The following is a 69702-nucleotide window of genomic DNA, read 5'->3' as shown; positions in this document are numbered from 1 at the left end:
TTTCAGAACATCTGCGGATCTGTTCAAGACAGCCTTTGACCTCTTGGTATCGGTAACTGTGTTTGTTGGCCGTTTTGACATGCGTATGATGCAGGTATAGTTCCACATTGAGTATTGTATTCTTTGACATGTGCTTTGTTTCTGTACTTGTTGAGATAAATTGTTTATTTTTCTCTGATGAACCTCAAAAATAATATGAGTTATGCTAGCTATGATTAACATAATTCCATTCATGGTATAGTGATGTCTCTTTTTCCCTTTTCTGCACCATCAGGCAGCTATGAACCGGGCTCAAGATGGAGCACAACAGGGTCTTTTGTATGATCATTTTAATGATAAGGATGAATTATGGTTTGACTTCATGGCTGATACTGGTGATGGTGGGAACTCATCTTATACAGTTGCGAGACTTCTTGCTCAGCCTTCTATTCAGGTCACTAGAGGTGATTCTGTGCTTTCCCTACCGCGTGGAAACTTACTTCTTATAGGAGGGGATCTTGCGTAAGTTGAAAGTGTTTCTTGTGTTGTTGACGTGGTAGCAAAAATATACAACCTAGCTCTGTGAAAGAGTCCTTATTTTTGTTGGATGATTTTTTACCGTAATTTAATGGTCTTGAAAGTTGACGAGGCAAGCATTTTATATCGATTCATAGGTGTGTTGTGATTTGAATCTCTTTAATGGTTCTGATCCACTCCACTTTAATGGTCCTGACTCCTGATTTGAGGTTCTGCTTCAAGGGTTCTGAATCTTTGGTTAACCAAGTAATAATGAATATCCTGATGTTGATGGACTCTTAAGAGGTAAAAACACAATTTCAAGTCAAATGCTACTGATTGCTTTAGGTTCTATAATTACCACCCCTAATCCTGGGAGTTAAGTTGAGTCGAAATATTAATATCCTACTTTATAAGCACATTAACTTTGATGACGCCCAGGAATCAATCTTCAAGCTGCGCTTTGCTTTGGGCATCAATTCCTGTATTGGTTCCTTCATTTTATACCCACCACCCACTAATAAACCAGCCTCTCCTTGCCTGCATCCATTTTGGTTGGCCATCAATGTTTAGCACTGTACTTTGTCAACGACTGTTTTAAGTGTTTCAGGGGTTGTGCATCCATCTTTACAGATTAGTTCTTTAGAATCCTTTCTTGTCAGGATGAACTTTATGGAATGTTGCACTAGCTGTGTAGATCATTCTGATGTCTAAATCTTGAAATGAACTTGTTAAAACTATGCCGTTAGAAATTTGCAGACTTGTTATATACTTTGAAAATCTCTCAAAATATATCTTCCTCCATTTCTGTAGCATTGATGTTTAACTAGGTTGGTATTCCCCCCCAGAGCACCCTAATCTGTAATGTTCCAGAGCTTATTACTCATTTATAGTTGAGGCCATCAGAAGATAACATATGCCATTTAAGTATATGCGCTGTGCATGTATGCCTAGTTTTATGTGATCATTAACTTATTTATGCTCTTCATGACTGATACCTGTTCATTTGTTCAATTAATAATTTCATGTTTTCATTGTAGATATCCTAATCCGTCCTCCTTCACATATGAGAGACGCTTGTTTTGTCCTTTCGAATACGCTTTGCAGCCTCCGCCTTGTTATAAACAAGATCATATAGCTGTAAACAAGCCCGAGCTGCCTGATGGAGTGGCTGAATTGAAACAATATGATGGACCTCAGTGCTTTCTCATTCCTGGAAACCATGGTTGGTTTTATTTTCAGCATGAGTTCTGTTACATATTTCTTTTCCTCTGCAAGAACAGCTCGTCTCACAAATAGTTGTTTTATGCTGTAATTACCCATAAACTGAATTGCCATCACATCTTTCGTGGTGGACCCTAGTTTATTGAAAGGTTTAGTTCATGGTTTGCTTTAAACTTTGCAGACTGGTTTGATGGACTTCATACTTTCATGAGGTACATATGTCACAAGAGCTGGTTGGGTGGGTGGTTTATGCCCCAGAAGAAGAGTTATTTTGCTCTGCAACTCCCTAAACGTTGGTGGGTGTTTGGTCTTGATCTAGCACTCCACAATGATATTGATGTGTACCAGTTCAAATTCTTTGCAGAACTGATACAGGAGAAGGTACTTTCTTCTTTTCCTTTGTCCCCATTTTGATATGTTTGTCCCCATTTTGATATGTTCTGCAGCTAAAATTAAACAAGTGCTGGAGTTTTTCCCCTTGACCCTTACATCCATTTTAACTTGTTTGATATATTAACTTTAAGAGGCCAGATGCACGGACTTAAACTGTGTCAAGTTCAAGCATTTATATGATAAACGCATTATTACACTTGGACAGAACCTTTGGGCATGCCTGCAAGTCACATTATATGACAAGCACATGTGTCAAAGTTAGTGACCTTCTTAGCCATTTTCGCTAGACAATTATTCATACGAGACATTATATCTCAATACTGAGGATGCTATCATGTGTAGGCTGTTTATTTTACCCCTAGATTAGGAGATGAAATTGTCTGGCATAGCACTTGAAATTCCATGTCACAATAGCAAATATGCATTCAATGTGCATGCTCAAGTCCATTAAACACAGGGCCAAAAGACTCTGGCAACTATTTGTGCTTGTGATCCAATTCACCCCTGGAAACTAGTGTATATCTTGATGAAAGATTTTGGTGATTTTGCAGCTGTTGATGGCATAATATTCTCTGTGAAGGCTGATGGTCACCCATTACACTTCTATAATAATCTTAATTTAAGAATGATAACCAATAAAATTTAGCCATCGCAGTATCTTGTGCCTACTTCTTGGGGGTTAGATGCCTGATTTGATCTTTCACACTTGACCCTATATCGAAATTTGCAACCCGGGTTGCTGTTTTTCTGTTTCCCATTTTAAAACACTGCACCATTGTTATTGTCATTGTCATTATCATCATCATCTTCCTTGTACTTGAGGTGCTGTTCTGAGTATGTTTGATGAAAAAAAAAAATCCATCAAATACCTTTCCAGAGCCACTGACTAGGTGAATGTAATTGATTTTGATTCAGCCCCTTCTTTCATTGTTCAGGCATGATAATTGGTCTTACCAAGTAGAATTTGATAGAGCTATTTCTTTTTGTGTATTCACCCACCTCTAGGCTAATTGTTTCTTTATATTCCCTTCTCCTGAATATTTTAGGATCTTTAAATTACTATCTGTATTTCAGGTTGCAGACAATGACTCTGTGATCCTTATTACACACGAACCAAATTGGCTTCTTGATTGGTATTGGAATGATGTTTCTGGAAAGAATGTCTCACACTTGATATGTGATTATTTGAAAGGAAGATGTAAAATTCGAGTGGCTGGGGACTTGCATCATTATATGCGCCATTCATTTGTTCCAGCTGATGGGCCAGTCCATGTGCAACATCTTCTTGTAAATGGTTGTGGTGGTGCCTTTTTACATCCCACCCATGTCTTTAGCAATTTCAAAAAATTGTATGGAACTTCATATGAAAACAAGGCTGCATATCCTTCATTGGAAGATTCAAGCAGGGTAAGTTTTGGATTTTTCATATGTATTTTCTAATAATTTTCTTTCCTCCATGGTCACATATAACTTTAATTTCCTTTTTTTTTCTGTGCTATAGCTCCTTAATCAAATTTTTTTTGCAGATTGCTTTGGGTAATATTTTGAAGTTTCGAAAGAAGAACTGGCAATTTGATATCATTGGTGGCTTTATATACTTTGTGTTGAGTTTCTCTATGTTTCCACAGGTATGCATCTGTTTAGTCCTTTCTGTTAGTCAGATTCATGCTAGTTACCCTAAGTTCTGGTTTGTTTTGATTGCAATGGCCTGGCAAGTAAGATATGGTGTTCTGACTTTTCAGATCCATGCTAATAGCCGAAGGATAGCATATGGATCCCATTTCCCTGATAATTACGATGTCTTTCATTCTTGTTTTCTTTTTGCTTGAAATATCTTGCACCCCCGCCACTGTTATGAGAATGTTGTTGCTACCTTTATGTTACACCTACTACCTAGATAGATAAAGCATTATAATTTTTTCCCATGAGACTCTTGCACTACATTGCTGATGGTTGGCTGATTTTCCTCTTCATTTTTAGTGTAAGCTCGACCACATTTTGCAAGACAATACGTTTTCCGGCCACTTGTGGAGTTTCTTTGGCACCGTGTGGAATGTTTTTATGCACGTGCTAGAACACTCTTATGTATCCATGACTGGTGCTATTCTGTTGCTAATTTTGGCGATTGCATTTGTCCCACCCAAAGTTTCTCGAAAGAAACGGGCAGTTATTGGAATTCTCCATGTTTCTTCCCACCTGGCAGCTGCTCTAATTCTAATGTTGCTTTTGGAACTGGGCATTGAGACATGTATCAGGCATAAACTGCTAGCAACTTCAGGCAAGTTATGCTTTCTGTTTCTTTGGTGAATGGTTCAAATTTTCCTTTTTAACATCGCAGGAACATTCAGTTTTTGTAGCTCCAATAGTTGTTTTTTTATATGGTCATTGAGTAAGAGGTGCTAGTTATGACTTTTTCAGGCTATCACACTTTATATGAATGGTACCGATATGTGGAGAGTGAACACTTTCCAGATCCTACTGGCCTCCGTTCTCGTATTGAACAATGGACTTTTGGCCTTTATCCAGCATGCATCAAGTATCTCATGTCTGCCTTCGATGTTCCTGAGGTAAAAAAAAATGTTTTTCATCTCACTGAAATATGATTCTGTTGTGTTTATTCATGAGAGACATTATCAGGTCATGGCTGTCTCGCGGAGTAATATTTGCAAAAATGGGATGGAGTCTCTGTCAAGAGGGGGAGCTATCATTTATTATGCTTCCGTGTTTATCTACTTCTGGGTCTTCTCAACACCTGTTGTTTCTTTGGTTTTTGGAAGTTATCTATACATCTGCATTAACTGGCTTCATATGCACTTTGATGAAGCCTTTTCATCTCTCCGAATTGCAAACTACAAGGCATTCACACGATTCCACATCAACAAAGATGGTGATCTTGAGGTTTTCACCCTTGCAGTTGACAAGGTAAGAAATTAATGCTGTTTTGATTTTCCAGCAGTGGTTCTCCTGTCATGTTTATTAGCCTGTCATGATGGCATTTTGTTAAATGCTGTTGACTGTAGCTTTGTTCCTGTGTGTGCCCGCATGCACGCACATGTTTGGCTGTGCATGCTTGTGTTCAGTAAAGGGTACCTTAAACTTCACAAATTCAGTTTGGTTGGCTGTTTTGTAGTTTAACCATCCTCTGTTTTTATCTGTTGTGGAGTAACACTCATCATAGCTCACTGTTAGAACTGTCTTAACGTTGTGATTATTTGATTAAATGTGCAGGTCCCCAAGGAATGGAAACTGGATCCTCATTGGGATGCAGAACCGAAGCAGCCACAGCAACTGAGCCACCATCGAAAGTTCCCTAGCAAATGGAGTGCAGCTGTTGCTCAGCAAGAGCCACTGAACACTGTTAAAATCGTTGACCACTTTGTTGTTAGACAAACAGAGAAACCAGACTTTGGAACAAGTAGCGGATCAGTAATTCATTGATCTATCTTCTCAAATATGTAGCGTTGCTGTAATCTCATCATCTAGGAAGCAATAGGAAAAAAAAAAAAGCATTAGAAATAGAAAAGACAGTTCTGGAATTCATCTCGATTTTTAACTTCTTACTTCCAATCAACCTCAAGTTTCCGATAACAACGGTTGTGCCAGTTCTCCTATTTGATTTGAAATTGGTACAACCCGTTTGTATATATATTGTTGAAAGAGGAGAGAGAGATGATTAGGAAGCAATCCGTATGGATTGGGATGACTGCATCTTTCAGCTTCGAATTAGATGGAGTAGAAATGTAATTCATGCCCTGCAAAGGGCATGTTAAGACACTGATTCCTGTTGATGAATTATGAATATATGCGAGTGATCTGCTCTTGTATTGGCTTTCATCTGGGTGAATTCCTTGCTCTCCCTTGGTCAGTTGTAGATTTGTTGTCGGACTTTTATCATACTTTATTTCGAAAAAAACTAATTCTATGACACTGTTTTAGTTTCAGCAGAGCTTCTTCATCTTTGGTCAGGTAACAAGTTGCGAAATCAAGCTGGATATCGAAGTCAGATTTCTCAAGCTTTTCGAGATCTTCTGTCGAACAAAATAGAGTAGGGTGCAAGTATTTGTTTGCATATTTCAAGCAGCTTATATTTGATCACATATATCGCAATGGACGATTCTGAGTGCTTGAATTTTTTTTCTTTTGATACATTTGAACAAGAATGATCCATAGGAAAACAATATCCATACACATTCGTGCGTGTACATGAGTTAATGGATGCTGACATTTATTATCTATACGAATAAATGGAATCAAATTACCAGTCCAAAACATGAGCTCAATTTGTACTCATTAATGGCGGAAATAATGTAACAGAAAAGGATAAAATAGGGAAGGAAAGGGTGTCGTCTGTTTCTTGCTGCAAAAACTGATCTATGTACATCTTTCTCAGTAGTGTTGAAACCTATCTTTGATAGTCCAGATGAAGGAAGCTCTCGTACTGGGTTCCTTCCAATACCTTGTGGATTTCATCCCAGTTCTGCACTTGCTTTGATAAATGCCCACTGTGTATCTTAACCTGACGGCTTGTAAGCTCTCTATATGGCAACCTCAAGAAGTCTTGAACCTCTTTCAGTTTCTGCGCAAGAAATTCCAGCAATATTGTTACTAATATTGAAGACAAGACAAGTGTTAGTGAGCAGCGAGTTAAGCTTTAATGGAAGGTCAATCAATACACAACAGCACAAATGCCTTACTGTGCGGTTACCGACGACATCTTCATAGTAAACAACAGTATGACGAGTGCTCTTGAAATAATCTATGGCCCTGGTAGCCCTATCGTCTACATGCTTTAGTTCAGCTATCAGCGTCGTGGCATTTATTGTTGGCCTGTATTTCGCAAGAACTTTGGCCTGCAATGCTTATGAACTTTATGACTTCTTCTCGAGACAATAAATTTGAGAGAGAGAGAGGGGGAGAGAGAGAGAGAGAGAGAGAGAGAGAGAAGCACCTCCATTGATGAGTGGACATGAGACTTGTGGGTTCCATTCAGTGGCTTGTTGCTTTTGTCATAGGAATTTGCAAGTACAGAGATCATTCTGCGGAGCAAATTCCTTCTGAAGAGGAATATTGCATGAACTCCATTCTGCTTGAAGTACTCTGCTATACCCTCGTGATGTTCCATCACGCCCTGCAAAATGCATTTTTAAAAATTATTTTTAAAATAGTATATAAAATGAATTGAAAACATTAAAAAAAAATATTAATTTTAAATATATAATAAAATAATAAAATTTAAATTTTTTTAAAAATACTTTTAAAATATATATAATGATAGTCAAGAACCCTTGTAACTATCATGTATTTTTTTCTCCCTCTCTTTCCTTTTTGTTCGACAAGCCGATATGCATTAGCGATTAGTTTTAGAGTTAGAAAGGAGAGGGGGCCAGGTTCATTATCCGCTATGGCAGGAGATTAACACAGCAAATGACACAAATGATCACTCTCGAGCAGGAAATGTGGCCAAGTTTTGACAGACGACGAAGTAGGAACAATATCATCCTGGACAGTAGAGTCGAGGATCTAAAACTAAGAAAATCCACGAGTAAAACTACAAAGCCACTGACCTGATTAAGCATCCATTTGAACCCAACAGCAGCATTACACTCATTCTTGGAAGCACTACTGAACCAATCAAGATTGTAAACTCTATCCAAAGTTTGTGTAATTGCGGAAACACTCGCCCTTCTTTCTCTCTTCCCAAAAATTTCTCCATTCGAGCTGACATTAATATGACTGTTTAACAATGTCTCAAACCATCCACTTCCAGATCTCTGCATAGAGAAAATGGCAAAAAACCTTACTGGGTTGCAGGCGCATTCCTCCCTACATATACATCAAAGCGTAACTATTTTTACACCAACACGTAAATAAACCAAGTTGGGTATTAAATTCAATAACTATCAAAATACCTGCTAAACGTTTCAGGCTTGGGGTAATGCACATAGGGCTTTTCCCATTCCTCAACATTTGAAGAGTTACATGGCTGATCGAATATTCTGATGTTGAGGAACTTGGCTGTTGTGTGTGGACTTATCTGCTTTATACATATTGAGCAGATATAAACTCCACAAACCATAGCAAATGCCACGACCACCAGTCTCAACAACAATGGAGATTTCTTAGGACCCTTTATAACCAATGCATCCTGAAATTAAAAACACCCCAGATGTTAACACAATGAATTGGTAATGGAAACACAAAACTCGAAACAGGAAAAAAAAAAGAAAGCGATCTGTAGAGATCAAAGGATCATACTGTAGTTTCCATCTCCATAAAAAGAAAGGAGATAAGAAATATGAAAGGGCTTTGGTTTTATTCTGTTTGATCATTTTGAGAAAAATAAGGCTATTGAAATGGTCAGAGGACAGACACTTGAGGGGAAAAAAAACATGATGCTAAAAGAAAACAAAACAGACACACCATATCCTTACACGTTGTAGGAAAGCCATATGGCCTGAGAATATCTTGTAATTAAACAGTAAACTTCTAAGATACAAATTTTATAAAGTTAACTATATATGGTCTGTAAGAATCTTTGCTATCATTGATTAAAAACTTATAAGGCAACGCACAGAAACAGAAATAATAAGAAAATACAATGATCAAAAGTAAGTATTAGCTAGCTGAACAGACCATGTTGAAGAAACACAAATCTTCAGTCATTCTTCAGGAGGAGGAGGAGGAGGAGGAGGAGGAAAGAAAAGCAAGAAACATAGTATTCATTCAATTATCTGTCTGCCTTTCAGAAAGAAATTAATGTTTGAGTGGGAAACAGAGAAGAAAAGCTGTGATATGGTTCAAGATTAGAGCCAGTTTTCTCTTTTATTTTGAGTGTATTATAATATAGTACTTGTCATTTGTCAAAATGTTAACGCGCATGTCACAACCCTGTGAACATTCATGAAACAACGGTCAATGAAAGAAACATGAAACCTTTATAAGGCTCTAAAATCATGTTTGGTACCTCAACTTTTCCAAATTGGCTCAAATCAATTTCTATGCTCAGGAGTAAAAAGTTTTTTGAAATTTCAACCCCTTCTTCTAAGCATAGTGTTAATTCATAAAACTCATAAATCAAAAATCCAAGTCAGGTTTTAAGTTAAAAGCCAGGTTTTAGGTTAAACTATTAAAAACATTGATTTGATGAAGTTTTTAGTGATTTATTTGACTTGGACAAAGTCAATTCAAATTTGATTCGATTAATTTCAAGCAAAAAATAATATATAAAAATAATATTTTTTATAAAAAAACTATAACAATTATTAATAAACACTGTGATATAAGAAAAACTATAAAGAATATAAAATTTAATATGATTCAACAATATATCTATATACACATGAGCGAAGAGATTTTATTTTTTAATATGTTAAAATGAGGTTACTTGAAATATATTTATAGTAGATTCTAAACTATTCAAAGAAACATAATTATGTTTTGCTTGATATATTCTATTTTGATATCTATCTATGAATCACAAACTATAACATCATTTTAATAAAAATAATAAACTTAGATTAATCTAATTAATAGAGTTTTTCTCTTATTCATGTGATACCAATCCTTCTAAGCACTGTAATGCTAATAAATAGTCAGCACATAGTGTTATGATATGATTGGATGGAGGATTGATTTGAGCTGGTTTAAACTTTGAAGTACAGAGCCTGGTTTCACAAAATGTGAAAAGTGAGGGACCATACATTAAGCCATGAAGTAGAAGCTCGCTTGAGTATTTCTGCATATTAAAAATGTTTTTAAAAAAATTTAAATTTTTTTAATTTTAAATTGATATATTTTTTAGTGTTTTTAAATAATTTTAATATGTTGATATTAAAAATAATTTTAAAAAAATAAAAATAAATTATTAATATTTATTTTAACAAAAAATATTATTTAAAATACAACCACTCTATTAAGCAAGGTCAAGTCTTTTCAAGGAAAAAGAAAACGCGTCTGGTAGGCTTCTCTGAATGTACGGACATCATGTTCGAACCTGTCATGTACGTGTATTGTCGTATATGACATGACAAGTTCGATTTCACCAAGCTGATTATTAATTGTTGTCCCAGTTAAGGGTGTTTGGGAGTGTGGTAGCTGTTGCTTTTCAAATAGCTTTTCGTGCCGAAAAGTATGCCAATAATGTTTTTTTATTTTTTAAAAATCATTTTTGATATCAGCACATCAAAACGATCCAGAAAGTACAAACCGAACTCAATTTTAACAAAAATTAAAAAAAAAAAAATTTGAAATTGGGCAAAAAGTCGTTTGGACCGCAGTACCAAACGGCCTCTAAATATTGCATCCTCGGTGGCCGGTAACCGTACGTCTATACCAATACTTGTCCTCTCGTGCACGTATAGAAAATTAGAAATATCCCGGTGACTACGGTAGTTTTGCCATATTAACATCATGTTCATATTTGTTTTTAGAGTATTTTTTTTTATATAGTTTTAATACGTTGATTTTATAAATAAATAAATAAATAAATTTAATATATTTTTAAATAAAAAAACTTTTAAAATATTTTTTACACAATCACTAAATACTACATCATTAATAATTATAAACCGTACATCTATATCAATATCCTATAATGATAATACTTTGTTTAACTTGACTAATTATTTTATAAATGACTGAAGTTGAGTTTTAAAAAAATAACTTAGATTTGATATAATTAATTTTTTGGATTACTTCATCATCTAATTAAAATTTAGTTTGATATTTTTGGTATTAATTTACCTTTTATGGCTTTTAGTTATTTATTATTATGATTTACTTTCCAAAGTATTGATACTTGTTTTCATGCACTATAGATATCACCATCTATCACTTAGGTTGCTGATTAAAAAAGTAAATTATTAAATAAACTAAGAATGTTGATTTACTCATAAAATAGCCCCCTTTTTTACACATATTCTTCTTCGATAATTTGTTTTAATTAATTTATTATTATTATAATAGAGAGATTCTGACACTAGATGTCCTGGGAGAAAAGTTGAGCTATTCAATAATATTTATTAATTAACCATGAGCTCCTTTGTTAACATATTGATAATTCTGATCAATTTAGAATTTCTTTTCAATGAAATCTCTCTCGCAATTTCACAATGGAAATCTACGTTTTTCTTTCTTTCTTTTATTATTTTCACGAGCTTAATGTCACCAGACAAGATCTTTTTTTTTTTTTTTTTCAATTAAGCTTCTACTTTCTCCATGGCACTACCGAACTCTTTAACAACTCCTTAGGTTGTCAAACAAGGAGCAACAGTTGTCAAAGGAGATCGAAGGAATTTGAAAATTCATATCTCTCTGCTTATCAACTACGAGCACCTGTGCCCCACGATCTTGTGTTCATACCTGTCACACTCGGCTCGGTCGGTGGTTTGACTTTGATGTACCAGCTTGGATGGCACTGGTTTTAATTTTTAAATTCCACTCTCTTGAAAAAGAATCACAATCATGTACCCTTGTTCTCGATTAATTTATATTTTTTTTCTTTGATTTAGCTTGTTACCGACTTACATGTTATCCATTATAGCCTACCATCGCCATAGCAAGCGCGGCTACTTTCATCATAATCCACCAACCCATGAATCGCTTGACCCGATTGAACAACGTGCTTTGTATCCTTTAAACATGTGAATATTAAGAAATTTGTTAAGATAAGATCACCACGTATGAGGAGGATTGTTTTAAGAAAACTGATAAGAGTGATCTTAATTCCTGATCTCAAGTCTTGACTTAAACCGACAATAACATTAAAAAGTCGAGTTAAGAGTTGTTTGTGACATGTTGCAAAGATTTTTTCACATGTTTGGCTCTGCCAGTCTGCCTCTATAATTTATCAATTTTTTTAAAGTAAAGAATATTTGTTTTCATCTTAATTAATTAATCACATATAATCAGAAAAGGAAAGTCAATCACCGTTAATTGCAAAGGAAAGTGCAAATAATATTGAAGGCGTCAACTGGTTTTCTTATAGTAATTAGTGAAATTCAAGCTAGCTCACACACTCCCCAAACGACCAGGATCCTACTTTTAGTGCGTGAACCTGAGGTCTAGATAATCCCTCGGAAATGATGGCAGAATTTTCAAAAACAACGGGCTCAACCCGAGCATTCAAGCGGGCCAGGATCCTCGGATGGAATATGAGCGTGCCCGAATTCGGACGGGCTGATTGATAAAATTGGCATCTCTCTTTGGTGTTTGGCATTGAAGTGGAAAAACACTTTTTAAAAAATTTGATTTTTTTTTGTTTTAAAATAATATATTTTTGATGTTTTCAAATTATTTTAATGTGCTAATATTAAAAATAATTTTAAAAATTAAAAACTATTATTAGCATGTTTTTCTGAATAAAAAAACATTTTAAAAAGTAACAATAACCGCATTCTAAACATGCTCAAAGCTGTTGACTAATTTTGTCTGTGGAGCTTCAACGGATGCATCATGTAACCTTCAGGATAGCAAAATTTTGTCCAAGTATTTCGGAAGCCCAAGACAAATTGATCTAGTATCTCTCTTCTATGTCAAATGAAATAACAGGAGATTTGACAGCAAAATCGATAAGAAATCCAATATAAAATAGTTTATTGGGATATTTGAGGAAGAGCGGGCTTGACTGCATGTGAATCGAGACAACCGATGAGAACATGGAAATTCGAAAAACAGAGAAATGAAAATGGTAACATAAGCCATGTAAGAATTTAACATCTAATAAAAGAAAAAAAATGGTCTCACTAAGAAACCTGATTTCCAGATGCCTAAGCCGATGAAGATCAAATAGAGCTGTCGAGACAATCAAGAGATGCTAACCAAACTGCCGAACAAGACACACAAGAACAAGAATATCAAACAAATATTAACAAGTTGCTAAAATTCATCCTCCTATTGCTTAATTGTAATATACACACCCCATAACTTTAACCTCCAGAAGCTCACATGCACTTGAAGTAATATAACACAATCAACCCTATGCAATCGTAACCATCTGCGCCTTTTCCCAAAACAATTTACCATGGGTTGAATGCAAAGCCTTAACTGCCACTACCCATTGCGTATAAATACTCCATGAAAACGTTGCTATCCATGCCGTGTGTCCTTTTGATAAAACAATTCCATCATAAGCAAATACTAATGCTCTTGCATGTGCAAAAACAAAGCTTCTCCTTTTACTCAATGACGTGAATCTTGTTTCTGTAAGTTGACCACCTTAGGGATAAACATTGAGTTGGTCCACAACAGAAACAATGCTATTTGGCAACAACCATAAGAAAAACAGGCATTCTTTACAACTGATGAGAATCAAAGAGAAGGGGAAACAAAACATGAAACTCAGATTAAACTAGACAAAACAAAATTCGTGTCTAGAGAAATAAAGACAAGATAGTAGGTGTCATGGTTTCAGACATGCCTGTTTAGGGAAGATCATTTAATATTAAAACATGTTTTAGATGATGGGATAAGTTTTCACATTTCAAAATTAAATGAATAGGTGGAATGAACTGGTTCAAAGGCAGTTATACCAGCAGTACATGAGCAATTATGAGGAAAAGGGAACCATCGGATTAATCAAGAAGAAAAATGAAAAAAAAGGTGCCGCCTTACCACAAACAAGCCTTCAAAGCTGCATTACAAGATGATCAGCCGTACTATCTGCCCCAAATATCTGAATGACTTTGCCGCTTCCTTTAAGCATTTATTCTTCTCGTCTCGTGTCCAGTGCTGTTTTTCATAGCATTACAAACATACAGTGGATAGGTATCAAGAAATGTCAAATAAAAGCAAATGTAATTCAATGGATGCTTGGTGATGATCTCAGGTTATTAACCTCTCCAAGCATGTTGAGCTTCTCACGCACACCTTTCAACAATTCCTGGGCATCTCCATCCCATCTGTAGAGCTCCAGCTCTCTTCCTTGCAGTAGCTTGTCAGAAACCTGAAATTATAAATCAAAACAACAAGATTAATGATTGATTTGATTTTGGAAAATCACTAAAGATGGGCCCAAGTTATAATCGGACCCTTTTTCTTTAGCTCATCCATAGAACTGATTCTGTTTTGACAACACCAGCTAAAAGATGGCACAAGGTTTAAGTGGAACGTTTTTCACTTCATCACACGAAAGAAAGAGCTAGCTTGACTTAGAAAGAAAGTCCATGATACAATCACAATTGGCATCCATCATATCCTACTTGGTTCAAGAATTTTAACATTTGCGCATAAGATGACCTTGTTACGATGGCACAGATTAACCATACCTCAAAGCAATTCAATATGGTATTTCAAAGGTTAATAGGCCGGAATGTTGAAATTGTTTCTACATCCTGAGCAGGAATTGTTATATAAACAAACACACAAATACACAGACCTTTCTAGATATCACCTGACCGCCTGCAATATGTGAGAAATATATGTTGTAGAAATGGGAAAGGAACAGTGGGGCATTATCCTCTGCAAGCTCCTCCAAATACTTGACATAAGAAGTTCCTGGAGTACTAGGCTCAGGAATCTCGATATTCCGTTGACTAAACCACTCGAGGTCCTTTGCAAGACCCTCCGATCTTTCCAACCCAGTTTTTCTAAAATAGGCATCTGCAATCGGAAAAACAAATCTTAGTAAAGATTCTTTCAAAATTTCCCAATTTGTTAGATTCTCTAAGAAATTCAGTCACAAGAAGAAGAACTCACAAGAAACATCATCAGATTTATCAACAATCCGCTCAAGAGTGTCGAAAACAAGCTTGCTGTCAACTAGATACTTAACAAACCCTTCCATACTGGGAATCCAAATATCACTATCACCATCACCATTTCCCTCTTCTTCTTTCTCAGATACGCTATCGTTTTCTGAATCTTGGCAGCTGTCATCATCATCATCATCACTCTTAACAGTCTTGTGGGCGTGTTTGCCTTTGATATTACGGAGCTTCATGGCAACAAATCTCATCTCTTCAGTAATCCCTTTGTTCTCTCCTGGATATGGCTTCCTATACCTTTTTCTCTTCTTCATCACGGGCGGGCCCACACTTGGTGTTGCTGTTGTTGGCAAAGAAGAATTTGAATTGGAGCAACACGTTATTATCTTGTGGTTCTTGTTTTTTATTAGGTTTGGGAACTTTAACTGAGATGGAAACAGTAATGAAATAAAAGAAGAAGAATGGACAAGAGGCTCCATTGATGGTGGTTTACACGACGCTGTCGAGGATAGCAAGGCCATGGTTAAACCTTAAACCTCCCCTCCCCTCCCGTCTGTGCTGCTGCTAAAACGATGATGAGGTTTATCGTTTGCTTAGTGGGCTAAAGGCCCGTAAATAAATATATTCAGACCATATTATCTAATGGGCTTCGACTTTTTTCTTTTACCTGATCAGGCTTGTAATCATCTCCAATAATAACCTTACAGCTGGTATATTTCAATTTCACTTCCGGTAACCTTTTTAAGAATTTAAAATGTTTTTTATTTATTTATAAATATATTAAAATAACATATATATTTTATTTTAAAAAAATTATTATTAACATTACCACGTTAAAAATATTTAAAATATTAAAAAATAATTTTAAATAAAACAAACTCAAACTTTTAAAAAAATACCACTTCAAACATAATCCCAAACTATTCTTAAATCCCGAATAGGAAGGTGAGCCTAAATTTAACTTAAATTAATATTTAAAAAAGATTAAAATAACATCACTTTATTTACCAAGATATATTCTCCCCTTTATTAATTGTCCTAAATTAATCTATCAAACGCATATAGTTTCATAACCATGCATCTCTCTTTGCTTATATACTCATATTTTATATTATTCATTACAAGAAATCATTCAATACAGTCGGTGCTACACTCTCGTAAAAACAGGATTCATGAATAACTTTTATAGTGGATTTCATGTTTACATAAAAAGAGAATACACATGCAATAATTTTTCCATTAATACATCCCATGGAAGATCAAAATATGCAAGAAATCAGACACAGGAAGGGGAATAAAAGTTGTTGTCAATTTCTCAGTATGTTTCTTTTCTTCCTCTCAAAAGTATTTACATGCACCATGATTCAATGTATGGTTTATTTAGAGATGCATGAATAGTATATTTACAGATAAATGGGAAGGACATGAATGATATACAAAATTGATGTACAATTCGTTAAAAAATAGGGAGTTCAAAATTACAAGTAAAAATAACTTCCTTGTGATGATGGTTTGAGGGCAAATTTAACACCTGTAAGCTTCATCCTGTGAGGTCCGCAAGCTTCATCTTATCCGGTCTACAGGCTATTAAAGTTAGAATTCGAATCCCAGCCCAACGAGGTTGGAAATGGTCTCTGTTCAAGCTCAAAATTTGTTTCCCACAGCTTAACAGTTCGAGATTTAATGTAGCTATTGACAACAATTTCACGGTGAAACATCTCTTCCTGAATAATGGGCTTTCAGCTTCTGTAAAAACTTTAATGTCTCGGTATACGAAGGATCAGTACGGCACACTGGCTTGCATGAATTTATATGGTCGGTCGAGTCTAGAACCTGTTTCGGTATATTGGAAAAAGAGTCAAATGCAAAATTCTACAGAAATCCAATACGTATAACATGTTCACATCATGCTTTGGTCTCTGAAAAAGCCTGGGTCAAACAACTTTGAGAAACAAAAAATAGTAAGACTCTGAGGAGCATGGAAGCATTTAGGCCTCCATGCATGTCGTGAGAAAAAAAATAAAATTGCAATGATTTGGTGAACCCAACCCCTACCCTTCCAGAAGTCATAAAATCCAATAAACTCATCCACCATCTTAAAAGGTATAAAGATAAACACTAAAAACGAAAAGTTTAAACAGTAGCACTTACAACAAGTTCACCAAATCCAGGGTAAGCTGATTCGATTGGTACAATTTCCATCCTCCAGGCCCATCCCCCATATCCTTCAACAATTGGAGTTACCTTGGTCTGCAAATCAGTGCCAGCAATCCATCACGCTCTACAAAAGGAGAGCACAAGTATCAAACAAGAAAGAGAAGTACAGATTTATTACCTCACAGAAACTGACGACTTCAACCAGTCCTTTCTTATGAAGCTGGCGGATAAAATCATTAAGTTCTACGAGTCTTGGAGAACCACTTCTTAGCTCCCCTATCTATGAACAAGCAAATCAAAATTTATCAGTCAAGAGATGAACAATAACAAATTTAGTATGTGAACCAACAATGTGTACTCAGTTGTGTACAGACAGTTGGAGCAGGACGAAGCACTAGCCCCATTCTCCAAGGCATGTCTGCCAGTTTGCTGCCAAAATGGGGACAGCTGTAAAACACCTGAAATCAGGAAAAAAAAAACACCACATTAAACTCCTTGAGGGCCCAACCTGATAAAGTTAATGAAAGAAAACAAATTGCTAGTAATTTTGATAATTACAACTTAAAGTAACATCTATCAAAAACTTACAAGTCCAGCAGTGTTGTTCACAAGATTATGAATATTTTCTGACTTGGCTTTATGCAGCATCTGTTTGACGAGCAGGCCTCCCATGCTGCAAGCAGTGAACAGTTACTTAACAAGAGGATGCTCTGAGTAAGCAGCATAAATCTGAAAGACCAGCCCAGCTACATGGATGTGGAATTCTGAAATGAACTAACAAACTTGGAAACCATGTTTCTTTGAAAGTCCCGTGTCATTTTCAATTGCAAAAGTGAGCTATCTGAGTTCATTTATTACAACCTGTATCAATGCATCACAGCATGCTGTGCATGCAGACATAGAATAAGGATTACAGTAAGACATGAAACCACAATGGGTCCAAATTACACGCCCTTGATGTTTATTACGTGTCAGAAGAATACAATGGTTGGAGACCCAAGTTTATACTGACACATCGCATTATATCAATGGTTTTCAAGAAAATATCTATTTCAAATAACACAAGTCCTCTCAACGATATTCATAGCAGTTCCAGCATGTCATTTATTGCTGCAAAATATACTTTTACGTGTGCACTCAAAAAGCCTGCTGGCAAATACCCACAATCAACAAAATAAAGTCATATCAAAACAGCTGCAAATTATAACAATAGCAAGATCAGCATCACTGATTCCAATAACAGAGAATACAAGTACTACATTACATGAATGATAAAGCTTACCTGTGAGTCACAAATACAACAGGACGATTTCCAATGCCAGCATCCACAAGCTGCTCTAACAGCTTGGAGCTGACTTCCTGCAAGTTATAATCAGAACATGAATAACAATGAAGCATGCTAAAAGCAGAAAGGAAATGATGTTTACAGCAAACAATTGGTCACTAACATGGAAGAGAATAATGATACCATATGATCACTCAAGTAATGAATAAAAATATCAGACCAACTTTTAGAAAAAAAAAAATCCATCTCATTTGGGAAATTCAAATGTCTATGAGCAATGCAAGCATTAACCTTGATATGCATGTAAACCCCCAGTCTTATGTATCGCCCACTTAACTTGTCAAATCTATTACTTTAAGTAAACAAGATGATTGAATTGCAAAAATTTAAAAAGTTCCCAAAATTAAAAGTTTGACCGGCATCATTTTAAAACCATCAATAGACTAGTCACAATCATTAGCTAGGGTAGTTTAATTCATATTTTTTAATTGTTGATAATTAAACTCCCCAAAATGAAAAAACAGCAAGCCCCAACATGAAGTCAAGCACCAATCCAACCACAATATCAACCAAAAAATTACAAACCTGAAGAGGTAGGCTAGCTCCGGACCATTGAGTGAGATTTGTCTGCATTGCCATTCAAACAGTAGACAGACATTAATGAGGCTTGTGATAGAGACAAAACCAGTAGAGAGGCTTAAAAGAATGAATATCATTCTTTTTAAATCAAGCACTTCTCATGCAAGTATTGAAGTTAAAACAAACCTTGTATTTGAGGGTAAAAAGACGAGCTTGAGGAAAGTCCGCTGAAAGCCATTCACCAGGCCAAAATGTCCCTAACTTCCCCGCTTCCTCATCAATCTTCTCAACCAAGCCAGACTTCGTTGAAAGTTTATCCTCAGATATTCGCCAAGTTTTATAAGGCCCACCACGCAAACCATGGACAAAGACAACATCTATCTCTGGAACCTTTGAATCAGAGTCCTTCAGCAAATCATTGCAATCATATGACCTATTATGAGCATCTGAAGCACTAGTTCCAGTTGAACCATCACTGGCGATAGAATCCTCAATTGAAGACGACTTATTTTTTTGAATCGTCATGCTATCTATTTTTTCACAATACTTCCAGTGTGGCAAATCTGGATTAATCAAAAATATCATATCGCCATAACGAGCACAATCACCTCTTCCATTTCCAGCTTCAGTCTCACTAGCATTGCTATTAGTTGATTCGCTACCATTATATTGGTTGCACAACACATTTAAGAGTGTTGCCCTAGCATAACTTCGTATCTTAAGGTTACTACAACCTGCAATCCTCCCATTAGCACAATCTTCAAGCCATTCATACCAAGCCTTGTCTGCTAGGATAACCTTTTGGACTTTTGGAAGTAGTGAAATAATATTCAAGAGTCTAGCTGCATGCTTTCGAATGTGAGCTGTAGGTGGAACTCGAACACTAGAAGGATCATTACCATTTGCATTAGATGACTCGCCAGCAGCATTCACACCCCGTTCTTGCGACTCAGGGGCCCTAGAAGCATCATAAGCTTCCATTGCAGAAAGTTTCTCATAATCATCACTCAACAGAAGGCGTCTAACCAAACACAAAACACCGAATTCAGATATTTTTTCTTGACATAAAGAATCCTTGGCACAAAGTTCAGTCAGTGCTTTGATCCCCTTAAGAGTTGCCAAAGCAGAATCTGCTGCCTTAGATTTAGGTGCGTCTTTCTTTATGTTCTTAAGTGGTCCTATAAAAGGTTCCATGGAAAGAAGATCTGCCAGAGGGAAAGTATCAAAGGAATCAATGTCTGTTCCTAGCTGATTCCTAGCTAGATTCACAACTGCACCTGCCAACTGGTTAGCAGTCTGTGTAGCAAAAAGAATGTTGGACTGATCAATTTGAGTCTGCAAAAGTTCATTAGCTTTATAAATACCAATGCACAAACATGGTAAAATAAAAATAAAAACATTCTACAAGACGAGAGAAAAAAGGTTCAATTAAAACAGAGAAATTCAACTTCTATTAGATTCGATGAAAGGAGGGGGAAAAGAGCATCTCCATACCTTCACTTTGTCCCCTTTAGGTTGAGTTCCTCCTTCAAATGACGCCTTGCTTGAAACTAAAACTTCATTTAGCAAAATAGCTAACCAGCCTTGAGAAATTGTAAGGGTAGATGGTCCATGTTCTTCAAAAATGCAAGAGAGAATTTTTATAGCAGAAGATCGGGTAGCACTGGAGGAAATTTTTGCAAAAACCCAAAGTAGCAGAATGCCAGACCACTTCTGACTATCTTCAAGAGATAAGTGAACATCACCGGTTGAAAGTAACTCCAATGCCTTTGCTAATGCTTCTTGTACCTGCTTGTGTTTTGTTGTCTTCTTAGCTGTGTCTCTCATAAGCTGAAGACCTTTCTCCATCACTATCTTCCTTGCATCTGGACTTCTCTCAACAGAAAGCAAAAAAGCAGACAAAGCCATCTGAGCCAAAGGGATGTCATCATTTTTGCTTGCCTGTGAAATAGTAGCCAGAAGACTGGAACTCCAATCAGAAACAGAATCATTCAAGGGAAGATTACGATCCTTCAACAGCAACTGGGCCACCAGGCTCCCATGCCATTTAACAGATCTCTCAGGTGCCATTAAAGCAGTCATGACAGCTTGTCCATCTCGATCCAGTTCTTGAATATGATATCTATTTATCTCAGATGCCATTGCCCAATTGGCCAATGCCCATGCTGCAAAGGGCACAGCAACATGCTGACACTGCAGATCATCCCAGAGTCCAGGAACAACAGCAGAAGACAGATTTTCTTTTGCTAGCAAACGGTCATGCTTATGCAGCAAGGCAACCGTTTTAGGAGTATGGCTAAATGATTCAACATGACCAGCATCAGAATTCTCCAACTCCACAAGCCCACTAGTCCTTGAAAGACCTAAAACCGTTGTACCTTCAAGAATTTTAATTCCAATACCTTTCATTCCTCTCCCACCATCGTCATCATCTTCATTTTCACCCCCATTGTCCATCTGTAAGCCACCTTCCTCAACAACTTCAATGGCTGCAGCAATGTCTCTCATTTCTGCATTTCCTGGCAAGGATGGCTTAAAAGAAACCTTTTCTGAACTCTCACAGTTGGATGTGACAATATCCATGATTGCAGCCACAAGCATGCTCCTACCTTTTAAGGAATCGGAGATATCGAATGAACTACGTCTCGATTGCTGCTCCCACAAAAATGGAATATATCAATTAGAGAAAAAAAACAACACTTGGAATGAGTACACATCCCAATAACAAAAACACAAATAAACTTGCACACAAACACAACCAGATGAAACAATAAGGTAAGATTGACACAAAAATCAATCTTTAAAGCCTTATTTACTATTCTTTAGATATCATTCATAGACTTCAAATTCGAAAGCACAACTAATCAATCACAGATGACAATAAATTACAAAGTTATTCAACAAGTAACATTTTTGAACACTAATCACTATTTAATCAGTTACCGATACCACAATTCAAAGAAAAACACTCACGTTCTTCTTCGGCTGGCACGAAAATATAAACCGCAACAAATAAGGCACAGCATGAGGCCTCCCTAGGACATCAGCGGACACGTTAGGATCCGCAATCAAATACGCTAAGGCCCTAGCCGCCTCAGCCTGGGAACCAGACCCGTCTCCACCAGCCGCAATCGTCTCCAACAACCAATCCACCACCGCACCACCACCAGCCTCAACCAAAGCCGCCCTGCGTGCCGCATTTGCCGCCGCAATATCAGCCAACAAAGCCGCCACACGAAGCTCAAATCCAACCCTCACCTCATGATTCGCAGAAGAGAGCACAGAGCTTAGCGATTGCCATAAAACCGACGCCGCAACGCCTGTTTTCCTCGCGTGATAAAAGATTCTTCTAAGAGATTCATTTGACTTCGAAATCTTCTGCTCAATTGCAGCGTACAGAGGATTGTAATCATTACTACCGTTAGGATCAGGGTTTGTAGACTTGAGATTATTATAAGCGAGGGATGCGAGTACGGCGGAGACGAGAGTGGCGGAGAGAGCGAGTACGGAGTTACGAGAAAGAGAGGAGGCGGTGCTGGTTGCGGTGGAATTAATAAGGTGATTCTGGTGGAGTATTGGTGGTTTATGCAGGATATATTGGGAACTCTTGAGATTGTTTGGCGGCTCGATAGGGTTTTTACAAGAGGAGAAAGAGCGAGGGAGAGGAAGACGGAGGTAGCTTCGATTTCTGCAACAGTGACGGAGCATAATTTATTCCGAAACAAAATTTGAATTTTTTTTTTGACACCGAGTCTTTTGTTGGTCTATTTTTCGGTGAAATGTTGAGACCAGAGTATGAGCTTTTTTCTCGGAGGAGGAGAGGAAGGCGGGAGGCGGTAATGAGAATTCAGAAGTCCTTCCGTGATTACGGGAATTTTTCAGAGGAGATGCGCACCTTCTTCAACTCAATACCAAAATAAATAAAAAATAACAAGGAACGTTAGTCCCGGCCAGCCCGATAGGTTAATATAAGAAATTCATTACTCGAGCTAATTTTTTAGTTAAATTATAATAAATATTAACATAATAAAATTTTATTAATCTGATTAAGTTATTAATAATTTGATTAACATGATAAACTCCGTTCAAACCAACACTAATTTTTTTTTAATAAAATAATATTAACTCAATAATTTAGTTGTAGACTACTCCTAGAAATTTAAGATATAAAATCTCATCTGTATTAATTATTCAGTTGAACTGAATATGATAGAAAAAAAAAAAAAACAAAGCTCTTTTTTAATAAAGAGTGGTTGCCTTTGATCATTGTGTAATTCAGATTATTTTCCGAACCAAAGTCAGGTAGGTTTCGGTCCAAATATTTTTGGAGTTCTGACTGTTTTTTTACTTAATTTTATAGTCCATCTTAATACTGGGCTGGGCTATGTAGTTCACTCGGCTATTGTGCAAGAACTCACCGAAGGGACACACATAATTTTAGACTCGGGATAATAAATCTATAGATAACTAACATCTTTCACTAAGAAAATCCACGTGCGTGTATTCAAGGAGTAAGGCATTGTGCAACATAAAAAACTTGATTTTTTTTAAAAATTAATTTTTTAAATGTTTCTAATTTATTTTTGATTGATGTTAAAAACAAAATTTTAAAAAATAAAAAATATTATTTAAATAAAAAAATTTAAAAAATAACAATTATCACAACATCAAACAAGTTGTAAGTGCAATATCAATTCAAATTGTTTTAACGAGTAGATCAGATGTGGATATTATATAGACCTTATGTAATTGGAAATTGTGTTATAACTTAATTAAAGCTTAAAAGTAATTAGCAATGAGGAAATAAATTATTAGCACTTCAAAAAATAGAAATAAAATCATAGAAGAGGCTTGAGAGTCAACAACAGTCATGGTCTCCTAGCTCATTTAAAAAAGAGAAGGTTTTTCACATCTTCATGATTTATGTGTATATATGGATTCATGGTCAGCCGGTTTCAACTAATATTAATAACAATTCTCGCTAAATTTGAATTTGTAATTATTAAAGAATAATATAAATTATATTTTAGTAATTTATCTAAAAATTTAAGTTTTTGGGTTAAGATGGTTTTTTGATATGGTATCAGAGCTTGATGAACAAACGGTCACGAGTTTGAATATCACCATTCTTATTTATTTGATAAAAATTAAGTATAAAGTAATGTGAGTCTGTGCAAGTTTCAAGTTTAAAGAGCTTTAACTTGAGGGGGTGTGTTAAAGAATAATATAAATTATATTCTAAACTTAAACTATTGGATTGAATTGGTTCTTTAACAACCATACTCGTTAGAACACCTTTCATTATCAGTAAAACGATGAAGTAGCACCTGATGACTCCTTGTGAAATCAGGGATCAATTCCCACTTCTGTACGTAGACATGCAAGAGAACATTCAAGCAAAATGAATGCTGCATCAAACATGTAAGTTATGGAGCATCCTTGACACCAACATCTGATCATCCTCTTCATGCCATCTTCAAAAACTCTAACAGGAAAAGGGCAAAAGAAAATGTTAATCATCACTATTCTGGCCCTCGTAATCTTCAACACTAGCTCCCTTCTCGAATCGTCTCCAATTTCGAAAAATTGGAAGACCTTGATGGGAAATCAGGGACCTCGTCCTATCCAACTAGCTTGCTGTGTCTTACTCTTGCCATTTTGAATCGGCCATTAAAATGCTGCAAACAAAGGACACCATATAGTATTTTCCCTACGTGGTTGAATTTTGAAATCGTTTATGTTTTTGGTACGTTGAGTAGTTGTTGTTCAGACGAGAAAGAGAGACAAAAAGGGTGCTATCTTTTAGGCTTAAAAGAATATGCAGGAGATGTATGTGTAACAAGGGTTTATAACTGTTAGGATTATTGCCATTAATATGCATTAATCATATAACATTTGCAGCCTACCCTAAAAAATATAGTTATCATTGTCAAAAGATTACAATAATAGTTGCACCAACCATTGATAAAAATAGTGCAACCCATATGCTGCCATTATTAGTGTTATAATCTATGACTAAGTTGTTTCACTATTCATATCTATAAATAAATATATTATTTGAAAGCAAAATAGAGAGAAGATGTAGAGCCAAAGATTTGAGGAATATAAGAGAGAGTGAGCTGCCAAAAACAACAAGTAGTGGCTGCCATTACAGTACTGCTAATAGAGAATATGAGTGATAGGAGTAGAGTATAGTGAATGATTCCTCCTCCTCTTTCATTGTTGTAAAATCTTGTTCTCTCTCTATATAAGAATGACTTCTCTCGTGGATGTAGATGATTTATCGAACCATGTTAAATATTGTGTTAGTGTGCTTAGCTTCTAATAAATAACTATCAGCATATCACCGGTTGGATTCCCTAACAATAACCTCACATACATAGCAGGTTATAGCTAAATAAAATATAGAGAAACAACCAAGAGGGAATTCAGGGAGAAGCCTAACTTGACAGTATATGTAGCTGGTGTAGCCACAATGTTTACTCTTAAGATTTGAGTTCCGACAACCATTTGTTACTATAGAAAACAACAAGACTGCATCAACAGGGATGCAGACAGCATGCTGCGAGAAGATGGTTGGAAGAAAAGTATTTGTCTCCAACAATCTTTGGGTTTTTAGGTTGGTAATATACCGATCAGCTTCTGGGTGCTGCTCTGGAGATTTTCTAAAATTATGTACAGTATGTCGATAAGGAGATGGGAGCTTTTTGATAACGTGATTGTAGTTGTTTTTTTAAATAATTTTTTGTATTAAAATGCATGTTAATAGTTTTTTTTTATTATTTTTAAAAAATTATTTTTAATGTCAGCATATTAAAATGATTTGAAGACACTAAAAATATATTAATTTAAAATTAATAAAAAAATAAAAAAATTTTAAATTTTTTTAAAAATATTTTTAAAACGCAAAACTAAACAAGTTATTCTGACTAGTTGTATCATGATGATTAAGATGCCTCACCAGTATGTAATTACCTTCTTGGTATGGAAAATTATATATGAACTCAAAATTAAAGACTTGCCTTTTTCAGCTGTAAAATTGCTCCAGACGCCACTACATAAAGCTCAAATCCAATCCTGACCTCATGGACTTTTAATTTTATATGTGTTTGGTAATGTGGTAATAGTTGCTTTTTAAATAACTTTTCATGCTGAAATGCATGTTAATAATTTTTTTTATTTTTTTAAAAATTATTTTTGACATGAGCATATCAAAATGATACAAAACATACAAACCATATTAAATTTTAACAAAAAAAATTAATTTTTTTTGGAATGCGGTTTGCACCATGTTCCCAAATAGTGTCTTAACCTGTTTTATTGCAATTTTTATGGTGTAAAATGCTCTTTAAGAATATTATTTTTTATTTAAAAATATATTAAATTAATTTTTTTTAACATCAACACAATAATATTATAATTAAAAAACAATAAATTTAATATATTTTTAAGTGAAATATACTTTTAAAACACATACAAAAATAAAAACTAACTCATATAATTTTTGGTATGTTGAACTCGCTTTTGTTTTCAAAAAGTTTTGATTATATTGATTAGATTTTAAAATTAAAAATTTAAATTTATTTAATATGATAAATTATGCTATATCTAATTTTGCCAAATCCCTGTAATTGTACCTGCATTTTTTTTTAATTACAACCCGCATGACCAGATTTTTGTTTGTTGGTTTTCATGCCATGGCAATGATTTTCTTGCAGAAGGCCTATCTCCATATTGAGTAAGGAATGATAAAGAGATCTAGCGAACGACATAGATTTTTTATTTCGGGAGGATGGAAGGAGAAATTTACAATTTATGGTGAGACTGTACGTAATTTTTGAAAGTAACAGAGGTGATTTAAGAAAAAAATTAATTGTTATCTTCTTTTTGAATTAAATTAAAAGTTCAATGGTTAAATTTAGCTGAATCGATGAGTTATCATAATTCTATTGACATCATTAAGTTAGTTTTAAATATTTTTTTTATAATTTTTTGATCAAAATGATATCATCATTTTATTTATTTATTTTTCAAATGATGAATATTTTGTTTTTTTTTTTTTAAATTCTAAAACGATATGTTTTATGATATATCCTTGACTCACCTACGAATTAAACCAGGCCAATCCGGGTATGATAATCATGCTATTTTGTTATAATTCAAACCTTAGCTAATTTTACACGGTACAAATACAAAGGATGATTGAAATCTTATTTTCATGAAGAAAAAACACGTGTGTGCATTCAGTTTTAGCATTTACAATGCCGGTTTTTTTTTTTTTTTTGGGATTTAAATCATTCTAACAAGTACACTATATGTGGGTAACATGTGAATCATATGCTAAGTGTTAAAACATGTGTTTGGATGGAAAGATCACACGAACTGGTAAGTACTAAAATTAATACACGTGTTTGGATAGAAAGAAAAGGAGGATAAGTTAAGAGATGATGGGCAACGATTATTTTTCTATAAAAATTTCAGTTCTTATCTTGTTTGTTAACAGATGGTGGATATTTTATTTTTTTTATTTAGTTTAAGAATTTTATTTTTTATTCAATTAAAAAAAATTATTTTTCTTAGTTATTTTTTTTATTTAGCTTAGAATTTTTATTTTATTTTAAATCTAGAACTAATATGTATTTCAATAAATTATTTAAAGAAAAAGCATCCACTAATTATACTTTAAATTAAATTTTTTATGCTTCATAAAATTCTGTGTTAATTATTTTTAATGTTTTTCTTTTGTTATTTTTTGTCAAAGACTCATCTTAACCTAATAGTTTAAGCTGTTAGGTAAAGTTTCAGGATATGATTTATATTATTTTCTAACACACCTTTTCAAGTGAAAGCTCTTTAAACTTGAAACTTGCATAGGCCACATTACTTTACATTTAATTTTTATCAAATAAATAAGGGATGATGAGATTCGAACACATGACCACTTGATCGTCAAGATTTTAAAACTATAGCAAAGAATCATCTCAATTTAATAACTTAAACTGTTAAATGAAATTTTAAAATATAATTTATATTATTTTTTTAACATTTCTATTCATTAAGATAAAAAGAGAAAGAGCTTAATAAACAACAACAACGAAGTTCTATGTAAGATATTTAAGATATTTTTCCAACAACATGTTAGTTAACAACCCGCATATGAAAACAAGTGGGTTATTTATATTAAGCTCGACAAAATTCTGTATATCGCTTAAAATTCTATATTTCAAGAGAAAGAGCTTAATAAACAACAACAACAACGGTAGTTAACGACCCTTATTTGTTTTTTCGTTTATTAACACACACACACACACACACACACACACATATATATATATATATATATATATATATATATTAATTTAAATTAACTTTTCAATTAAAAATTTTTGTTTGTCCTCTAACTTCTTCTTGTTTTTTTTCCACTCTTGTTCTTTTAATTAAAATTTTTTCTTAGATCCTTTTGCATAATTGATTTTTTTTTTTCTGGTTTTATCTTTGAACATTTAATTTATTATGAATTCAGTTTCACATTTTTTTTCTTCATTTAAAGCACTTTTGATTTTATAATCTAAGTCATGGATTTGAAAAGTTAATGTCATTCAATATCTTTTTTTTGCTCATTTTCTTTGACAATTTTATCGTTTTGCATTAGTTTTTTTTTTTTTTTTTTTAAATATTGGTTTTGTAATTATCTTTGATTTGTTTATGAGTTTATCTTAATCTCATGACCTAGGTCACATGTTTTGTATGCTTTTTTGGATAAAGTTTTTTTTTTTTTTTTTTAAATTGTTATGTTTATGTTTGATTTTTGAAGATATTATTCTCATTTATCTATATATTTTTTTTTATTTTATACAAATGGACTTTATTTTTCAAAATAAAAATATTCATTTTAAAATATTATTTCTTATATATTTGACCGTGTGTAATATTTTTTTAAGATGCGAGTTTATTCAATCAATTTCATTCATATTTATATTTCTATTCTTTTTTTTATTGATTTAGATAAAAAAATTAGTAAATCCAATTCGGTAAATATCTCATTTTATGTAATGGAATATCTTGATCTATAATAATTGCTTAATTGTTTTTAATTTTTTTTTTGTTATTGTTAACAATTTTTTTTCATTTATTTACATAGATGCTTCCATATGATTTTTTATTTAAACTTTGAATTTTTCTCTGAAAAAATCATATTAAGATAATCTGCATACCCAATATTTTCTTGGGAATTTTTTTTAACCAATTAGTTAATTGATACATAATGATGGATAACTAAACATGGTGGTGTAGTTACTGTTAGGATCGGGTGCAGATCCCTCTCAACACTTGATACAAAGAGTATTCATGGATAGCCTGTCAAAAGCTTGTGACAATGGAGTTAGGCCTTCTACCTTTTCTTTTATTTTCTTCTTGCCATACCGAGGAAGTTCCTTGTTAGCAGATATAATATTATACATATTTTAGCGAGAATATTATTTTAATCTTTGTATATTTATAATGAAGAGAAAGTCATCATTGGTTCTCCAAATCCAGCCCTCAACTTATTATTATTCATATCTATTTACAAAATTTAATGGGCTGAGAGTAAGACCATAAGGCAAGAAGATCAAAAGCTTAACAAATTATAAAAGATGAGCAAACAAATATATTTTTGAAAGTGTAACAGCATTCATGACATCTTTATTACATTTAATACATGTGTTGTAACTGTAAAAAACAAAAGAATTACACAACGCAATCTAGGATACCATGTGTGTGCATGGCATCTTTATTCAAATTTATTAATTTGCGTCTAATTGATTTTCTGGATAATCTAGTGTACGAATCATATTCACTTCGAATTAAGTAGCAACTTTTCCAACTGGTGACCTAGAATCACGAAGATGCTTCTCCCTTGACAGTAATTTAGCCATCCTATACAGTCAAACAAAAAAAAAATCAGCAAGATGAAATAAGATGCCATAGAAATCACTATAATATATAGACTTGAGCAGATATATACTTTATGAGAGCCTCTTCATTTGTCATCTTATCAACAGGTGTAAAGACTCCAGTGCCTAAATCCACCCTTGATACTGGTTTTTTCAACAATTCCTCACCGACTTTCACAAGATTCTCCAAATTCTCTTTCGTGGCAACATCCACGGACGAAAGTGTTCCGGTCAGCGTGTCATCCTGCATTTCACACATATCTTATAGTCAGGGTTCTTTCTTTTCTAGTTTTTAGTTTTAATGACTTCGTGGGAGAATATAATTTCGTATCTTGAATAACCACATGAGCGTGATATATACCTGAATTCGAAGATAATTTTCCTCACAGTGCAGGGCTTGGAAAACAGTGGAAATATGAAGATCAACCATGTCGCCACTAGCTTCTGTAAACACATCCACTAATGGAGTAGAATTGTCACTAGTCAACCATCCCAAGATACCCCACTTGGCCGCTTCATCTGCATCATACTTTTCTTCGGATTTTGCTGTACCAGTCCCCAAGGACAGGACTAGGAATCGACCATAATCCATAGGCGCTGTGGGGAAGAAGTCAGGATTCTTCCGAGTGATTTCCTTGGAAACTTCGCTCACGGCAACTAAAGTCTGGAAATTCAAAAGGAAATCAATGATAGGATTCATCAATGTGTTACGAGTTATGCAAGTTCAAGAGCTGAAGATAAATGATAAACATACTGGATTATTTGCTGCCACACCACCATCAATCAGATTGAACTCTCTGACTTTGCCTGATGGGTCCTTGGTTTCAAAATAATGGGCAGGGAGGTAGGTTGGGGCAGCTGAAGTCCCGATGCATATATCAGATAAAAGGGCATCCGTGGATGGGTTGTTCTTCACCTAAAGCATAAAGCGGTACGTATTGTAAGGACATATATTTTGCAGTGTGAAACGATTCTTTTCTCAAGGAACACATAGAATTTTAAGAGTTGTGTTTGTATATATAACGAACCTGATAGCTTGAAAAGATTGTTGGCTGAAGGCGCTTGATGTCAAAAGTTGGGATCACAATGTTTGTCATGGTCTGGTGCAGGCGTTTATCTCCCAATTTTTCCTTGACAATGCTATGCAGAAATTTTCCATCGTATTTTGGTCCTCTCAAACTCTTGATCAGTTTTCCAGCAGAAGCCAATGGAGACCTATTGCCAGAGAGTGTACAGTTAGTATCTACACATTTGAATGAGGGAAAAAAAAAAGGTTTTAAAGCAGTACTTGATATACTATATTTAACTCTTTATTATGGCATTCATATCTGGGATTATTACCCGTCCTGGGGAAAGATTTTAGGGCAGTTCTCAAGGTAGAAGTCATTAATGTCTTTGGCGGCAAACAAAGGGCGGTTTTGCTCATTAGGGGTAGCTAGCATAGCAGTCACGAGGCCACCGGTGCTGGTGCCTGAAATCACATCAAAGTAGTCTGCAAGTCTTGCGTCAGCACCATCCAGCTTCTACATTTTGAATAGCAAAACATACTAGTCAGTGATGGGAGATGAAATTACGGATTATTTTATACCTGGAAAAAGACATTACAATTATATACCCGATATAAATAAACTATTATCCTGCATGCAAGTGTGATGTATTCTTTTGATGAAACTATTAATAAAAAGGCAAAAGCAAAAGCATAAAACTACAAAACAAACAGCCTCGGTACGGTGGAAGGTGGGCAAAGACCTCAAGTGGACCATGGAATCGTTCCCTGTAATTTCTTATTCTACTCTATTTTATATATCATCATGAGCTAGCACAGGTATAAGAAAATGCATGATCTTGCAGGTCTATTTGACATGCAACATACGTCCTTAAAGTGACCGATTTCTAAACTACCTGAAGCTCGGACTCTAAAAAGGCAAGGATAGTTCCTGGTATGATTCCTCTTATTCCACCTCCATCGATGCTAAGAACAGTGATTTGGTTTCCAAAAGTTGGGGGTTGAATGGGTGATCTTAAAGTCTCGATATGAGAGATTGAGGAGGAATTTAAAGGCATTGCTAGGTAATTGTACTGATCAAGAGCCTAGAAGCGGAAGAGTTCGAGGTGTTTAGCTTAAACTTTCTGAGAGCCTTGGGAGATGTATCTAGCTAGTGCTGAAATCTAATTAAGTTTTGAAACTTGTAATAATCCAAAGGGAGTGTGGAGGTATTTATAGACTTCTGTGCTTCATGAAGCATGGAATTTTCAATAAAGTTGAAAGATTTTACTCCCCCAAATTTGACCTTGTGTAATTTTCCTGGATGGGGTCAAATTTTGAATGAATCCTGATACTATGCTGACGCGGTTCAAGTTGGACCATAAAATTATGGACGAGGGAACATTTGAAGATTTCAAATTTATTAATCAAACAAAGATGACAACGAAATGGGAATGGTAGGTTTTCTTCCACCACATCGAAATAAATTAATTCAAAACCTTGTTAACAAGTCTTGTATGCCACGAAAAAGCAGTCAATTACAAATAAGCCACTCTAGTTGCTTTCATGATTGAAAAAGTCTTCGTTTTCTATATATATATATATATGCATGCGTGTGTGTATTATTTTCAAAAGGAAACATTTTCGAGGTGATAATCCACAATAAACATGAAATTTGAAGAAACATGTGTTTGGGAAATTTTGTAACCGAAGTTTCGTCATTATAGCTAAAGATAAAAACAAAGGAAAAAAAAACCTTTTCTTCATTTTTAATTGAAAGAAGATTGAATAATCTATGAAGAATAGTATGAAAACCATATATAGTTTTCGTAATTTTTGTTTCAACGACCAAAATGCCTTGGAAAATGAATGTCGTAGACTGGTATACCACATATTAATGACTGCAGTAGAATAATGTTCGGTTCGTAGAATATCCTTTAACTTGTTAGTTTCTTCGAAACAAAATGATAAATGACAATTAGAGGTGGGGGGCCCTTTGGTCTGTTCCAGATACTATAAATTAAATCAGTTACTGTTTCAATTGCCAACATTGATGAATGGCAGATTCAAGATAAAAACATGATATCTTCTTTTATGGTAATGATCTGCTAGATTCATGTTTGCTGATGGTCTGAGATTGATTGTTCGCTTATGTAAATTTTTACTTTTCCTTCTTCTATGCTATTGTTTTTATTTGAAATCCCTTTGTTTTTCTTTCCTGTTCATCCTCTAAATGGCTAGTTTTTCATCAATAATATTTACCTTAAAAAAATATGACTATTAGAGGTCAAGGTATCGTTCCCAGCAGCCATACAGAAGGACAGACTTTGAGAACTTGAAGATAAGAACGCGAGGATATCAAGTCCTTGGCAATTTCTCAAATCAAATCTGCTGAATGGGGAATGGTCGGTTTTCTTCCACACAGTGAAATAAATTAATTCAAAACCTTGTTAACAAATCAATTACAAATAAGCCACTCTAGTTGCTTTCATGATTGAAAAAGTCATGGAGGCATATATATATATATATATATATATATATATGCATGCGTGTGTGTATTATTTTCAAAAGGAAACATTTTCGAGGTGATAATCCACAATAAACATGAAATTTGAAGAAACATGTGTTTGGAAAATTTTGCAACCGAAGTTTCGTCATTATAGCTAAAGATAAAAACAAAGAAAAAAAACCCTTTTCTTCATTTTTAATTGAAAGAAGATTGAATAATCTATGAGGAATAGCATGAAAATATAGTTTTCGTAATTGTTTTTTCAACGACAATACATGCCTTGGAAAATGGGTTATCCTTGAACTTGTTAGTTTCTTCGAAACAGAATGATAAATTATATATTGGGGGTGGGGGTGTTTGCTTGAAGAATTATTATATGAGTTTTCAATATATAATTTATATTATTTTTTTAATATATTTTGTAAGTAAATGTTTTTTTGGCTTGAAATTTATATATATATTAATATTATTTTGTATTTAATTTTTATTAAATAGAATGGGAGTGGTAGGATTTGAACTTGTAATTTCTTAGTCAATAAAATGATAATCTCAACTCAATAGCTAAAACGATTAAATTATGAGGTTTTTATGTATGATTTATATTATTCTTTAACTCACTCAAGTAAAAGCTTTTTCAACTTGAAATTTGTACGAGCACATATTACAATGTGCTTAATTTTTTATCAAATAGAATGAGATTAGTGAGATTCAAATTCGTTACCACTTGATTAATAAGGTTCTGATATCATATTAAAGAATTATCTCAACCTAATAATTTAAGTTGTTAAATGAAGACCTAAAATATAATTTATATTATTTTGTAATAGAAAATCATGTTGAATATCAACTTGGTTAAAGAGCTATGAAGAAAATTTTTATTACACGGGTAATGATCTGCTAGATTCATGTTTGCTGATGTTCTTAGATAGATTGTTAACTTATGTAAATATTTACTTTTCCTTCTTCTATGCTATTGTTTTATTTGAAATCCCTTTGTTTTTCTTTCCTGTTCATCCTCTAAATGGCTATTTTTTCATCAATAATATTTACCGATTACCTTAAAAAAAATATGACTATTAGAGGTCAAGGTATCGTTCCCAGCAGCCATACAGAAGGACAGACTTTGAGATCTTGAAGATAAGAACGCGAGGATATCAAGTCCTTGGCAATTTCTCAAATCAAATCTTCTGGCCGTCTATGGGACTTAAGCAACATCGTCTCATCTTTTTTGCAAAATGGTTTTGTATTATGTGGTTACGTGTTGTTTATTTCTTTTATTAATTAATTAAATAGATGATAATGTTAACAGAGACCAAATAAGAAGAGATTACTGGGAAATATTGAAACAAAGGGGAGAGTTTTGCAAGGAATAAAACATCTGCTGACCTGCATGAACATTCAAGACTTTTGAATTTGAAATCAGACAGGAAAATCTTTAATTCAAATGTAATTAGTTTGTGTCCGAAGTAAGATTTTTTTAAATATTTTAATAAGATTCTTGTAATTTATCTTTAGAAAATTAAAGGCTGCTATTATCAAGATAAACTTGAATTTTGTGGTGCTTAAACTTAGTTACATCCTATTAAATATTTAATGCAGCTCACTTTGAAGGAAGGGGAGAGGGAGGGAGGGAGGGAGGAGAGAGAGAGAGAGAGAGAGAGACAAGTGGTAATATTCATGACCCACCAGTGATAAAAATAAAAATAATTTAAGTTGAAGCCAACACTATCTTGGTTTTTGGTCAATACATGAAATTCTAAATGTTATAAAAATGCAATACCATATGAGTTGGAAAGATGAATTGGAAGAGCTACAATTTTTCTAGAAATTGAGAATTTGTAATTCACAAGTTTACTCCTTTGAAATCAGCCCACAACCTAAGCAAAAATACCAAGCCGATAAGGAAAATGAGTTCCATGTCTTTAAAGGATATACTAAAGTTATATAAACTCAATTATAATAGAGAGGAGGCAACACCTTGGAGGAGATATTTGATTATGTGAATATAATTTTTTTTTAATTAATTTAGTATTTATTGAGTACTCCATTCTAAACTTAATATTGTTTGGATACATTTCATCATCATTTGCATGATTTGAGATTAGTTTTAAGATTTAGAATTGATAATTGTTTCATCCTTTGTTTGAAATACTATAAGAAATCTAAAACATAGAAATGGATATAATGGGTTAGGTGGCGTGATTTGGGATTTTTGACACTCAGTCAACCCGATCTGACCTGACCCGTATGTCCTATACTTCTTTTATCTTTATATTTGATTGTTTATGGATTAAGTTTAATAGTCGCGCAAGGTGTGCAAATTAGACCTAACATTAAGGGTGTAATGACACTTGCAGTACATGATGTAGATCCGTTTCTAAATATGAATTCATTATAATTTGCAATATAAACTTAATCTAGGGATATCTATAATAACCACAAAATATTTAGTTGACAGGATAAATCTAATAAATCTAACTTGCTCGAGTCCAAAACAATTAAATAGGTTTGAATATAATTTGTAAAATATTAAAAGTTAAATTTGATATAATTACGAGCTTTTAGAAGGTTATGGGTTTCTTCAAAAATATTATTCAAAGGTTTTTTTAAATCAATTTTTTACGTATTTGCAATATATTTAAATAATGTTAATGTACTTTATTAAAGAATTCAACAAAGTTTTAACTTTGTTTGCTGTCCTTTTTGCTTCACCATTGTATTCTTCTTTCTCTTTTATCCTCCATCTATTAATTGATGGGGTTGCTTTATATATAACTCTCATTTTTATTGTAAGAAAAAAAAAAAACAAAGTTTTAATTTTTAAAGTGAATGGATTCCCTTTTTTTTTTTTTTTTTTTTTTTTTTTTTTTTTTTAAGATCTTTGCTCCTTAAGTGAGTGACTGATACTAAATACAACTACTCACTAACAATTTTAAAAAATTATCATTAAAGTTATTCTATATTTTATATATAACTTGCTTCATATTCCGTGTTATAATTTATTTTTAAGTTATTTTCTAATTTATATTTTTTCACTTTTCAAACAATACAAAAAAAATAAAAAAATAATAGCACTGAAAAGAAGATGCAAGTGTTCTAAAAATGGTTAAAAAAAGACTTTTATATTTTCCATTATTGGTAGACGTTTACCACGATATTGTACACGTGCGATATTCCTGATGAAAACCTTTATGCTTAGGAATTATTTTGAACTTTTTTTGCTTAATAAATTTCCTCGTTATTTACTCGTCATTTTCTCAGATTGGTTATGATCACTGCCAATGAATATTACTGCTCACTAATCATCTGAAATAATATAATCAAAGTTATTCTTATTTTTTTATATCACTTTATATTTCTAACGAAAACCTTTATGCTTCTAACCTTTTTGCATAATAAATATGGGAAGATAAGAACAAGTGATTTGTAATTCTACCATACATACATTTCATTCTAAATAAAATAATTCTTTCAAATCAAATCTGTTACTTAAAAATCAATTCAATTAGATCAGGATTTGGTTCTGGACAGCGTAGAAAGATCATAAGAAATCATAAGTGGTGATGTGAGCCGTTCATAACTCGAATATTTATTTATTTCTGGCCTTTTCCGATAGAAAACACCTCAAAATCATCTTTACAGCCTTGAAAAAAAATTGGGGTGTGGTCAAATTTCCACAGTGATGGGATCAGTTTCGTTTCCACTTGGTTATGTGTTCGATGGCTGCTGCACTTATTTCTCATCGCCGATACTAACTACGCATGGATTAATATTAAATTTTAATTAAAGAGCATTTTATATTGCTGCTGATGAAATCGACTCTGATTATTAAATTGATCATTGCAACTTTTCATTACATTGCCATCCGTTTTAGCCTCCAATAAGGTTTACTTCTCAATGATGCCGTCGACTTCCTTGCTTCATTTTGTTTGCGTCCCTACATACACAACACCATGCCTAAAAGATGCTTTCAATCGATCGATCCAAAGTCAATTGCATTTTGTTCCTTCCTCTCGTGATTACTTCACCTAGCTACTTCTTCTAAACCTACAATTCACGTGAAGTCTCACCTGCAAGTCTTTCTTACATTTATTATACTTATATTTCGATCTATCCCTTTTCTCAAGAAAACAATTTAATTTAATTTTCTCCCTGCAGGGTCTTTGCGATCTCTCTTTCACTTGTATATATGCTGCCAAAGACATCAAGGATTTTTGCCTGAACCAATGTCCGAAGATCTTTCCACAACCCAGGTAAAATTCGTTTCTCTGGCTATCCAATTCGGAGAAACAATGTATGGGTGAAATATGTGTTATTTTATCTTTTGGATAGTTGACACTTTCGTTCGTTTTCTTTTATCTTTCGGGTAGCTGCTCGTTATTTCCTTATGTGTGAAAGGTAATCGAAGCATTGTCGGAAAAAATACGTGGACAATATCTACATGGTCTTGCTAAGGAAAAACTAGGAAACAGCAAATTGAACCATCTAATTTCGACAAAGATTCTATGTAAGAATCAATGGATATGATCATATCTAAGCTCAGAAAGAATAACTAGGTATGTATAGCCAAAACAACGATAAACAGGTTGAGTTGTCAGACCACAAGGCAAGAAGAACAAAAGGTAAACAAAATTATAAGAAGATGAGCAAACAAGAAGATTACATATTATTCATTTATTGTAACAATAAAAAAAAAAAAAACAGCAGAATTACATAATGCAGATAATCTCCTTAGTGTTTCTTCCAAATTTATTAATTTGCTTCTAATTAATTTTCTGGACAATCTAGTGTACGAATCATATTCACTTCGAAGTAGCAACTTTTCCGACTGGTGACCTAGAATCACGAAGATGCTTCTCCCTTGACAGTAATTTAGCCATCCTATACAGTCAAACAAAAAAAAATCAGCAAGATGAAATAAGATGCCATAGAAATCAATCACTATAATATATAGACTTGAGGAGATATATACTTTATGAGAGCCTCTTCATTTGTCATCTTATCAACAGGTGTAAAGACTCCAGTGCCTAAATCCACCCTTGATACTGGTTTTTTCAACAATTCCTCACCCACTTTCACAAGATTCTCCAAATTCTCTTTCGTGGCAACATCCACGGACGAAAGTGTTCCGGTCAGCGTGTCATCCTGCATTTCACACATATCTGATTGTCAGGTTTCTTCGTTTTCTAGTTTTTAGTTTTAATTATTTCGTGGGAGAATATAATTTCGTATCTTGAATAACCACATGAGCGTGATATACACCTGAATTCGAAGATAATTTTCCTCACAGTGCAAGGCTTGGAAAACAGTGGAAATATGAAGATCAACCATGTCGCCACTAGCTTCTGTAAACACATCCACTAACGGAGTAGAATTGTCACTAGTCAACCATCCCAAGATACCCCACTTGGCTGCTTCATCTGCATCATACTTTTCTTCAGATTTTGCAGTCCCAGTCCCCAAGGAAAGGACTAGGAATCGACCATAATCCATAGGCGCTGTGGGGAAGAAGTCAGGAATTCTTCCGAGTGATTTCCTTGTGAAATCCAGGGATCAATTCCCACTTCTGTACGTAGACATGCAATAGAACATTCAAGCAAAATGAATGCTGCATCAAACATGTAAGTTATGGAGCATCCTTGACACCAACATCTGATCATCCTCTTCATGCCATCTTCAAAAACTCTAACAGGAAAAGGGCAAAAGAAAATGTTAATCATCACTATTCTGGTCCTCATAATCTTTAACACTAGCTCCCTTCTTGAATCGTCTCCAATTTCGAAAAATTGGAAGACCTTGATGGGAAATCAAGGACCTCGTCCTATCCAACTAGCTTGCTGTGTGTCTTACTCTTGCCATTTTGAATTAGCAATTAAAATGCTGCAAACAAAGAACACCATATAGTATTTTCCCTACGTCGTTGAATTTTGAAATTGTTTATGTTTTTGGTACGTTGAGGAGTTGTTGTTTAGACGAGAAGGAGAGGCAAAAGGGGTGCTATCTTTTAGGCTTAAAAGAATACACAGGAGATGTCTGTGTAACGAGGGTTTATAATTGCGAGGATTGTTGCAATTAATATGCAGAGCCTTTACAATTTATCTTAAAAAGTAGAGTTGTTATTGTTAAAAAACTATAATAATAGTTATACCAACCATTGACAAAAATAATATAATCCATGTGCTGTCACCATTAATGCCATAATCTATGGCTAAGTTGTTTCACCATTAATGCCATATACCATTGCAGCACTGCTAAGAGAGAATATGAGTGATAAGAGTAGAGTAGAGTGAATCATTCCTCCTCCTCTATTGTTGTAAAATCTTGTTCTCTTTTTATATAAAAATGACTTCTCCCGTGGATATAGATGATTTGCCGAATCATGTTAAATATTGTGTCAATATGCTTAGCCTCTAATAAGTAACTATTAGTAAATCACCGGTCAGATTCTTCAATAATAAACTCATATACATAGCAGGTTATAGCTAAATATAGAGAAACAACCAAGAGGGAATTCAGGGAGAAGCCTAGCTTGACCGTATAGGTAGCTGGTGTAGCCACAACGTTTACTCTTAGAGGGTGTTTGAGAGTTCTTTTCAAAAGCGCTTTTGAAAAAATTTAAAAATTTTTAATTTTTTTTTTGCTTTGAATTAATATGTTTTTGATGTGCTGATCTCAAAAATAATTTTTAAAAAATAAAAAAAAATTATTGGCATACTTTTCTGAGTGAAAAACACTTTGAAAATCGACAACAACCACACTCCCAAACACACTTTTAAGATTTGAGTTCCGACAACCATCTGTTACTGTAGAAAACAGTAAGACTGCATCAACAGGGATGCAGACAACATGCTGCGAGAAGATGGTTGAAAGAGAAGTATTTGTCTCCAACAATCCTTGGGTTTTTAGGTTGGTAATACACCGTTCAGCTTCTAGGTGCTGCTCTGGAGATTTTCTAAAAATATATATAGGAAGTTGATAAGGAGATGTAAGTTTTTGAGAATGTCGTTGCGGTTGCTTTTCAAATAATTTTTCATGCTAAAATATATGTCAAAGATATTTTTTATTAAAATTTTTTTTTTTGACATTAGCATATCAAAATGATTTGAAAACATTAAAAACATATTAATTTAGAGTTAATAAAAAATAAAAAAATTTAAATTCTTTTTAAAATATAAAAATAGTCATGCTATTATGAGTAGCTGTATTATGATGATTAAGATTCTTGACTAGTATGTAATTACCCTCCTTGTATGGAAAATTATATATGAACTCAAAATTAAAGACTTGCCTTTTTCAGCTGTAAAATTGCTCCAGATGCCACCACATAAAGCTCAAATCCAATCCTGACCTCATAGACTTTTAATTTAACCTGTTTTATTGTAATTTTTGTGGTGTAAAATGCTTTTTAAGACTATTTATTTTTATTTAAAAATGTATTAATTTTTTTTATATAATTTTATATCAGCACTATAAAATTATAAAAAACATTAAAAAATAATTAATTTGATTTTTTTTATAAGTGACACAAATTTTTTTCTTGTCATTTAGGTCTATCTATTAATACTATCATATAAATTTTCTTCGTTGTTTGTATTGGGTATGTAGAACTCGCTTTTGTTGTCAAAAAGTTTTTGATTATATTGATTGGATTTCAAAATTAAAAGTTTAAATTTATTTAAGATGATAAATTATTGTATATCTAATTTTTGCCAAGTCCCTGTAATTGTACCTGCATTTTTTTTTTAATTACAACCCGCATGACCAGATTTTTGTTTGTTGGTTTTCATGGCATGACAATGATTTTCTTGCAGAAGGCCGATCTCCATATTGTGTAAGGAATGATAAAGAGATCTAGCGTACGACATAGATTTTTTATTTCGGGAGGATGGAAGGAGAAATTTACAATTTATGGTGAGACTGTAAGTAATTTTTGAAGTAACAGAGGTGATTTTTTTTTTAAATTTTTAATTATTATCTTGTTTTTGAATTAAAAGTTCAATGGTTAAATTTAGCTGAACCGATGAGATATCCATAATTTTATTGACATCATTAAGTTAGTTTGAAATATTTTTTTTATAATTTTTTTGATCAAAATGATATCATCATTTATTTATTTATTTTTCAAATGATGAATATTTTTTTTTAAAAATCATTCTAACAAGTACACTATGTGGCCGTTTGGCGCTGCGGTTGCGGCAGCGGTTGAAAACAAAAGCTGAAGTAAAGTGTTTGGTTAATCCAAACTTCTCATTTTTTTACATGGGCCCCACCTAATAACTGAGGTCGAACCTCAGCTCATGAGAAGTAGATTTTATCTGCTTCTCCTGCGTTCTTCTCCTGCGATCCTACCTGCGTCTTCTCATGTTGGAGAATGAACTCTCCACTGTGCACTTAAGTGAACAGTGGAGAGTGAAATTAATTCACTCTCCACTGTTCACTTAAGTGCACAGTGGAGAGTTCCTTCACTGTTCATATGAACAGTGGAGAATTCTTCCACTGTTCACATGAACAGTGAATACCGGACCTGGTTCTGATCCAGTAAAAAAAAATATTTTTTATTTTTAATTGTGTTTTATTTTAAAAAATTAGTGTTTTACATTATCCAATAACACTATATAAATTAGAAGAAGATCGTTTGATGACGTAATATTTGTAGAATTTGATCACAATCCTAATTTTATTTCTGATGATATTTTACCTGATGTTGTTGCGCGCTTACAAAACCAATAAAACTATAGTCCTTATCGGATGTATTTTATACGTGATGGAATTGTAAATGGTTTAATGAAACAATAAAAAATATTTTATATAAAATATTATTTATTTCATGATGTAATAACAATAATTAAATCTATAATATTTAAATTAAAAACAATATATATATATATTATATATATATATATATTATATATATATTTTATAACCTCAATTTGAAAAGCATTTTTTTAACCAAACACATTAAACTACTTTTTACTCAACCTCAGTTTCAACCACAGTTTTAACCAAACACCTATTTTTTCAAAACCAACCTCAACTAAAAGTACTTTTTATAAAACAACTTTTTTCAAACCACAACCACAAAAGCTACCGCAATACCAAACACACTCTATATGTGGGTAACATGTGAATCATATGCTCAGTGTTAAAACATGTGTTTGGATGGAAAGATCACACGAACTGGTAAGTACTAAAATTAATACACGTGTTTGGATAGAAAGAAAAGGAGGATAAGTTAAGAGATGATGGGCAATGATTATTTTTCTATAAAAATTTTTATTCTTATCTTGTTTGCTATTAGATGGTGGATTTTTTTTATTTAGTTTGAATTTTATTTTTTATTCAATTAAAAAATTTATTTTTCTTAGTTTTTTTTTTATTTAACTTAGAATTTTATTTTATTTAAAATCCATATAAATAAAAATATTTAGATTGTATTTCAATAAATTATTTAAAGAAAAAGCATCTAGTAATTATATTTTAAATTAAAATTTTTATGCTCAATAAAATTATGTGTTAATTATTTTCTGTTATTTTCTATTAAAGAACCATCTCAACCAAATAGTTTAAGCTGATAGGTAAAGTTTCATGATATGATTTATATTATTCTTTAACACATCCCCTCAAGTAAAAACTTTTTAGACTTGAAACTTGCATAGGCCCATGTTATTTTGTGCTTAATTGTTTTCAAATAAATGGAGGATGGTAAGATTTAAACTCGTGACCACTTAATCATTAAGACTCTAATATCATATTAAAGAGCTATCTCAATTCAATAACATAAATTATTAAATAAAATTTTAAAATATAATTTATATTATTCTTTAATAAAGGATTACCAATAAAAAAAGAAAAAGCTTAATAAACAACAACAACAACGAAGGTCAATGTAAGATATTTAAGATAGTTTTCCAACAATATGTTAGTTAACAATCCACATCTGAAAACAAGTGGGTTATTTATATTAAGCTTGATAAAATTCTGTATATCACTCAAAATTCAATATTTCAAGAGAAAGAGTTTAATAAACAACAACAACACGTTAATTAACAACCCTTATTTTTTTTTCTTTTATTATTATATTTTTTTAATTTAATTTACTCTTCAATTGAAAATTTTTATTTGTTCTCTAACTTTTTTTATTTTTATTTTTATCCTTATTCTTTTAATTAAAATTTTTTCTTAGATCATTTTGCATAATTAATGATTTTTCTTTCTAGTTTTATCTTTCAATATTTAATTTATTATGAATATAGCTTCACATTTTTTTTCCATTTATAGCACTTTCAATTTTATAATCCAGGTCATGAGTTTGAAAAGTTAATGTCATTCAATATCTTTTTTTGCTCATTTTCTTTGACAATTTTATCGTTTTGCATTAGTTTTTTTTTTAAATATTGATTTTGAAATTATCTTTGATTTTTTTATGAGTTTATCTTAGTCTCATGGCTTAGGTCACATGTTTTGTATGTTTTTTTTGGATAAAAGTTTTTTTTTTTAAAAAAATTGTTTTGTTTATGTTTGATTTTTGAAGATATTATTCTAATTTATCTATATTTTTTTTTATACAAATGAACTTTATTTTTCAGAATAAAAAATATTCATTTTAAAAATATTATTTCTTATATGTTTGACCGTGTGTAATATTTTTTTAGGATGTGAGTTTATCCAATCAATTTCATTCATATTTTTATTTCTATTATTTTTTTTTATTGATTTAGATAAAAAAATTCAGTAAATACAATCCGGTAAATGTCTTATTTTATATAATTGAATATCTTGATCTATAATCATCGCTTAATTGTTTTTTTTTTTTAACAACTTTTTTTCATTTATTTACATAGATGCTTCCATATGATTTTTGATTTGAACTTTGAATTTTTCTATGAAAAAATCATATTAAGATAATTTGCATACCTAATATTTTTTTGAAATTTTTTTTTTTAACTTGCGATGGAGCATGGGTTAAATAATTAGTTAATTGATACCTAATGATGGATAACTAAACATAGTGGTGTAGTTACTGTTAGGATCGGGTGCAACTCCCTCTCAACACTTGATACAAAGAGTATTCTGATATGTGCAGCAGATCCCTTCAGCATGCAACCATGACATGCACGCAGTCCACCTTTGCCAGGCACGTCTGCATTGCATTCGTGAATCATGTGCTGACATGTCACAGCAGTTAGTGTTTAAGTGATGCAAATAATTAGTGGGGTTAGTGCCTTGCTTTTCGTTGTATGCAGAATGTGTGTGGGAATCATGCACCGATTAATTCTGCCATTATTTCCATTTCGTTGTATCAGTTATTTTTATTCATTCGTAGTTGGCTATAAAAAGTCAACTGAAGTGTAATGAAGGATAGGAATTAATTATGCAAAACTCTCTTCTCTGTTTCTTATTCTGTCAATTCTTCTTCTTTTCATAAATTACATCTATCAATTGGTATCAGAGCCTCTCGTTTCCATGGAAACTAGGAACAAAAGCAATATTGAGTTTCGCAATGAGGTCACTGAAGCATTGGCTCAACATGCATCTCAATTTGATCTTCTTAAAACCCAACATGAGTCTCGTTTCGATCTCCTGAACAACAACATGAATCAAGTTACCACCTCCCTCCAAAACCTCCAAAACACAATCAGTGAGTTACAAGCAATGTCATTACGCCAGAGTTCCAATCAACAAACCATTATTCAAGATGTCCATTCTTTCACCAAAGGAGAAACTTCACAAAAGGGTTGTCAACTAGCTTCTGCTTGTTCCTTTCCAAGTGCTGGTTTTGACAGGAGTCATCAACAGCTCAAACTCTCGTTTCCAAAATTCTGTGGTGATGAACCAGCAGGATGGGTTTATAAGGCGGAGCAATTCTTCGAATTTCAGAACATTGTGAATGAGCAAAGAGTGCAACTCGCTTCTTTCCACCTGGAAGGATTAGCTTTGCAGTGGCACCGTTGGCTGACTAAGTACATGGGGACACTCACATGGCCTGAGTTTACAGCAGCACTCCTCCAACGTTTTGGTCCAACTGAGTATGAGGATCCCTCTAAAGCTTTAACTCGTTGCAGACAAGTCACAACAGTAGCAGCGTACCAAGAAGCTTTCGAAGGGCTATCACATCGTGTGGATGGGTTACCAGAATCATTCTTGGTTGGATGTTTCATTGCAGGACTTTGGGATGATATCCGTTTGGATGTCAAAATTAAACAGCCGAAGACTCTAGGAGATACCATTGGAGTTGCTCGCCTGGTGGAGGAACGTAATCTCCTGCAAAGGAAAGGTAATACCTTTACTCAATCTCCTGTCATTTCTCGTCCTCTGTCTACCACCAACAGTGGTGTCTTGGGACCACCACCAGCATCTAAACCAATCCAAAGTGCTGCTCCATCCTCATTTAGGAGGATAACCAATCAGGAAGCTCGTGAAAGACGTGAGAAGGGTCTTTGTTTTTATTGTGATGAAAAATTCATACCAGGGCATCGTTGTCAAAGGCCACAACTGTTTATGATTGAAGATTCCACACCAGCAGACACCAATACCAGTGAGGATTGCACCGTTGACATTGCCACTGTGGAATCTTTTCCAGAGATATCTTTCCATGCCATCGCTGGAACTGAGCATCCACAGACCATTCGTGTAATCGGAAAACTGAAGAACAAAGATGTCACAGTGTTGATCGATGGAGGAAGTACACATAATTTCATTGACCAATCCATTGTCTCTCAATTTGGGCTGCAAGAAATTCGAGATAAGACGTTTCAGGTGATGGTGGCTAATCGTGAGAAGATTGTTTGTGGCGGACGGTGTCTTGCTCTTTCCCTACTCATCCAAGGTCATGTGGTAATTGCTGATTTTTATGTCTTACCTGTTGCTGCTTGTCATGTGGTTTTAGGCGTACAATGGCTTGCGACTCTTGGCCCAATAGAAACAGATTATAGAAATCTCACGATGAGTTTCACAGATGGGGGTATCAAACGCATGTTTCAGGGAATTGGTCGTGCAGGGTTGGAGGCCTTATCCAATAAGGACCTTTTTAACTTGCAACAAACTGGGTTGTTTCTCCAGATTACTATGACTGAGCATGTGGCCTCCACTACCACTTATTCCAGTGATCTCGCAGCAATTCTTGACAAATTTTCGCATGTTTTTGACACTCCAACAACTTTGCCACCACATCGTTCACATGACCACCGTATTCTACTTCAACCCAACAGTGAACCTGTTAGTGTTCGTCCATACAGGTACCCATACTATCAAAAAACTGAGATTGAAAAGATGGTTAAAGAACTTCCTGAATCCGGTTTAGTTCGTCCAAGCAACAGTCCTTTTTCATCTCCTGTTTTGTTGGTAAAGAAGGCAGATGGAACGTGGAGATTCTGTGTCGATTTTCGGGCACTCAATCACATAACAGTGAAGGATAAATACCCGATTCCGATTGTGGATGAGCTCTTGGATGAGCTGCATGGTGCCAGGTTTTTTACAAAACTAGATTTACGTTCGGGGTACCACCAAATTCGGGTTCAGGAGTCAGATATCCAGAAAACAGCTTTCCGCACACATGAAGGACACTTTGAATTTGTAGTAATGCCGTTCGGTCTTACGAACGCCCCAGCTACTTTCCAGAGTCTCATGAACGATCTGTTCAGGCCTTATCTTCGCAAGTATATTATTGTGTTCTTCGACGATATTTTGATTTACTCTAAAAATTAGGATGAACATGTTTCACATATCATTAGTGTTCTAACCATTTTGTCCAGTAACATTTTATATGTCAAGAAATCAAAATGTCAGTTTGGAGTATCGCAGGTGAATTATTTGGGCCATGTCATATCAGAGAAAGGAGTCGAGGTTGATCCTTCCAAGATTCAGGCAGTGGTTGATTGGCCTGAGCCTACAACAGTGAAGGGTGTGCGTGGCTTCTTGGGGCTGGCAGGGTATTATAGAAAATTTATCAGTGGCTTTGGCAATATTGCAGCACCATTGACTCATTGTTTAGGCAAGGAAGGATTTCGTTGGGGAATAAATGAGTCCACAGCCTTCAACAAACTTAAACAGGCCTTGACTTCACCTCCTGTTCTACGATTGCCTGATTTTTCTCAGCGTTTCTTCATTGAATGTGATGCTTGTGGTACTGGAATAGGCGTTATTCTTATTCAACAAAGTCAGCCTATTGCATTCTTTAGTGAGGCATTGAAAGGTTCATCTTTGGCACTCTCCACTTACGAAAAAGAGATGTTGGCCATTGTCAAAGACATCCGTAAGTGGCGACCTTATCTTCTGGGGCGACCCTTCACTGTTCGGACTGATCACAAGAGCCTCAAGTTTCTTTTGGAACAACGCATCACAACTCCTGCACAAACTCGTTGGCTTCCGAAACTCCTCGGTTATGATTATGTGGTGGAATACAAAAAGGGCCATGAAAACAAAGGTGCTGATGCACTGTCCAGGAAATTCGAGATCAACTTTATGGCAGTTTCCTTGCCTCAGCCCGATTGGTGGATGCGTCTGCAACAAGAGGTTCAACAAGACCCTTTCTACACTGATTTATTCAAGCTGAATTCTGGGCATCAACGACAACTGTATACTTGTAAAGATGGTGTGTGGTTCAAAGGTGGCAAGGTATATTTGAATCCCTCTTCTCCATTAATTCCTTCAGTTTTGGCAGAGCATCACTCTTCTCCTATTGGCGGTCATTTTGGTTACCACAAAACTCTAGCAAGGATCCGAGGTACCTTCTTTTGGCCAAAACTTCGACAACATGTCAAAGAATTTCTCCAGCGCTGTGATATCTGTCAACGTTTTAAGACAGATTGTTTGAGTCCTGTTGGACTGTTGCAGCCCTTGTCTATTCCTCAAAAAATATGGACTGAGGTATCTATGGATTTTGTGGAAGGATTGCCTCCTTCATTGGGCAACACAGTGATTATGGTTGTGGTGGATCGTTTGAGTAAATATGCCCATTTTGTAGCTTTGAAGCATCCATTCACGGCCATTACTGTGGCCAAATCTTTCATTGCTAATGTTGTCAAACTGCATGGCATTCCTGTGTCTATTGTCAGCGATCGAGACAAGGTATTTTTGAGTTCTTTTTGGAAAACTCTGTTTCATCTGCAGGGTACTCAGCTTAATATGAGCTCCAGTTATCATCCTCAATCGGATGGACAAACTGAGGTTGTCAATCGAACACTGGAGCAGTATTTGAGATGTTTTACAGGTGATCAACCGCATAAGTGGGTGGATTGGTTGCCTTGGGCAGAATTCTAGTTATAATACTGCCATTCACTCTTCCACAAAGATTTCGCCATTTGAAGCAGTTTATGGCATTTCACCACCAACCGTGCTTTCCTATGTGCCAGGAACTACTCGTGTCCAAGCTGTGGATGAGTATTTACGTGATAGAGATTCAGTCCTTCAGGAATTACGCCACCACCTAGTCCTTGCAAGAGATCGTATGAAAACTCAAGCTGACAAACATCGTCGTGAGGTTCATTTTTCTGTGGGCGATCTTGTTTATCTGAAGTTACAACCATATCGGCAAACATCAATTGCTTTTTGTAAGTCAATCAAACTGGCACCACGTTACTTTGGCCCTTATCCAGTGTTAGCTAAGGTAGGGGAAGTTGCCTATAAGCTTGCCTTACCTGCTGGATCTCACATTCATGATGTTTTTCATGTGAGTCGCCTACGTAAATGTTTGAGTTATGTGGTTCCAGTCTCTTCAGAGCTTCCACCAGTGTCAGTGACTTCGACCATTCTGCCACAGCCTGAGTTGGTTTTGGATCATCGTGTCATATGCAAGGGTCAGTATCGGCCTAAAAAGGAGGTTCTTATCAAATGGAAAGGTGCTGCTGTGGAAGATGCTACGTGGGAAAATTTGTGGCCTTTTATGAAGACTTATCCTGATTTTATCCTTGCGGACAAGGATACTTTGAGGGTAGGGGAATGATATGTGCAGCAGATCCCTTCACCATGCAACCATGACATGCACGCAGTCCACCTTTGCCAGGCACGTCTGCATTGCATTCGTGAATCATGTGCTGACATGTCACAGCAGTTAGTGTTTAAGTGATGCAAGTGCCTTGCTTTTCGTTGTATGTAGAATGTGTGTGGGAATCATGCACCGATTAATTCTGCCATTATTTCCATTTCGTTGTATCAGTTATTTTTATTCATTCGTAGTTGGCTATAAAAAGTCAACTGAAGTGTAATGAAGGATAGGAATTAATTATGCAAAACTCTCTTCTCTGTTTCTTATTCTGTCAATTCTTCTTCTTTTCATAAATTACATCTATCATATTCATGGATAGCTTGTCAAAAGCTTGTGAAAATGGAGTTAGGCCTTCTACCTTTTCTTTTATTTTCTTCTTGCCATACCGAGGAAGTTCCTTGTTAGCAGATATAATATTATACATATATTAGCGAGAATATTATTTTAATCTTTGTATATTTATAATGAAGAGAAAGTCATCATTGGTTCTCCAAATCCAGCCCTCAACTTATTATTATTCATATCTATTTACAAAATTTAAGGGCTGTAAGTAAGAATACAAGGCAAGAAGATCAAAAGCTTAACAAATTATAAAAAGATGAGCAAACAAATATATTTTTGAAAGGCTAACAGCATTCATGACATCTTTATTACATTATATATATATATATATAATATATATATATATATATATATATATATATATATATATATTGTAACTGTAAAAAACAAAAGAATTACACAACGCGATCTAGGATACCATGTGTGTGCATGGCATCTTTATTCAAATTTATTAATTTGCGTCTAATTGATTTTCTGGATAATCTAGTGTACGAATCATATTCACTTCGAAGTAGCAACTTTTCCAACTGGTGACCTAGAATCACGAAGATGCTTCTCCCTTGACAGTAATTTAGCCATCCTATACAGTCAAACAAAAAAAAAAATCAGCAAGATGAAATAAGATGCCATAGAAATCACTATAATATATAGACTTGAGCAGATATATACTTTATGAGAGCCTCTTCATTTGTCATCTTATCAACAGGTGTAAAGATTCCAGTGCCTAAATCCACCCTTGATACTGGTTTTTTCAACAATTTCTCACCCACTTTCACAAGATTCTCCAAATTCTCTTTCGTGGCAACATCCATGGACGAAAGTGTTCCGGTCAGCGTGTCATCCTGCATTTCACACATCTTATAGTCAGGGTTTCGTTTTCTAGTTTTTAGTTTTAATTTCTTCGTGGGAGAATATAATTTAATATCTTGAATAACCACATGTGCGTGATATACACCTGAATTCGAAGATAATTTTCCTCAGAGTGGACGGCTTGGAAAACAGTGGCAACATGAAGATCAACCATGTCACCACTAGCTTCTGTAAACACATCCACTAATGGAGTAGAATTGTCACTTGTCAACCATCCCAAGACACCCCACTTGGCCGCTTCATCTGCATCATACTTTTCTTCGGATTTTGCTGTGCCAGTCCCCAAGGACAGGACTAGGAATCGACCATAATCCATAGGCGCTGTGGGGAAGAAGTCAGGATTCTTCCGAGTGATTTCCTTGGAAACTTCGCTCATGGCAACTAAAGTCTGGAAATTCAAAAGGAAATTAATGATAGGATTCATCAATATGTTACGAGTTATGCAAGTTCAAGAGCTGAAGATAAATGATGAACATACTGGATTATTTGCTGCCACACCACCATCAATCAGATTGAACTCTCTCACTTTGCCTGACGGGTCCTTGGTTTCAAAATAATGGGCAGGGAAGTAAGTTGGGGCAGCTGAAGTCCCGATGCATATATCAGATAAAAGGGCATCCGTGGATGGGTCGTTCTTCACCTAAAGAATTAATAAAGCGGGACGTCTTGTAAGGACATATACTTTGCAGTGTGAAACGATTCTTTTCTCAAGCAACACATAGAATTTTAAGAGTTGTGTTTGTATATATAACGAACCTGATAGCTTGAAAAGATTGTTGGCTGAAGGCGCTTGATGTCAAAAGTTGGGATCACAATGTTCGTCATGGTCTGGTGCAGGCGTTTATCTCCCATTTTTTCCTTGGCAATGCTATGCAGAAATTTGCCATCGTATTTTGGTCCTCTCAAACTCTTGATCAGTTTTCCAGCAGAAGCGAATGGAGACCTATTGCCAGTGAGTATACAGTTAGTATCTAGACATTTGAAGGAGAAAAAAAAAATAGTTTTAAAGAAGTACTTGATATACTATATTTAACTCATTATGGCATTCGTATATGGCATTATTACCCGTCCTGGGGAAAGATTTTAGAGCAGTTCTCAAGGTAGAAGTCATTAATGTCTTTGGCGGCAAATAAAGGGCGGTTTTGCTCGTTCGGGGCAGCTAGCATAGCAGTCACGAGGCCACCGGTGCTGGTGCCTGAAATCACATCAAAGTAGTCTGCAAGTCTTGCGTCTGCACCATCCAGCTTCTACAATTTGAATAGCAAAACATACTAGTCAGTGATAGGAGATGAAATTACGGATATTATTTTATACCTGGAAAAAGACATTACAATTATACACCGATATAAATAAACTATTATCCTGCATGCAAGTGCGATGTATTCTTTTGATGAAACTATTAATAAAAAGGCAAAAAGCAAAAAGCATAAAACTACAAAACAAAACAGCCTCGGTGGAAGGTGGGCAGAGGCAGCCTGCAAGACCCTTAGGTGGACCGAGGAATCGTTCCCTGTACGTAGTTTCTTATTCTACTCTATTTTATATATTATCACCATGAGCTAGCACATGCATAAAAAAATGGATGATGTTGCAGGTCTATTTGACATGCAACAATACGTCCTTAAAGAGACCGATTTCTAGACTACCTGAAGCTCGGACTCTAAAAAGGCAAGGATAGTTGCTGGTATGATTCCTCTTATTCCACCTCCATCGATGCTAAGAACAGTGATTTGGTTTCCAAAAGTTGGGGGTTGAATGGGTGATCTTAAAGTCTCGATATGAGAGATTGAGGAGGAATTTAAAGGCATTGCTAGCTAATAGTACTGATCGAGAGCCTATAAGCGGAAGAGTTAGAGGTGTTTAGCTTAAACTTTCTGAGAGCCTTGGGAGATGTCTATAGTTAGTGCTGAAATCTAATTAAGTTTTGAAACTTGTAATATCCCAAAGGGAGTACAGTGGAGGTATTTATAGACTTGTGTGCTTCTTGAAGCATGGAATTTTCAATAAAGTTGAAAGATTTTACTCCCCCAAATTTGACCTTGTGTAATTTTCCTGGACGGTGTCAAGTTTTGAATGAATCCTGATACTATGCCGACACGGTTCAAGTTGGAGCATAAAGTTAAGGACGAGGGATTAATAATTGAAGATTTCAAATTTATTAATCAAACAAAGATGACAACGAAATGGGAATGGTAGGTTTTCTTCCACCACGGCGAAATAAATTAATTCAAAACCTTGTTAACAAGTCTTGTATGCAACGAAAAAGCAGTCAATTACAACCACTCTAGTTGCTTTCATGATTGAAAAAAGAAACATTGAGGCATATCTGTCTATCTATCTATCTAGATATGCATCCGTGTGTGTATTATTTTCAAAAGGAAACATTTTCGAGGTGATAATCCACAATAAACATGAAATTTGAAGAAACATGTGTTTGGAAAATTTTGCAACCGAAGTTTCGTCATTATAGCTAAAGATAAAAACACAGAAAAAAAACCTTTTCTTCATTTTTAATTCAAAGAAGATTGAATAATCTATAAAGAATAGCATGAAAATATAGTTTTCGTAATTGTTTTTTCAACGACAATACATGCCTTGGAAAATGAATGTTGTAGACTGGTAGACCACATATTAGAAAATCCTTGCTTGAAGTATTTGGGGGGGGGGGGGGGTTTGGTGCGTTCCAGATACTATAAATCAGTTACTGTTTCAATTGCCAACATTGATGAATGCCAGATTCAAGATGAAAAGATGATATCTTCTTTTACATGACATTGCTTGAAAGTATTATTAGATGAGTTCTTAATATGTAATTTATATTATATTTTTTAATATATTTTTTTTAAAAAAGTTTTTTATTTATTTAAAACTTATATATGCTCATATTATTTTAAATTTAATTTTTATCAAATAGAATTAGGGTGGTAAGATTTGAATTTGTTACCTCTTAGTCAACAAAACTCCGATATAATGAGAAATAATTATTTCAACTAAATAGCTTAAGCAATTAGATGAGGTTCTAATATATGATTTATATTATTCTCTAACACACTCCCTCAAGTAAAAGCTTTTTCAGATTGAAACTTGCATGAACCAATATTACATTGTGTTTAATTTTTATCGAATATAATGAGGTTGATGAGATTCAAATTCGTGATAGCTTGATTAATAAAATTTAGATACTATGTCAAAGAACTACCTCAATTTAATAACTTAAGTTGTCAGATAAATAACTAAAATATAATTTATATTATTTTCTAATAAAAAATCAAGTTTTTTTTTAACTGTTCACTGAAATATTTTTTTTTTTTAATTTTTGAAAATTGTTCACTGAATGTCGAACTTGGTTAAAGAGCTATGAAGAATTTTTTTATTACACGGTAATGATCTGTTAGATTCATGTTTGCTGATGTTCTTAGATAGATTGTTCACTTATGTAAATTTTTACCTTTCCTTCTTTTATGCTATTGTTTTTATTTGAAATCCCATTGTTTTTCTTTCCTATTCATCCTCTAAATAGCTAGTTTTTCTTCAATAATATTTACCGATTACCTTAAAAAAAAAAAATATGACTATTAGAGGTCATGGTATCGTTCCCAGCAGCCATACAGAAGGACAGACTTTGAGATCTTGAAGATACGAACGCAAGGATATCAAGACGTCCTTGGCGGCAATTTCTCAAATCAAATCTGCTGGCCGTCTATGGGGACTTAAACAACATCGTCTCATCTTTTTTGCAAAATGGTTTTGTATTATGTGGTTTCGTGTTGTTTATTTCTTGTATTTCTTTTATCTAATTCAATAAATGATAACGTTAACAGAGACCAGATAAGAGGAGACTACTGGGAAATATTGAAACACAGGAGAGAGTTCTGCAGGGAACAAAACATCTGCTAACCTGCAAGAATATTCAAGACTTTTGAATTTGAAATCAGACAGGAAAATCTTCAATTCAAATGTAATTAGTTTGTGCCGAAGTGTTTAGTTAGGGAGCATAATTTTCTCTCACGTGATTTCGGGTGTGCTTGCGAACCGTGTTCCTAATTTTTTTTTGTTTAAAATATTTTTAATATATATTTTCAAATCATTTAAAAATTTTAATTTTTAAAAAATTAAAAAAAAATTATTTTAATATATTTACAATCCCGAACAATCTTTCCAGTTTACTTGTAAGATTTCATTCCTATTATATTTCACATTGAATAAATAAGTAATGATAAAAAAAAATATAAAATTTAACCCGAATGAATACGTCATCCAGGGATCTAGGGATATTACATAAGACCAACGTGGGCTATTATAGAAGTATTTAAATTTTGCAGCCTTGATGAGACAAATTCATAATTCATACTGCTCAGACCAAATACTAGTCTCCTTACTTAACCTTTTTTACTTTCCGACAAATGAAAAATGCTCAAATATCAGTGGAATGCTAATTAATGGGAAGATTCCATCGTGCTGCCACCTAACTCCACATTTTGCATTTTATAATGGTATTGAGATAACGACTCTACTTTTTCAGCCAGCAAGAGAATTAAAAATAGAGTAAAATATCATGATAATTTCTTAAAATATCATAAAATTATAGTGATTTTTCAAAAGTTGAAGAGATATTTGCTATACAAAACATTGTTTTTGTAATATTGTCTAAAATTCAATGAAGAAGTTATGTAATACCTGCTAAATTTCAGATAATCACTAAGATTTTTGTTAATATTTTAATAAGATTTTTGTAATTTATTTTAGAAAATTAAAGGTTACTATTGTTATGATAAACTTGAATTTTATAATATTTAAACTATAATTAGTGACATCCTATTAAATATTTAATAAAGCTTATTTTGAAGGAAAAAAAAGTAGACACAAGTGGTAAAATTTAGGACCCACCACCATAAGTGATAAGAATAAAAATAATTAAAGTTAAAGCTAACACTATTCACTTTTTGGCCATAGATGGAATTCCAAAAGTCATAAAAATGAGTTGTAAAGATGAATTGGAAGGGCTACAATTTTTCTAAAAATAGAGAATTTGTAATTCACAAGTTTACTTCTTTAAATTCAGCCCACAACCTAAGCAAAACTATCTGGCAGACAAGGAAAATGAGTTCCATGTCTTTAAAGGATACACTCAAGGTATATGAACTCAATTATAATAATAGGTGCTTTGACAAAGAACAAGAAGAACAGAAAGACACGCTAGACACAATACTATTATTGTAACCCATTTTCGGGTCCCCACAAAAATAAATAGAATAAAATAAATAGCCAAAGGAGGTTAGAAAAATAACAGGAGGCAGAAGCGCTCAGAAAATGATCAGAAAATTTGTCAAGGAGGTTAAAAATACAAAGATGGATTTTTTGACAATATTTTCTTGAATGATAAGAGCCCTGGTGGATAAAAAAATTTGATTTTTGAGGAGGAAAGTCCAAATTTGGAGGTTTATGGACTTAATTAGATTTTTAATTGAATTTATAGAGGATTTGAGTGCAAGAAAAATTGATTTTTAAGTCAATTTGGGCTTCTATTAGAAGAAATTTAAGTTCTGGGGCCAAAATATATATTTTAGAAATTTATTGGGTCAAATCAGGGGCTTAATTGCATAAATATTGAAGTTTAATAGCCAATTAGGGACTTAATTGAGAAAATTCGAAACCAGGGACCAAATTGAAAGAGGTGCGTAAATGGAGGGGCTGCAATTTTTCGGTTCAGGGCCTAATTGAAGAATTTGGAAGTTTATTGATCAATTGCATAAATCAGAGGCCAAGGACCGAAGTGAAAAACACGGCCAACTACGGGGGCGGGGACCGAAATTGGCAGGGACGCAATTGAAATGAACAAAAGATAATTGAGGGCTGATTTGAAGTTTGGCGCGTGCTGGCGCCATTTTTAAATGAAACGACGCGTTTTCTCCAAAACGACGCCGTCTCATACATAAAAAAAAGAAGAAGACCGGAACGGTGTCGTTTTGAACGACACTGTTCCTCTTTCTTCTCCCCCCCCGAATGAGCAACAGGGGGAGAAGAAAACCTTTGTTTTTAAATCTTCCCTCCTCTCTCTCCTCGGCCCCACCGAAGCCCCACACCTTTAGGCCACCGACCGAAGTCACTGGCTGACCAGCCACCGCGTGATTTGCTCCCAAGGCGCACTAGCAAAAGGACCAGCCCCTTTTCCCCCTATAAATAGAGAGCAAACCAAAGAGAGAGGGGGACCCGAGGAGAGAGGGAGAAGAGAAATAACGAACGAAAGAGAAGGGAGAGAAGGAACAAACCGAAAACAAAGAATTGGAAACCAAAAACAGAGGAAAACAACCGAAGAGGAGAGCCACTGAGAACAAAAAAAAAATGGAGGAGAAAGGAGGAGCCGTAACCTCACCTGCCGCCGTCTAAAACAGAAGCACCGCCCCCGGCCTCCATCGCAGCGTCACCAGCAAGGAAGCCCGACCAGCGACCGCCTCCTCCACGCCAGGTACACGCCCTCCCCCTTTGCATTTTCTTTAGCTGCAGACTTTTTCCTCCTGCATGCAGAATTGTTCTGCATGCAGGAGACGGGGAGGAGAAAAATAATTCTCCTCCCCGCTGGACCTCATTCGCTGGGTCAGACCGTTGCTGGCCCAGACTGAAGAGAGTTTTTTTAATTGGGCCGAGATCGGCCCAAACTTTGTTGGGGCTGGGTTTGGCCCATTCATTTGGGCCGACCCAACCCACTTAATATATTATATTATATATTATAAATTATAATATATATGTGTGTGTATATGTTATATATATAAAATAAATATTTTGAAAAATCTTTTAAAAAATATTGTTGATTTTCCTGCATATTTTTTGTCAAAATGGCTTAATAATGGTTTGTATTTCTATACCGTAGAGATACAAATTCAGTATTAAAATACCCGGTTTTCGTAAAAAACATCAAAGATTTTCAAAATAAAAAATGTTTTTGCTTTCAAAAAATTCCAAAAAAGTCCTTAAAAATATTGTCGATTTTTCCTGCATATTTTTATTAAGGTGGATTAATATTGGGTTGTATTTTTTATACCGTAAGGATACAAATCCAGTATTAAAATACCTGATTTTCGTCAAAAATATCAAAAAAATATATTTACAAAAACAAAATGTTTTTTTTGTTTTAAAATACGGCCTAGTCTCTCCAAAATAAAGAAAAATCATCGCATCATATTTTTGTACAACAAATTTTTTTTTTTTAAAAAAATATATGTATTATCATGCATTTTGGCTTTAACAACAAGTTTGTTAGAACCACGAGAACTAGGGCCAATATTTCAAAAATTCTCTAAAAAAAATCTTTTAGTTTTCGTTTAGTATTTGAGATTACGAATTTATATGTAAAATGTTTTCCTAATATTAAATTTTTTTTTATTATTTATATAAAGACGTTAGAACGGTTAGGTTTTTTTACCCAATAAGATAAAGAACTCCTTACTGAGGAGGATTTTTCTTGAACCATGGACAGACTAACAATTAGGAAAACACGAAAAAGACCTTAGATTTTATCAGACAATAAAACAATGCAGCTTACCTTTAGGTAAGTCATATTTGGGGTGCTAATACCTTCCCTTTACGCAACCAGTCCCCGTACCCGATCTTTGAGACCAGTTAGGGCTCCTAATGACCAAAATATTAGGTGGCGACTCCCATTCCATTTTCCACCAACAAAAGACAATATTTTCTTGTATCCCCATAGATATAGATAGATTTACATTGTAGATTAAGAAAAATGGAAAAACATGTTTTTTTGCCGTGACACTGCACACATGCAACAACTATTATAACCTAATTTTCACCACTTGTTTTTTAATTTAATTTTAAGAAGGGGTAAATCTTGAAATTAAAAGATCAGGAGCTTGAATTCAAAGTCTCAAAACTTTAAGGACCAAATTGAAAATGGACATTTAAGGACCAAAACGACGCCGTTTCAAACATGCATTGTTTCTTATTTTCCCTCCTTTGACGCTGCAAATCCGCCTGCAAAAGAAGTGAAAGAAATAGAATTCTGGCATACTAGTTATACCAAAACACAAAGATCAATCCCTATCTTCATGAAGAACACAATCCTAGGAAGATAAGGATTGAATCTCACGTCTAAGTCCCAGCAAAAACTAACATCCCCAAACTTATCCTCCTCCCAGGAAAGAAGAGATGTACTGGGGAACAACCATTTGTTCTGGCCTTGTAAAAAGGCTAGCATTAAGCCAAACCAGGGGATCCAGAAAAACAAATACCGTAGAGGACAAAACACAGGGGAGAGAAGGGGGAGAACAAAACAGGAGAGAACAGGGAGAAAAACCAAAAACAAAGAAAAACCCAGAAAGCAAACGATGAAACAAAAGGAGGCCATTACAAGAAAAACCTAGAAAAAAGAAAAAGAACACAAAAAAAGGGGGGTATTCCACTTTTTACTGCCACCCCCCTTCAACCTTCAAAAGCCACCATATAGGCTTTCGTCCGGTGTTATAGGAGAGTCCTTCATCTCCTCTTTCCCCCCAGTCCAATAGGGACTTCTTCTCTCTGTGCCACAGCAACAACATCATCCATGTCCCTCACGATTGGCTGCCTTTTATGAGAAATACGGCAGCAAAGTTAGTTCATGTTGTCCTGTTGACAACAGTAGGGACTTCTTCTCTTGCTCTAGCTACTAGTCCTGCACCGGCCGTGGAACAGAAGCAAGTTGCACCTCCAACAAGCAATCGACCTTCTCTATACTGCACCATGAGCAAACACAACTGGAACAACAACTCTCTCCTTAGTCGTAACCTTCCGCAGCCATCCACAGTCCAAAGTAGCATCCTCCTCTGCGTCAGCAAAACCCAACTGAAACTAGTAGAGAGAGGGAGAACAAAGAGACAAAGAACAAGGGAAGACGAAGAGGAAAGCAAGACACAAATGAGAGAGTGCCCGATCAGACAATGCACCAACGTAGTTGGCTTCGTCTCCAGCTATGTAAGTTCTTCATTTCCTCCCTTTCCTTTGCTATGAATTATAATTCACTCGCTACTGTAGCAGTGAATTATACTTCATATGGTTATATAGCCAGCCTGCTTTGTCACGCATGACTGCTACTCGGCCGGGTCACTAGCTTAGGCTAATGACAAGGCTAGATTGTTTGGGTCCAGCCTAGCTTATATAGGTAGGGCTAGATCTAGTCCAATAAAATAAAATAAATATAGTTTATCTTTTTTTTTTAATCCAAAATTTGCATATTTATTTACTGGTGTCAAAACCAAGAATACTGCACTTTTTGCGTTATTCAATATTTACTAAGGTTGGAGTTGGAAATATTCATAGGCAAATATTCACAAACACTAGAGTCAGGAATATTATAGGGAGATCATAAGAACAAAACAAAAAGAAACCTTTAGAAATTTTAGACAAAACCAGTAATGTAGCCTACCTCAGGTAGGACGTTTAAGGGGTGATAATATCTTTTTTTTCGTGTAACCAACCCTGTACCATTAGAATTTTTGTTAACCAGTTAGGGTTCATAGTGACTATAATATTAGGTGATGACTCTTTAAACAAGACATTTTCCCCTAAAAAACAAGATGCCAGATATTTGTACTTTTTCCATCCATTAGATTAATTTTAATCGGTCGCCGTAATGTCCGGGTGTGACAAATACAATAAAGAGAAGGAGGCAACACCTTGGAGGAGAAAAAAATAGAACAATTTATGCAAGAGATAACTACCCAGAGATAGATGTATGTATTTTTTTTTGCCAAGGTCAGGGAGGCGGCAGCCGTCCCCAGAGATAGATGTAGGTTTTGTTTTTAGGATTTTAGATTTTTTCTCCGGAATTTTCCTCCCCTCTCCCCCAAAATTTTGTTTCTCCCCAAAAATTTTCTCCCCCCTCCTTTTTCATTGTAGCATGGTATTTATAGGAGAAGTGTGGCTTGACTACAATCACATTGGTCCCTCAACTCTTTTTTTTAAAAAAACTTTTTCTTATTTTTTTGTATTTTATTTTAAACGAGTAATATCAACGTTGATTCAATAAGAAAAATCAGTGATTGTAAAATTAACGCATTAAAAGTTGAACGCGTTTAAAATACCTTTGAAAATTTAAATTCTTCTGAGATGAAGTTGAAAATGCTAAAAATAATGCAAATATATCAAAATGATCACTCCTAATTCTACCATACATACATTTCATTCTAAATAAAATAATTCTTTCAAATCAAATCTGTTACTTAAAAATCAATTCAATTAATCAGGATTTGGTTCTGGACAGCGTAGAAAGATCATAAGAAATCATGAGTGGTGATGTAAGCCGTTCATAACTCGAATATTTATTTATTTCTGGCCTTTTCCGATAGAAAACACCTCGAAATCATCTTTACAGCCTTGAAAAAACAATTGGGGTGTGGTCAAATTTCCACAGTGATGGGATCAGTTTCGTTTCCACTTGGTTATGTGTTCTATGGCTGCTGCACTTATTTCTCATCGCCGATACTAACTAACCATGGATTATTAAATTGATCGTTGCAAGTTGCAACTTTTCATTACATCGCCATCCGTTTTAGCCTCTAATAAGGTTTACTTCTCAATGATGCCGTCGACTTCCTTGCTTCATTTTGTTTGCGTCCATACATACACAACACCATGCCTTAAAGATGTTTTCAATCGATCGATCCAATAAAACTGTCTTAATCGACGTAGACAATTAAGGAGGCGTCTATAGATCAATTAGCATTTAAGCCAATTGCATTTTGTTCCTTCCTCTCGTGATTACTTCACCTAGCTACTTCTTCCAAACCTACAATTCACGTGAAGTCTCGCCTGCAAGTCTTTCTTCGTCTTCTTGTTTTTTTTTTGTTTTATATATAATTATGGAGAATATATTAAAAAGGCTATAAAACCAATAATCAAAGCAAAATACAGTAACATAACAAACAAACAAAAAAACAAACTTAGAAAAAATAAAATAAAAAAATTAATCTACTACAACAAAAACAAAAAATAAAAAGATTACCTAAGATGTCTTATTACACCATAATTTAATGTCATCAGAAGATTTTAAAATGTTATTTTTTGTATAAAAAAAGTTTGAATCCAAAATATGCAACCAAATAGAAACCGGATAAAGAATGGTGAAAAACCAATCAAACAAGCTTTTAGTTCCCTTCTCAAAAACTAATTTGTTCCTCAAGTCTTATATTATACTTATATTTCTATCCCTTTTCTCAAGAAAACAATTTAATTTAATTTTCTCCCTACATGGTCTTTGCGATCTCTCTTTTACTTCTATGTTTGGTATTATGATAGCTTTTGTGGTTGTGATTTGAAAAAAATTGTTTGATAAAATATACTTTTAGTTGAGATTGGTTTAATATTTATATATGTTTGATTAAAACTGTGGTTGAAATTGAAGTTGAACAAAAGTAGTTTAATGTATTTGGTTAAAAGAATACTTTTCAAATTGAGGTTATAAAATATGTGTGTGTGTGTGTGTGTGTGTGTATTGATTGTTTTTAATTTAAATATTATAGATTTAACTACTATTATTATATCATGAAATAAATAATACTTATATAAAATATTTTTTATTTTTCCATTAAACTATCTACAATTCCATCACATGAAAAATTCATCCGACAAGGACTACAAATTCCTTGGTTTCTTTAAGCACGCAACAACATCAGGTAAAATATCATCAAGAACAAAATTGGGATTGCAATCAAATTCTACAAATGTTACGTCATCAAGCGATCTTCTTCTAATTTTTTGAATAAAAAACAATTAAAAATAAAAATAAAAATTGAATATTTTTTTAAATGGGTCGGACCTGGTTCAATGCATTTAGCTTTAAACTGGACCCGGTCCGGCCGGAATAGTGGATACTATAGTTTCCTTGGTTTCTTTAAGTGCGCAACAAAATCAGGTAAAATATCATTATGAACAAAATACGGATTGCAATCAAATTCTGCAAATACTACGTCATCAAATGATCTCTTTCTAATTTTTTGAATAAAAACACAATTAAAAATGTCATAACCCAATTTTTGACTATTTTATTTTTATTTTTATTATTTTATTTACTGAAAGGATAAAAAAAAATTGATTGATGAAAAAAAAAATAATAATGATGAAAAAACAAGTAAAATGAAATAAATGAAGAATGAATTAAAATTTGGGTTAAGGGCAATATGATTAGAAGTTTTGGGGTTTAATTAAACTTTGGAATTAATCTAATTAAGCTTGGAATTAATTTATTTAATCCAATTAAGGGTTTAATTGGAGAATTGATAAATTTTTAGACTTAATTAAGCTTGAAATTAATTTAATTCATCCAATCAAGGATTTAATTGGAGAATTAATAAGTTTTGAGACTTAATTAAGCTTGGAATTAATTTAATTAATCCAATTAAGGGTTTAATTGGAGAATTAATAAGTTTTGAGACTTAATTAAGCTTGAAATTAATTTAATTAATCCAATTAAGGGTTTAATTGGAGAATTAATAAGTTTTGAGACTTAATTGAGCTTGGAATTAATTTAATTAAAGGTTTAATTGGAGGATTGATAAGTTTTGAGACTTAATTAAGCTTGGGATTGATTTAATTAATCCAATTAAGGATTTAATTGAAACAATAGCAAAGTTTGAGGTTAATTGGAGGCACAATAGCAGCAGATTAAAGTATAAGGACTAACTTGTAAAAGGCGCCGAAATGCAAGGGAAATTAAAGTTTAAACCAGGGACTTAATTACAAGACTCAAAACTGCACGGGTCAAAATGTAAAATGGCCACATTTCACAGACGGCGCCGTTTCAAGAGACACTGTTCGTCTTCTTCAAAACCAGAAACGGACACTGCACGATCCTCAGTCCCTCATTATTTCTGCAAACGGTCGGTCACCTCATTATTTAGAGGTGACCGCATGGCATTCTCTGGCTATATAAAAGCTAGAGATAGGCCATGCACAGAGGGGCGGAAAAAGATACCCTGGGGGAAAAAGGACACAAAAAAACCAGGGAGGACAGAGGAAGAAAAAAACTCGGGGCAGGAATCACAGAACCGGGGCAGAGAGAAGGAGGAGGAGAGAGCGAGCACTGTAAAGAGGAAAAGGGGCAGAACCGAGGAGTGAATAAAAGAAAAGAGCTGACTTTCGTTCCCCTGTTTCTTCTCAAAGAAACAGGGGAGGCCACGGAGAAGGGGAGAGCAGAGAGAACACGAAAAACTGGAGAACAAAACGTGACAGAAACGGAGAGAAGCATTGGCCAGCTAACACACGAATACCAGCCTCGTCTCCGGTTGCACCACCCCCTCCCCTGAACAGACGGACAGAACGCAATCGGGGAGGAAAAACAGAGAAATCACAGAAAGGCAGAGGTAAATAACGAACAAATACTGAGGGGCTGACTGATGCAATCTTCAACAGGGAGAGGAATGAAAAAACAATGAGGGGCTGACTGAAGAAAGCCTCAACAGGGAATTGAACACGAAGAAAAGTCAGGGGAAGGAGACTAGACAGAGAAAGAAGAAGCAGGCCAAGAGAGAGTAGAGAGGTGTTCTGGAAAACAGAGCAAAGAAAAAAACAAGCCGAAACAGAGAAACAGGAGGGAAATAAAACGTGAGAGACAAGCAGATGGAGCAAGAGGAAATTTGAAAGCAGGGGCGTCTCCCTCAGCATTCTCGCGCGAATTATCTGCAAAAAGAACCAGGTAAGTCTTTTGCTTTGTTCTCCCTGCTTTTCGTTAATTAATTATCGCCTTCTGTTCTTAAAATTAGCTGCTCATGCACGCGTGATTTGGTTCACGCGTGCTTCGTGTGGCCCAGCCGGGTCATTGGCTTGGGCCAGTGACCAGGCTGGGCTGCCTGGTCCAGCCCAATCTAAAAAAAACAAAAAATATATAAAAAAGAAAAATAGAAAATAGAAAAAAAATAAAAATGTGTATGCATGAATAGAAATAATGTAAATTTATTGGTTTATTCACTGATACCAGAGTCAGGAATAAAAATACCGATTTAAATTTATATTATTTTTATTCGTTGTATTTTTATTTTATTTAGCTAGAAAAATAAAAAAATATGTGCATGGGTAAAAATAAATTTATTTTTATTTATTTATTCACTAGTGCTAGAGTAGGGAATAAAAAATATTGATCTAATTTAATTTTCGTAGCTACGAATTTTTACCAACACCAGAGTTGGAATTATTCGAGCTCGAATATTCACTGGCACCAGAGTCAGGAATATTATAAACAAATCATCATAGCATAAACTAATAAACATTTAACAATTTAAGACAAAACCAGCAATGCAGTCTGCCTTAGGCAGAACGTTTAAGGGGTGATAATATCTTTCCTTTTACGTAACCATTCCCAAGCCATAGAATCTCTGTTGACCAGGTAGGGTTCCTAATGACCATAATACTAGGTGGCGACTCCTTAAACAAGACCGTTTTCCTTAAAAGAACCGGATGCCAGAAATTTGTTCTTTTTTCCATAATTCAAGAGAATAATTATTTTTTAGGGTCGTCGCGATGTCGGATGTGACAAAAAATAAAAATAAAAATAATTTTTTTTAACTGGATCAGATCCAGTATAATGCATTTAGCTTTGGATTGGACTCGGTCTAGCTGGAACAACAAAGAGGGTCTCCACTGTTTATATGAATAACGAAGTCACTCTTAAGTGAACAGTATACAGTGAAATATAATTCACTGCATGGGACGCAGGATGCGGGGAAGGGGAAGCAGCTGAGAGCAGATTTCTTTAATTCTGAGGTTCAAACACAATTTATATGGGTCCCACACCAACAATAAAGTAAGTTTTGTTATTACCAAATATACAAGTTGTGCGGTTTGTTTTAAAAGCTGCTGCAACTGCATAGACATACAGGCCAAAATGCTGCCAATGACATCAAGGATTTTTGCCTGAATCAGTGTCCGAAGATCTTTCCACAACCCCGGTAAAATTCGTTTCTCTGGGTGGCTATCCAATTCGGAGAAACAATTTATGGGTGAAATATGTGTTATTTTATCTTTTGGATAGTTGACACTTTCGTTCGTTTTCTTTTATCTTTCGGGTACCTGCTCATTATTTCCTTATGTGACAAAGGTAATCAAAGCATTGTCGGAAAAAATACGAGGAAAATATCTACATGGTCTTGCTAAGGAAAATCTAGGAAACGGGAAATTGAACCATCTAATTTAGACAAAGATTCTATGTAAGAATCAATGGATATGATCATATCCAAGCTCAGAAAGAATAAGTAGGTTTGGATATGTGCGTGCATTGATGTATGTATGTACAGCCAAAACAACGATAAACACGTTGAGCTGTCAGACCACAAGGCAAGAAGAACAAAAGGTAAACAAAATTTTAAGAAGATGAGCAAGCAAAAATATATTTAAAAGTGCAACAGCATTCTGCGATGTTTCATATTTAACGACGGAAAGAATTACATATTATTCATTTCTTGTAACAATAAAAAAATAAAAACAGCAGAATTACATAATGCAGATAATCTCCTTAGTGTTTCTTCCAAATTTAATAATTTGCTTCTAATTAATTTTCTGGACAATCTAGTGTACGAATCATATTCACTTCGAAGTAGCAACTTTTCCAACTGGTGACCTAGAATCACGAAGATGCTTCTCCGTGACAGTAATTTAGCCATCCTATACAGTCAAACAAAAAAAAAATCAGCAAGATGAAATAAGATGCCATAGAAATCACTATAATATATAGACTTGAGGAGATATATACTTTATGAGAGCCTCTTCATTTGTCATCTTATCAACAGGTGTAAAGACTCCAGTGCCTAAATCCACCCTTGATACTGGTTTTTTCAACAATTTCTCACCCACTTTCACAAGATTCTCCAAATTCTCTTTCGTGGCAACATCCACGGACGAAAGTGTTCCGGTCAGCGTGTCATCCTGCATTTCACACATATCTTATAGTCAGGGTTCTTCGTTTTCTATATTTTAATTAGTTTTAATTATTTCGTGGGAGAATATAATTTGGTATCTTGAATAACCACATGAGCGTGATATACACCTGAATTCGAAGATAATTTTCCTCACAGTGCAGGGCTTGGAAAACAGTGGAAATATGAAGATCAACCATGTCGCCACTAGCTTCTGTAAACACATCCACTAAGGGAGTAGAATTGTCACTAGTCAACCATCCCAAGATACCCCACTTGGCTGCTTCATCTGCATCATACTTTTCTTCAGATTTTGCCGTACCAGTCCCCAAGGAAAGGACTAGGAATCGACCATAATCCATAGGCGCTGTGGGGAAGAAGTCAGGATTCTTCCGAGTGATTTCCTTGGAAACTTCGCTCACGGCAACTAAAGTCTGGAAATTCAAAAGGAAATTAATGATAGGATTCATCAATATGTTAAGAGTTATGCAAGTTCAAGAGCTGAAGATAAATGATGAACATACTGGATTATTTGCTGCCACACCACCATCAATCAGATTGAACTCTCTCACTTTGCCTGAGGGGTCCTTGGTTTCAAAATAATGGGCAGGGAGGTAGGTTGGGGCAGCTGAAGTACCGATGCATATATCAGATAAAAGGGCATCCGTGGATGGGTTGTTCTTCACCTAAAGAATAAAGCGGTACGTCTTGTAAGGACATATTTTGCTGTGTGAACCGATTTTTTTCTCAAGTAACACATAGAATTTTAAGAGTTGTGTTTCTATATATAACGGACCTGATAGCTTGAAAAGATTGTTGGCTGAAGGCGCTTGATGTCAAAAGTTGGGATCACAATGTTTGTCATGGTCTGGTGCAGGCGTTTATCTCCCAATTTTTCCTTCACAATGCTATGAAGAAATTTGCCATCGTATTGTGGTCCTGCCAAACTCTTGATCAGTTTTCCAGCAGAAGCCAATGGAGACCTATTGCCAGAGAGTATACAGTTAGTATCTAGACATTTGAAGGAGAAAAGAAAAGTAGTTTTAAAGCACTTGATATACTATATTTAACTCATTATTATGGCATTCATATCTGGGATTATTACCCGTCCTGGGGAAAGATTTTAGGGCAGTTCTCAAGGTAGAAGTCATTGATGTCTTTGGCGGCAAATAAAGGGCGGTTTTGCTCATTAGGGGTAGCTAGCATAGCAGTCACGAGGCCACCGGTGCTGGTGCCTGAAATCACATCAAAGTAGTCTGCAAGTCTTGCGTCTGCACCATCCAGCTTCTACAATTTGAATAGCAAAACACACTAGTCAGTGATAGCAAAACACACTATATTTTTATACCTGGAGAAAGTAATTAAACATTACAATTATATACGATATAAATAAACTATTATCCTGCATGCAAGTGTGATGTATTGTTTTGATGAAACTATTAATAAAAAGGTAAAACCAAAAGCATAAAACTACAAAACAAACAGCCTCCGTGGAAGGTGGGCAAAGGCTGCATGCAAGACCTCAAGTGGACCAAGGAATCGTTCCCTGTAGTTTCTTATTCTACTCTATTTTATATTATCATCATGAGCTTGCAGCTCTATTTGACATGCAACAATACGTTCTTAAAGAGACCGATTTCTAGACTACCTGAAGCTCGGACTCTAAAAAGGCAAGGATAGTTCCTGGTATGATGATTCCTCTTATTCCACCTCCATCGATGCTAAGAACAGTGATTTGGTTTCCAAAAGTTGGGGGTTGAATGGGTGATCTTAAAGTCTCGATATGAGAGATTGAGGAGGAATTTATAGGCATTGCTAGCTAATAGTACTGATCGAGAGCCTAGAAGCGAAAGAGTTTGAGGTGTTTAGCTTAAACTTTCTAAGAGCCTTGGGAGATGTATATAGCTAGTGCTGAAATCTAATTAAGTTTTGAAACTTGTAATATCCCAAAGGTAGTGTGGAGGTATTTATAGACTTCTGTGCTTCATGAAGCATGGAATTTTCAATTAAGTCGAAAGATTTTTCTAGCTCGCCCAAATTTAACCTTGTATAATTTTCCTGGACACGGTTCAAGTTGGACCATGAAGTTAAGGACGAGGGATTAGTAATTGAAGATTTCAATTTATTAATCAAACAAAGATGACAACGAAATGGGAATGGTAGGTTTTCTTCCACACGGCGAAATAAATTAATTCAAAACCTTGTTAACAAGTCTTGTATGCCACGAAAAAGCAGTCAATTACAAATAAGCCACTCTAGTTGCTTTCATGATTGAAAAAGTCATGGAGGCATACACACACACACACATGCGTGTGTGTATTGTTTTCAAAAGAAACATTTTCGAGGTGATAATCCACAATAAACATGAAATTTGAAGAAACATGTGTTTGGGAAATTTTGTAACCGAAGTTTCGTCATAATAGCTAATGATAAAAACACAGAAAAAAAACCTTTTCTTCATTTTTAATTGAAAGAAGATTGAATAATCTACGAAGAATAGCATGAAAATATAGTTTTCGTAATAGTTTTTTCAACGACAATACATGCCTTGGAAAATGGGTTATCCTTGAACTTGTTAGTTTCTTCGAAACAGAATAATAAATGACAATGAGGGGGGGCATAAAAACATGATATCTTCATTGCTTGGAGTATTATTAGATGAGTTTTCAATATATAATTTATATTATTTTTTAATATATTTTAATTGAAATGAAGATTGAATAATCTATGAAGAATAGTATGAAAACCATATATAGTTTTCGTAATTCTTGTTTCAACGACCATACATGCCTTGGAAAATGAATGTTGTAGACTGGGTATATATGCATGCGTGTGTGTATTATTTTAAAAAGGAAACATTTTCGAGGTGATAATCCACAATAAACATGAATTTTGAAGAAAACATGTGTTTGGAAAATTTTGTAACCGAAGTCTCGTCATTATAGCTAAAGATAAAACACAGAAAAAAAACGTTTTCTTCATTTTTTGACTGAAAGAAGATTGAATAATGTATGAAGAATAGCATGAAAACCATATATAGTTTTCGTAATTATTGTTTTTTCAACGACCATACATGCCTTGGAAAATGAATGTTGTAGACTGGTATACCACATGTTAATGGGTGCAGTAGATTAATGTTCGCTTTGTGGAAAATCCTTGAACTTGTTAGTTTCTTCGAAACAGAATGATAAATGAATGACAATTAGAGGAGGGGGGGCCTTTGGTGTGTTCCTGATATCACTGTTTCAATTGCCACCATTGAGGGTGAATGCCAGATTCAAGATAAAACACATGATATCTTCATTGCTTGGAGGATTATTAGATGAGTTCTCAATATATAATTTATATTATTTTTT

General features: G+C 34.4%; 7 protein-coding genes and 1 pseudogene across 18 annotated transcripts in view; 1 reads left to right on the top strand and 7 right to left on the bottom strand.

Annotated features, from left to right (window-relative positions):
- LOC118034209 (uncharacterized) overlaps positions 1 to 6256 on the top strand; it is a 9102-nt gene extending 2846 nt beyond the window's left edge. The window contains exons 7-17 of one of the 3 annotated variants that reach the window (XR_012167844.1): positions 7 to 94; positions 275 to 501; positions 1536 to 1720; positions 1901 to 2100; positions 3187 to 3519; positions 3639 to 3740; positions 4093 to 4390; positions 4531 to 4679; positions 4750 to 5034; positions 5341 to 5916; positions 6079 to 6256. Coding sequence is in view for 1 of the 3 variants with exons in the window: in XM_035039443.2 (XP_034895334.1) it covers positions 7 to 94; positions 275 to 501; positions 1536 to 1720; positions 1901 to 2100; positions 3187 to 3519; positions 3639 to 3740; positions 4093 to 4390; positions 4531 to 4679; positions 4750 to 5034; positions 5341 to 5550 (2077 nt within the window). In the remaining 2 variants the exon portion in view is untranslated. Of the gene's footprint in view, positions 1 to 6; positions 95 to 274; positions 502 to 1535; positions 1721 to 1900; positions 2101 to 3186; positions 3520 to 3638; positions 3741 to 4092; positions 4391 to 4530; positions 4680 to 4749; positions 5035 to 5340; positions 5947 to 6048 lie in introns of those variants that run through there. The other 2 variants (XR_012167843.1, XM_035039443.2) reach the window with 2 other exon arrangements.
- A 111-nt stretch (positions 6257 to 6367) lies between these two features.
- LOC118034211 (uncharacterized) lies at positions 6368 to 8949 on the bottom strand. Of its 2 annotated transcripts, XM_035039445.2 has the most exons (6): positions 8746 to 8943; positions 8022 to 8257; positions 7677 to 7935; positions 7061 to 7240; positions 6807 to 6962; positions 6368 to 6688 (listed from the first exon to the last, which is right to left on the bottom strand). In XM_035039445.2, the coding sequence occupies exons 1-6, from the start codon at positions 8773 to 8775 to the stop codon at positions 6515 to 6517; spliced, it is 1035 nt and encodes a 344-aa protein (XP_034895336.1). In that variant the 5' UTR covers positions 8776 to 8943; the 3' UTR covers positions 6368 to 6514. The 2 variants fall into 2 exon arrangements, with proteins under 2 accessions (XP_034895336.1, XP_034895337.1); XM_035039446.2 differs by lacking the exon at positions 6807 to 6962 and having other exon boundaries at positions 8746 to 8949.
- A 4006-nt stretch (positions 8950 to 12955) lies between these two features.
- Positions 12956 to 15384, bottom strand: LOC118034169 (probable inactive heme oxygenase 2, chloroplastic). Of its 5 annotated transcripts, none has more exons than XM_035039384.2 (5): positions 14806 to 15384; positions 14486 to 14709; positions 13946 to 14053; positions 13723 to 13839; positions 12956 to 13409 (listed from the first exon to the last, which is right to left on the bottom strand). In XM_035039384.2, exons 1-4 carry the CDS (start codon positions 15332 to 15334, stop codon positions 13747 to 13749), a joined length of 954 nt encoding a protein of 317 aa, XP_034895275.1. In that variant the 5' UTR covers positions 15335 to 15384; the 3' UTR covers positions 12956 to 13409; positions 13723 to 13746. The 5 variants fall into 5 exon arrangements, with proteins under 5 accessions (XP_034895275.1, XP_034895276.1, XP_034895278.1 ...); XM_035039385.2 differs by having other exon boundaries at positions 12956 to 13367; XM_035039387.2 differs by having other exon boundaries at positions 12956 to 13326.
- Positions 15385 to 16102: 718 nt separating this feature from the next.
- LOC118034069 (uncharacterized) lies at positions 16103 to 22763 on the bottom strand. Of its 5 annotated transcripts, XM_035039243.2 has the most exons (10): positions 21808 to 22763; positions 20329 to 21486; positions 19021 to 20169; positions 18841 to 18882; positions 18253 to 18329; positions 17559 to 17643; positions 17345 to 17428; positions 17149 to 17250; positions 16965 to 17063; positions 16103 to 16646 (listed from the first exon to the last, which is right to left on the bottom strand). In XM_035039243.2, the coding sequence occupies exons 1-10, from the start codon at positions 22540 to 22542 to the stop codon at positions 16518 to 16520; spliced, it is 3660 nt and encodes a 1219-aa protein (XP_034895134.1). In that variant the 5' UTR covers positions 22543 to 22763; the 3' UTR covers positions 16103 to 16517. The 5 variants fall into 5 exon arrangements, with proteins under 5 accessions (XP_034895134.1, XP_034895135.1, XP_073260333.1 ...); XM_035039244.2 differs by lacking the exons at positions 16103 to 16646; positions 16965 to 17063; positions 17149 to 17250; positions 17345 to 17428; positions 17559 to 17643 and adding an exon at positions 17650 to 17734; XM_073404232.1 differs by lacking the exons at positions 16103 to 16646; positions 16965 to 17063; positions 17149 to 17250; positions 17345 to 17428; positions 17559 to 17643 and adding an exon at positions 17727 to 17854.
- A 6696-nt stretch (positions 22764 to 29459) lies between these two features.
- Positions 29460 to 31947, bottom strand: LOC118034186 (patatin-like protein 2). Its single transcript, XM_035039412.2, has 7 exons — positions 31671 to 31947; positions 31110 to 31291; positions 30797 to 30983; positions 30523 to 30684; positions 30130 to 30432; positions 29840 to 30012; positions 29460 to 29751 (listed from the first exon to the last, which is right to left on the bottom strand). The coding sequence occupies exons 1-7, from the start codon at positions 31830 to 31832 to the stop codon at positions 29679 to 29681; spliced, it is 1242 nt and encodes a 413-aa protein (XP_034895303.1). The 5' UTR covers positions 31833 to 31947; the 3' UTR covers positions 29460 to 29678.
- Positions 31948 to 37874: 5927 nt separating this feature from the next.
- Positions 37875 to 38755, bottom strand: LOC118034181 (patatin-like protein 2). Its single transcript, XM_035039409.2, has 3 exons — positions 38525 to 38755; positions 38235 to 38407; positions 37875 to 38143 (listed from the first exon to the last, which is right to left on the bottom strand). Exons 1-3 carry the CDS (start codon positions 38753 to 38755, stop codon positions 38065 to 38067), a joined length of 483 nt encoding a protein of 160 aa, XP_034895300.1. The 3' UTR covers positions 37875 to 38064.
- An 11226-nt stretch (positions 38756 to 49981) lies between these two features.
- On the bottom strand, positions 49982 to 52397 carry LOC118034185 (patatin-like protein 2). Its single transcript, XM_035039411.2, has 7 exons — positions 52103 to 52397; positions 51522 to 51703; positions 51213 to 51399; positions 50935 to 51096; positions 50542 to 50844; positions 50256 to 50428; positions 49982 to 50166 (listed from the first exon to the last, which is right to left on the bottom strand). Exons 1-7 carry the CDS (start codon positions 52262 to 52264, stop codon positions 50088 to 50090), a joined length of 1248 nt encoding a protein of 415 aa, XP_034895302.1. The 5' UTR covers positions 52265 to 52397; the 3' UTR covers positions 49982 to 50087.
- A 13422-nt stretch (positions 52398 to 65819) lies between these two features.
- LOC118034184 (patatin-like protein 2) lies at positions 65820 to 68267 on the bottom strand (annotated as a pseudogene).
- Positions 68268 to 69702: the final 1435 nt, after the last annotated feature.

This window comes from Populus alba, chromosome 14 (genome assembly GCF_005239225.2).
Source record: "Populus alba chromosome 14, ASM523922v2, whole genome shotgun sequence".
NCBI classification, from domain to species: domain Eukaryota; kingdom Viridiplantae; phylum Streptophyta; class Magnoliopsida; order Malpighiales; family Salicaceae; genus Populus; species Populus alba.
This window is presented reverse-complemented; position numbering and strand designations above follow the sequence as displayed.

What these genes read in the sequence shown, in the direction of transcription:
- LOC118034181 (XM_035039409.2), bottom strand. Translation starts at nt 38,755, where the DNA reads ATGGATTATGGTCGATTCCTAGTCCTTTCCTTGGGGACTGGGACTGCA. An exon ending in AAAATTATCTTCGAATTCAG is followed by an intron (nt 38,408 to 38,524) that starts GTGTATATCACG and finishes TGTGAAATGCAG; the next exon opens with GATGACACGCTGACCGGAAC. An exon ending in AATGAAGAGGCTCTCATAAA is followed by an intron (nt 38,144 to 38,234) that starts GTATATATCTCC and finishes TTGACTGTATAG; the next exon opens with GATGGCTAAATTACTGTCAA.
- LOC118034185 (XM_035039411.2), bottom strand. Translation starts at nt 52,264, where the DNA reads ATGCCTTTAAATTCCTCCTCAATCTCTCATATCGAGACTTTAAGATCA. An exon ending in CAATCTTTTCAAGCTATCAG is followed by an intron (nt 51,097 to 51,212) that starts GTTCGTTATATA and finishes TTAATTCTTTAG; the next exon opens with GTGAAGAACGACCCATCCAC. An exon ending in GTGTGGCAGCAAATAATCCA is followed by an intron (nt 50,845 to 50,934) that starts GTATGTTCATCA and finishes TTGAATTTCCAG; the next exon opens with ACTTTAGTTGCCATGAGCGA.
- LOC118034169 (XM_035039384.2), bottom strand. Translation starts at nt 15,334, where the DNA reads ATGGCCTTGCTATCCTCGACAGCGTCGTGTAAACCACCATCAATGGAG. An exon ending in TAAATCTGATGATGTTTCTT is followed by an intron (nt 14,710 to 14,805) that starts GTGAGTTCTTCT and finishes TTCCGATTGCAG; the next exon opens with ATGCCTATTTTAGAAAAACT. An exon ending in AGCTCAACATGCTTGGAGAG is followed by an intron (nt 13,840 to 13,945) that starts GTTAATAACCTG and finishes TATGAAAAACAG; the next exon opens with CACTGGACACGAGACGAGAA.
- LOC118034186 (XM_035039412.2), bottom strand. Translation starts at nt 31,832, where the DNA reads ATGCCTTTAAATTCCTCCTCAATCTCTCATATCGAGACTTTAAGATCA. An exon ending in TTTTAGAGTCCGAGCTTCAG is followed by an intron (nt 31,292 to 31,670) that starts GTAGTTTAGAAA and finishes TTCAAAATGTAG; the next exon opens with AAGCTGGATGGTGCTGACGC. An exon ending in CAATCTTTTCAAGCTATCAG is followed by an intron (nt 30,685 to 30,796) that starts GTTCGTTATATA and finishes TTTATGCTTTAG; the next exon opens with GTGAAGAACAACCCATCCAC.
- LOC118034069 (XM_035039243.2), bottom strand. Translation starts at nt 22,542, where the DNA reads ATGCTCCGTCACTGTTGCAGAAATCGAAGCTACCTCCGTCTTCCTCTC. An exon ending in GTTGTATTTGTGACTCACAG is followed by an intron (nt 17,644 to 18,252) that starts GTAAGCTTTATC and finishes CACTGCTTGCAG; the next exon opens with CATGGGAGGCCTGCTCGTCA. An exon ending in AAGTCGTCAGTTTCTGTGAG is followed by an intron (nt 17,064 to 17,148) that starts GTAATAAATCTG and finishes ACTGATTTGCAG; the next exon opens with ACCAAGGTAACTCCAATTGT.
- LOC118034211 (XM_035039445.2), bottom strand. Translation starts at nt 8,775, where the DNA reads ATGACTGAAGATTTGTGTTTCTTCAACATG. An exon ending in AAGCCTGAAACGTTTAGCAG is followed by an intron (nt 7,936 to 8,021) that starts GTATTTTGATAG and finishes ATGTATATGTAG; the next exon opens with GGAGGAATGCGCCTGCAACC. An exon ending in ATGTCCACTCATCAATGGAG is followed by an intron (nt 6,963 to 7,060) that starts GTGCTTCTCTCT and finishes TAAGCATTGCAG; the next exon opens with GCCAAAGTTCTTGCGAAATA.